This window comes from Aethalodelphis obliquidens, unplaced genomic scaffold (genome assembly GCF_003676395.1).
Source record: "Aethalodelphis obliquidens isolate GAN/ISIS:26980383/991018 unplaced genomic scaffold, ASM367639v1 scaffold82, whole genome shotgun sequence".
In the NCBI taxonomy this organism is placed as follows: domain Eukaryota; kingdom Metazoa; phylum Chordata; class Mammalia; order Artiodactyla; family Delphinidae; genus Aethalodelphis; species Aethalodelphis obliquidens.
This window is the reverse complement of record NW_020838026.1, coordinates 6,043,397-6,115,485: the sequence shown is the minus strand read 5'-3', so window position 1 is coordinate 6,115,485 and position 72,089 is coordinate 6,043,397.

Genomic DNA, 72,089 nt, shown 5'->3' with positions numbered 1-72,089 from the left:
CTGTTTTATCTATACAATGTCTTATGTTAGCTGTATGATAATCACAAAGCAAAAACTTAGAGTAAATGCACAAAGATAAAGAAAGGAGAAGCAGAGCATACTACCATAGAAAATCACCAATTTATAAAGGAAGGCAGAAGCTCAGGGAAAAAGAAACAATGAAAGAACAAAGCACCCAGAAAGCAATTAATAAGATGACATTAGTAAGGTCTTACATCTTGATACTAACTCTAAGTCAAAGGGATTGAATTCACACTGTAAAGGCACAGAGCGGCTAAATGGATAAAAACACAAAACCCAACTATGTTCTGTGTACAGGAGACTCATTTCAGCTTTAACTAGGTTCAAGGTGAAGTGATAGAAAAAGATATGCCATGCAAATTGGGGGGGGGGACCAAGGATAAATATGCTTATACCAGAAAAACAGAGTTTAAGTGAAAAAATTATGACAAGAGACAAAGAAGTTTATTATATAATGATAAAGAATTCAAGCCAAATTTTTAAAAAAAGCAAAAAAAAAAAAAGATAAAGAGGTCAATAGATTGAGAAAATATACAATTGTAAATATATGTATGCACCAAATATGAGAGTACCACTTACATACATGAAACAAATACTAACATATCTGAAGGGAGAAATAGACAACAACACAATATTAGGAGAGTTCAATACCCCATATTTAACAATGGATAACTCATCAGACAGAAAATGCACAGGGAAATATTGTACTTGAACCATACATTAAACCAAATGGAACTAATAGACATTTATGGAATATTCCATCCAGCAGAAGTAGAATTCACATTCTTTTCAAGTGCACAGGAAACTGTTTCCAGAATAAACCATATATTTAAATAAACCAGGGCACTAAACAAGTCTTAGCAAATTTAAGAAGGCTAAAATTATAGTAAGTATCTTTTCTGACCACAGTGGTATGAAACTAGAAATCAATATCAAGAGTAAAGTTGGGGCTTCCCTGGTGGCACAGTGGTTGAGAGCCCACCTGCTGATGCAGGGGACATGGGTTCATGCCCTGGTCCAGGAAGATCCCACATGCCACGGAGTGGCTAGGCCCGTGAGCCATGGCCGCTGAGCCTGTGTGCCTGGAGCCTGTGTTCTGCAACAGGAGAGACCACAACAGTGAGAGGCCCACGTACCACAAAAAAAAAAAAAAGAAAAAAGAGTAAAGTTGGAAAATCTAAACATGTGGAAATTAAAAAACATAGTCCTGAACAACCAATGGCTCAAAGAAGAAATCAAAAGGAAAAAATTTTTAAAGTCTCAAAACAAATGAAAATGGAAACACAGCATACCAAAACTTATGGGAGGCTGAAAAAGCAGGGCTGAGAGAGAAGTTTATGGCAATAAATGCATATAGAAAAGAGAAAGATCTCAAATAAGCAACTTAAATTTATACCTCAAGGAACAAGAAAAAGAACAAACTAAGCCCAATGTTATCAAAAAGAGGAAATGACAAAAATTAAAGTAGAAATAAATAAAATAGGGACCAGAAATTATAGAAAATATCAAAAACACTAAGTTGGTTTTCAAAAAGATAAAATAGGCAAAAGTTTAGTTAAACTAAGAAAAAAAGAGAAAAGTAAAACAAATAAAATTAGAAATGAAAGCAGAGACATTAAAACTGATACTATAGAAATCAAAGGATCATAAGACCCTACTATGAATAAGTATATGCCAACAAACTGGAAAATCTAAAGAAATTGATAAGTTCCTAGATATGTACAACCTACCAACTCTAAATCAGGAAGAAATAGAAAATCTGAGAAGACCAATAATGAGTAAAAAGATTGAATCAGTAATAAAAAATCTCCCAACACAGAAAAACGCCTAAGATTAGATGGCTGCACTGATGAATACTACTAACCACTTAAGAAGAATTAACACCAATCCTTCTCAATCTCTTACAAAAATTTGAAGAGAAGGAAATGCTTCCAAACTAATTTTGTAAGGTCAGTATTACCCTAATACAAAAGCCAGATAAGGAAACTAAGAAAAGAAAACTATAGACCAATATCCCTGGTGAATATAGATGCAGACATTCTCAACAAAATATTAGCAAACCAAATTCAACAACATACTAAAATGTTGATACACCATGACCAAGTGTGATTTATCACTGGAATTCAAAGATGGTTTCACATATGCAAATCAATAGTGTGATACACCACAAAAACAGAACAAAAGGTAAAAATCATATGATCATCTTAATAGATGTAGTAAAATCATTTCACAAAATAAAACATCCATTCTTGATAAAAAACCTTAACAAATTGGGCATAGAAGTAATTTATCTGAACATAATAAAGGCTATATATAAGACATATACAGCTAACATTATACATATGGGAAAATATTGAAAGATTTTCCTCCAAGATCATGAAAAAGACAAAGGTGTTCACTCTCACCACTCTTATTCAATATACTATTGGAAGTCCCAGCTAGAGAAATTAGGCAAAACAAAGAAATAAAAGACATTCAAATAATGAAGGAAGAAAAACTCTTGTTACTTGCAGCTAATATAATCTTATATGTGTATAGAAAATCCTAAAGACTCAAACAAAAAACTGTTGGAAATAATTTAAAAATTCAGTAAAGTTAAAGGATATAAAATCAACATACAGAAATCAGTTGCATTTCTATACACTAATAAGAAAATATCTGAAAAAGAAAACTATCTCATTCACAATAGCATCACAAACAATAAAACACTTAGAAATAAATGTTACCAAGAAAGTAAAAAATCCATACAGTGAAAACTATAAGACCTTGATGAAAGAAATTGAAGAAGATAGAAAGAAATGGAAAGATAGCCCATGTTCATAGATCATAACAGTTAATACTGTTAAAATGTTCATACTATCTAAAGCTATCTATAGATTCAGCATAATCCCTATCAAAATTCCAATGGCATTTTTCACAGAAATAGAAGAAAAAAATCCTAAAATTTGTGTGGAATCACAAAAGACCCCAAAGAGACAAAGGAATATGAGAAAGAAGAACAAAGCTGGAGGCATCACACTTCCTGATTTCAAACTACACTACAAAGTTATGGTAATTAAAACAGTATGTTACTGGCATGAAAATAGACACATAAACCATTGGAACAGAATAGAGAGCCCAGAAATAAACCCATGCATGATAGTTGACAAGGGAGCCGAGACCACTCAATGAGGAAAGGATAATCTCTTCAACAAATGATGCTGGATAAACATATACAGTAAAATAAAATTAGACCCTTTCTTACAATACTCACAAAAATTAATTTGAAATGGATTGAAGACTTAAACTTAAAAGCCGATATTGTAAATCTCCTAGAAGAAAACATAACGAAGAAGCTCCTTAATGTCAGTCTTGGCAATTATTTTTTAGATATGATACCAAAGCACAAGTAACAAAAGCAAAAAACAGCAAGAGGGATTGCATCAAAGTAAAAAGCTTCTGCACAGGAAAAGAAACAATTAACAAAATAAAAAGGCAACCTATGGAATGGGAAATTATTTGCAAACCATATATTGGTTAAGACGTTAATATCCAAAATATATTTTAAAATATCCATACAACTCAATAACAATAAAACGAACAATCTGATTAAAAATATGCCAAGGAACTAAACTAAATTTCTTCTTTTTTCAAAGAAGAAATCCAAATGGCCAACAGTTACATGAAAAGATGCTCAATATCACTAATCATCAGAGAAATTCAAATCAAAACTACAATAAGATATCACTTCATACTTGTTAGAAATGGTTATCACCAGAGAGACAAGAGATAACTAGAGTTGGTGAGGATGTGGTGAAAAGGAAAGCCTTGTGCACTATTGGTGGAAATGCAAATCTATACAGCCACTATGGAAAATATGGCAGTTTTTAAAAAAAAATTTAAATAGAACTACCATATGATCCAGGAATTCCACCCTGGGGTATATATCTAAGGAAAATGAAACCAGGATATCAAAAAGATATATGTACTCCCATGTTCATTGCAGCATTATTTACAATAGAAAAGATATGGAAACAACCTAGGCATTTTTCAATGGATGAATGGATTAAAAAAAAGTGTGATATATAGTGTATATATAAAAACATATATACACATCACATATACACATATATACAATGGAATATTATTTAACCATGAGAAATGAACAAACAAAAAATCCTGTCATTTGTGATAACACGGATGGAACTTGAGAGTTTTATAATAAATGAGATAAGTGAGACAGAGAAAGGCAAATACTGTATGATATCACTCATAAGTGGAATCTAAAAAATCCAAACCATAAAAACAGAAAGTAAAATCGTGGTTACCACTGGGTAGCAGGTGAAGGAATTGGGAAGATGTTCTTTAAGGTTGCAGACTTACATCTAGTAAATCAATAAGTTCTGGAGATCTAAGGCCCAGCACAGCGATTATAGGCAACAATATTGTGTTATAAACTTCAGAGTTGCTAAGAGACTAGACCTTTCCAGCACAAAAAAGAAACTGTAATTAGGTGACATCATAGAGGTGTTAGCTAACAGTTTGATAGTAATCATGTTGAAATATATAAATGTATTAAATCAACACATTATACCCCTTAAACAAAGTTATACAAAGTTATATGTCAATTTTATCTCAAGAAAAATAAATGCAAAAATAATTAAAATTTACTAAATACATGAGGAGAAGAAATAAAGGTCCCATGCAGAATTCTAAATAATATGTGTATATATTCTCAAATACAGTGGAATGTAATTCTCAACTTTAAGTGTGGGTCAAACTGTGGTTTAAATCCATTCACCTGCCATCATTTGTCAAGGTCCTTTTAAGACTTGCATGTTTTCCAAGTGGCTCACACCCTAAACAATAATATGTTTGCCCCAGTTATTTTCCAGGAACTTGGAGTCACCTGCATCTAGTTTGAGCTGAGCTGGTTAAGACTATAGAAACACCAACCCTCTCCCAACTGGCCATGCGTGAGTGTCCACTTGGTGACTTTTGCAATTTGCAGAGGCCTGTAGCTTAGTTACACCTATGAAGAATGATGATTATTGCCCTTTTCCCCATCACCCTTCCCCACACTCCCCATGCTCCCCGTGCTTCAGACCACCCTGCTTCTTTTTTTGCTATCCCACAAATAACTTGAGCTCCTTGCCTTTGGGGATGTGGATCTGAGACTAGTTCTCCTGTTTCTTCCTTGGCTTACTCGTGAATAAACCCCCTCTTTGCTGCAGACCTCATTATCTCAGCATTTTGTCTTGCTGTGCATCAGGCAGAAGGAACCTGGTTTGGTAGCAAATTTGACCAGCCAGCCAGGAGTTAAGTCCAGACGGATCTTTTGCCTGTGGTTCATCAGCCCATTGCCAGTATTGAGAGACTGTAGACAAGCCCAATCAGCTGCCTGTCTCATTTGTTCCAGGGATTGTCCCCAGGATTTCCCCGATGAGGTGCCGCAGACCCTGGGTGCTTAGTTTCCTTTTGCAACAAAGAGGTGGTTTTGGGTTTGGAAGATGTCTTTTGGGTGAGTAACCTCATTAAAGAAATGAACTTGTTCTGTGAATATTGAAAAATCCTTACATCCCTAGAGACTGTCATACTGAGTGAAGTAAGTCAGACAGAGATAAATATTATGTGATATCCCTTATATGTGGAATCCAAAAAGAAAGTGTGCAAGTGCTATAAAACTCTTAGAGGAAAACATAGGCAGAACACTCTATGACATAAATCATAACAAGATGCTTTTTGACCTACCTCCTGGAGAAATGGAAATAAAAACAAAAATAAACAGATGGGACCTAATGAAACTTAAAAGCTTTTGCACAACAAAACACCATAAACAAGACAAAAAGACAACCCTCAGAATGGGAGAAAATATTTGCGAATGAAGCAACTGACAAAGGATTAATCTCCAAAATTTACAAGCAGCTCAATATCAAAAAAAAAAAAAAATACCCAACCCAATCCAAAAATGGGCAGAAGACCTAAATAGACATTTCTCCAAAGAAGATATACAGATTGCCAACAATCTGAAAGGATGCTCAACATCACTAATCAGTACAGAAATGTAAATCAAAACTACAATGAGGTATCACCTCATACCTGTCAGAATGGCCATCATCAAAATATCTTCAAACAATAAATGCTGGAAAAAGTGTGGAGAAAAGGTAACCCTCTTGCACTCTTGGTGGGAATGTAAATTGATACAGCCACTATGGAAAACAGTATGGAGGTTCCTTAAATAACTAAAAATAGAACTACCATATGATCCAGCAATCCCACTACTGGGCATATACCCTGAGAAAACCATAATTCAAAAAGTGTCATGTACCACAATGTTCATCGCAGCTCTATTTACAATAGCCAGGACATGGAAGCAACCGAAGTGTCCATTGACAGATGAATGGATAAAGAAGATGTGGCACATATATACAATGGAATATTACTCAGCCATAAAAAGAAATGAAATTGAGTTATTTGTAGTGAGGTGGATGGACATAAGAGTCTGTCATACAGAGTGAAATAAGTCAGAAAGAGAAAAACAAATACCGTATGCTAATACATATATATGGAATCTAAAATAAAGAAAAGAAAAAGATGGTTCTGAAGCATCTAGGGGCAGGACAGGAATAAAGACGCAGAGGTGGAGAATGGACTTGAGGACAAGGGGAGTGGGAAGTGTAAGCTGGAATGAAGTGAGAGAGTGGCATGGATGTATATACACTACCAAATGTAAAATAGATAGCTAGTGGGAAGAAGCTACATAGCACAGGGAGATCAGTTCAGTGCTTTGTGACCACCTAGAGGGGTTGGGTTAGGGAGGGTGGGAGTAAGATGCAAGAGGGAGGAGAGATGAGGATATATATATATGTATAGTTGATTCACTTTTTTATAAAGCAGAAACTAACACACCATTGTAAAGCAATTATACTCCAATAAAAATGTTTAAAAAAATGGTGTACAAGTGAACGTATCTACAAAACAGAAACAGAGTCACAGATGTAGAAAACAAACTTATGGTTACCAGGGGCTAATGGAGAGGAGGGATAAATTAGGAGATTGGGATTGACATATACACACTACTATATATAAAATAGATAAATAATAAGGATCTACTGTATAGCACAGGGAACTCTGCTCTATAATCTGTAATGGCCTATGTGGTAAAAGAATCTTAAAAAGAGTGGATATATGTATAACTGATTCACTTTGCTGTACAGCTGAAACTAATGCAACATTGTAAATCAACAATACTCCAATAAAAATTTTTAAATAAAGTTCATGTAAATGTTTAAAATAAAAAAGGAAAAAGAAATGCAATTGTGCCTAAATTGTCTGTCAATTCTGTCCATATCCTGGCTTGGAAACCCACCAGGTGGGATTTTAGCAGACAATATAAAAGGTTATAGCTGCTAAGGTATTCCATACTTGGGTTAGAGGCCTGGGGCTTTGGATTTTGGTCTTGTTTGCTTTTATCTTGTTTATCTATGTTTCTCTATGTCTGATTGTCTCAATTGACAAGAATTGTTTATTGGAGATTGAGCTTCTTGCTGCCCACAGCACGGACATGTAGACAGATTTTATTGTTGCAAACACCTGGAAACAAAACCCCATTCAAAAATGGGATATGTTAATTCAATTCCCTCTTGTAGCCCTTTAGGCTGCATTCTTCAAAATTGGGTGACTTTCAGTTATGAATCCACAGAAAAAGAAAAAGATGGTATTTTTTTGGTAACACTGTGTGGCCACAATATCATTTAGGCCCCTGAACAAAATGGCCTGAAAATGGATCTTTAAATTACAACTATATCCTGCAGCTAGATTTATTTTGTAAATGGGAAGAAAAATGGGATGAAATACCTTATGTACAGTCTTTTATGTTATTGTACCAGAATAAACCTGTGCAAAGAAGAGGTAAGGTTATGGCCCAACAGGAAGGGAAGGCAAAGAAACCAGTTTTGCTTGATCCTAATGAAAAGGAGGATGACTTGTTTTTGATACAAAACCTCTGACTGTTTCTCCTTCACCCGATATGATGGTGCTGCTGCTTTTTCCTTGCCACAGCTTCAGGTTTGGTCCCTCCCACCACGTGCTCTGGTCTCTGAGGGTGGAGAAATCGGAATTGTCTCTCTCTCATGCCTGTCAGAGTACTCAATTTGACAGGGAACTACCCAAACTCAAGTGGGGCAATATCCATTACAACAAGTCCCCATTGGAGGTATAAATGCTGAGACTGGGCAGCTGATGGAATTGATCTGGATCCATATGATTTAATGTGGCCCTGCCGGTCACCTTATAATACTCCAATTTTACCAGTCCAGAAACATGGCAGAAATGAACATCAGTTTGTACATGACTTAAGAGAAATTAATCAAATTATAGAAGATATTCATCCAGTAGTCCCTAACCCATGCACTCTGTTCACTACTCTGTCTGGAGATTTTTGTTGGTTTATTGTATTGGAATTGAAGAATGCCTTTTCTTGCATACCTTTGAATTTTAAATATCAAGTGTTGTCTGGTTTCAAATGGGAAGAGTTAGATATAACTGTTAAACAGTACTGCTGGACAGTTCTTCCTCAGGAATTAAAAAATTCCCCCACAGTGTTTGGAGAAACCCTGGCAAACCATGTGAGGGACACTCAACTCAATGGGGGAGCCCTGCTCCAGTTCGTGGATGATATTCTGATTGTTAGTAAAACAAAGGACACCTCAGATCTGAATACGGTTTTGGCTTCAAACTTTTTTTGGTGGAACAAGGCTGTAAAGTGTCTAAGTAAAAGGCAAAATGTTCTCAGCTCTCTGTTAAATATTTGGGTTTTGAACTTTCACAAGGACAGAGACTTGCTCCCTTACAAAAGGGAAGATCTAGCCAGGGTTGCAGTTCACACCAAGAGGCAATTGCAGGGATTCCTGGGAATAGCTGGGTTCTGCTGCATTTGGATTCCCAACTTTGGATTCATAGCAAAACCCTTTTATGAAACTCCTAAATGAGGAGACAGTAAACCTCTAGACTGAAATCTTGGAATAATAAACATCGAGATGATCAGGTCCATCCCCACTGGACTGGACATTTTGTGGTGCTAATCGTGACCCATCTCTCAGTGAAGTTGAAGGGAAACTGACTTCCCAGAGTGGACAAGTGAAATCCTAACAGATATTAAATTGTTTATCAGGAGGAACATGCAGGAAAAAAATTAAGGCTTGGAAGGACAATTCAGTGACTAGGATTTCTCAAACTTTGGCAAAAATAGGTAATCTCTCCAGCTGTTAAACATGTCTTCTGAAACTTTTTTCTGTATTTGATCATGTTGACCCTTTGGTTGTGCCTGTAATCAGTTTTTTTCAACCTTACCTAATACGACCTTGTCTACCCCTGTCAAGGTTCTACTTGGTCAGGATATTATAGAAATTGTACTTATGTTTCCCAGCTTATGTCCCTTCCATATTTAATATCTAAGTGTTTTAGCCAAACTTAACGATTGAGACACTAAAACATGTAGAAAGGTAAGGCACTAATCCCTGGCTTGACCATGTTCTAGATAAAATCCTTAACAATAAGAGCCTAAAGTTTAATAACATGTCTGGTGTTTGGTGTGCCCACTCATGGCACCTCCTTTGTCTGTAGTTTAGTTACCAATCTTGGGTTTATGAATGTCTTGGCAGCTGATGCATAGATGGTATTTGTTTGTTGGGATCAAAATGTTAAATGGGAACAAGGGAATATTTCAAATGAGTGCTAAGCAGTTTCATTCCTCAAGCCTTTGTTAGGTCTACATTCCCCCACCCCATCAGCAGGAAGTAGCCAGAGCAGTTGTCACCCCTCTTTCCTCAAGATTGAGGAATGATCAAAAGATAGTGGGGGACAGAGACTGTGGGTGAAATCTATTTCACCTGCCAATACTAATCAAGGTCTTTTTAAGACTTGCATATTCTCCAAGCAGAATGTGGCCTAAACAATAGGACGTTTGCCTGAGTTATTTTCCAGGAACTTGGAGTAGCTGTGTCTAGTTCAAGCCGAGCTGGGTAAGACTAGATAGGAGCACCAACCCTTCAACTGGGCACCTGCAGAGGCCTGTAGCTTAGTTAATCCTGGGCAGAACAATGATTAGTGTGCCTTTTTCCAATCACAGCTCTCCATGTTCCCAACACTTCCCACTCTCTGGACCATCCTGCTTCTTTATTCATTATCCTATATAGCCCAATCCCCTTGCCTTTGGGGAGGCAGATCTGAGATTAGTTCTCCTGTCTCCTCTAGTGGTTGACTTACAAATAAACCCTCTTTGCTGCAAACCTCGGCAGCTCAGTGTTTTGTCTTGCTAGTATGTTGGCAAAATGAACCTGATTGGGTAACATGGGCAGCACAGAACGATTCTGTTTCAAAGAATACAGAGTGAAAAGGTGGTGGTGAGGGAATAACTTCACTGTGGAGAACCTGGCTGGCACTACACAAACCACTTTTTCAATGTTCATATCAACGGTGTGAATCATGTTCATAGTACGGTCCTTAATTTGCTGTGATGGGAAGTAAAGAAGTAAAGACTGCTCTTTACTCCTGTAGTCTTCTTCCCTAAAATCCATAAAACCAGTCTAATCATGAGAAAATCATCAGAAAAACCCAATTTGAGGAATATTCTAGAAACTATCTGACTAATACTCTTCAAAGTTGTCAAGAAGATTACAATCAATGAAAGTATGTGAAACTGTCACAGCCCAGAGGAACTAGAGTCCTGATGACTAATTGAAATGTGATATCCTAGAACAGAAGAGTCATTAGATAAAAACTAAGGAAATCAGAATAAAATATGGACTTCAATAATAATGTACTGATATTGGTTCATTAATTGTGACAAATGTACCATACAACTGTAAGATATTAATAACTGAGGAAACTAGTGGTGAGGAATGTGAACACCCTGATGTACTCCTACTAAAATAATATTCCATCTTTCTCTGTTTCTCTGAAATATGGCCCTTATAATTCTTTAAATCCCCTATGTTTTTATGTTTGTGTGGATCTGCTCTTTTCTATTGATCAATTTATGTCTCAGTAACAACTGTTTGCTTATTACAGTTTAATAATAATTTTAATATCTAGTAATTTGTAAGTTTCTTCTGATTATTATTGTTTTCAAGAAATTCCTTGGCTATTCTCACTTGTTTATTTTTCTATTTAATTTTAATCAACTTTCACAAATATATTACCAGTCAGCATTTTTAATGGATTCCATTAAAATTATGAAACTTAGAATTAAAATCTTCTGAATATTGATTCTTCCTATGCAGTAAGAGGATATATATTCCTCTTTATCAAAGTTTGATTTATTACCTTCAGTAGAGTAGTTTTAATCATGCAAATTTACAGTTATTTTGCTAAGTAGTTTGTCTTTTCTGACTTTGTTCATGGTATCTCATTTTGCATTTATTGCCTAAGTAATTTTTCTTTGAACTCAAGAAAACTGTTTTGTGTCTTACAGAATAAAACTATAGTTACTTCCTGTATTTCCTTAAGATTCCTAATAATTATTTAGTTGGCTTTCTTAAATTTTTCAGTTTTACAATAATCATACTATGCAAATGACAAGAAATTTCCCTCTTTTTCAATTTCTTCCATAGCATGGTTGCTGCACAGCTGTCAGTTTAGGATCTCCCATCCCAAACACCTTAAACAGGTCATTTCTTTTTTTTCCTCAAATTAATCAGTCATTTATTTATAAGCATTTCCTATATTCTTATTATAAATACAGTAACAACACAAAGCAAGAAAGAAATGATATGTTCATATTGTACTAATTTCATAGAAAAGTTGAAAAGATTTAGACATTTTCATTGAAAACTCCATACTCTTCACCTGATTGTTTCTTGATGTTATTGTCAAACTCAGACTCGTGGCCTGGATCAAATGTCAGTCTGAGACTATTTTTTTAATATTCTTTTTTTAATTGAAGTAACGTTGATTTACAATGTTGTATTAGTTTTAGGTGAACAAAAGCAGGTCATCTCTTGATCTAATCTCTCCCTCTACCTGATTTACTCCTCAGTTTTAACTGCACACACAAACTCAAGGAATTTTTGAGTAAAGGGTGTTCGGGATATTTTCAAAGATTTTTCATGTCTGAAATATCTTTATTTCCCTTTCACTGACAGTTTGGTTGGGATAGAATTTCGTTTTGGATTTTGAAGGCATTTTTCCATTGCTCTTTCACTTTCATTGTTGCTACAGAAAAGTCTATTGCCTTTTTTTTCCCACTTTTTGTATGTGATGACCTTTTTGCCCACTCTCTCTGAAAAGCTTTAGTATTTTCATGTATCCCCTTTCCTTGAAATTTTTGGATGATGTGGCTTGGAATAAAACATATTAAAACCCAAAGTGCTGAATTAAATGATTCAGTGGTTCATTTCAAACTACAACTCATGTTCTTCAATTCTTAATTTTTTAATATTACTTTATAAATTTCTTCCCTACTGTTTTGTTTGCTCTTTATTGGAAACTCCTTTAAGTCATATATATATGAATTGCTTCATCGATTCCTGATTTCCATGTCCTTTCTCATTTATTTCCTTTAGTCTCTTTATTTGCTGTCTTTTGATATAACCTCACAGTTATCATCTAACTCTTCTATTAAATATTCTATTCTTGTGATCATTTTTTAAAAACTTATTTTCTGTTTCTTTCTTTTATAGCATCCTCTTCTTTCTTCAGAGTTGCCATAAATTATCTGACTGCATTAATGATAATAATGTCTTCTGTGATTTTTTTTCCCTTTGGCTGCAAGTAGTGTCTCTATGACTTCAAATTTTTTCCTCTGGTATTTTGGCTTGTTTCTTCTGTTAGAGTTTTCCTGAAATATGTGTTAACTGCAGGTGGTGTTTATTTAAAAGTAAACCCTTAAAAATTTAATTGGAAAATCCTACAAGTGCTGCTGAAGGTGGGAGTAAATATTGTACCTGGCTATCATTCATCCAGGGCTAAAAAGGAAGGGACAAGCAGTGGCAGGCTGGAAGGAGATTCTCATGACCTGTTATATAGATGTTCACTTAATCCTTTTATTTCTATTAAGGAGACTACTTCCTCTGCTATGCCTGCTGTCAGTGAACCTTCTTGTTTGTTTCTCCTGAGGATAAATCTCTTGTCTACTGCCAAGGGAGGAGTAGTTACTGGCAGCTTAGGAAATTAAGTGCACCTATGAATCTCCTGCTTTCCTCTAAAGGCTTAAAACAAACCCTTCTTTATTCAGCCCATACTTTATTCCCATTTTTGAAGGTGCTTAATGCCTCCAATTCCTGAGACTTTCTGCTGTTCTGCAGGGTGCATTCAGAATGTACCTCGATATGCTCAGTTAAAAAAGGAATGTACAAGACAAGTGGAATGTCTATTTGTATAGAGTCTGAGAGAGAATCCTTTGAAAAAATAAGCCTAAAGAAATACAGAGCTAAGCACAAGGAACTTGACATAGAAATCCCAAACCCATAGGTTGAAGAGCAGGCGTTCTTATAACAAAGAGCAGCTGCTACTTGAATCCAACAGCAGCTCATTACACTAAGTTCATGTCTAAGTCCTAGGAGAAAGAAGATTTTAAAATCTTGAAGATCTGTTTCACTGAATTCTATGACCCAATGAAGCCAAAACAACTGTTGTTTAGGACCTTTTTAAAAAAAAGTGGACCACAAATGGGAAGGAACATTCTCCTCAATTGGACATAGAATCCAACTTGATATGTGGTGACCTAGAATCTCCAGGAAGCTGGAGATGCAGTAGTAGCTGACAACAGCCATGCCTAGTGGAGTAGTGGTGAATACTGGTGGAAACAGGTGATTCTGACACAAGAGCCCAAAGAAACTATGGTGTCCCAAACTGCAGTTCAGAGCAGAAGCAATACCTGGCAAAGTGGTACGGATGCCACGGAAGTCGGTTTTTACCTAAACAAATGTGAACAGTAACCTATCAACTTCTATAGATATTCACAAAATACTTATCCAGTTAGGCAAGGTCATAGAGAATTTGTGCTACATGACACTCGAGGTATTTGGACTACAGAGTAGACACAGTCTATGTGCCTATACCATCAACTGTAATCCATGTTGCAACAAGCCCCAGATTTGTAAGGGGAGGTGGTTTGCATCTGAACGTGGCACCTTAAGTTGTTGCTGCTACAAAGAAAGTTCCTACTCATGTTTGCCCCACTTGGAGAACACGCATTCTCTGCAGAGAGGGAGTACATGTATTTGCCTTCAAAAAGTCTTGCGACCATTAAAGAAGGACAGAAACTTTCTTCCTATAATCAACTGCAAGAACCAGCCAAGTTCTGCATGTCTGACTCAGCATCCAGCAAGACTAAATTGGCACAGGTTGATTGGTGTGTCAGTGCTGCAGGCAGTCCCTGAGCAGGTCCTCTGACTGCTGCCTAACCTTTTGCAAGCCCACCTTCCAAGTCTCATATCTATCTGCTTTAGGGCACCAAAGCGATTGCATTGTAGTCCTGGTAGACATAGGAAGTTAGGGAGTATCAGGCTATGTACAATGTACAGTTAAATTATGTACCCCTGCAGATATAATGGGGTATGTTAAATAGGAGGGAAATAATGATCAGAGGAAAAGATAGAAATACAACAGTCATTCACACAAATTTGATCATAAAGTAGAAATTCTCCAACAGTGTCTTGGGAGGAGAACACACTGATTCGACATGTGGTGAATGTGATCCTAACCTTGGTATTCAAACTGCAATGTTGACACTTACCTAGTCAGAGAAAAACTGAGCTATTAACTTCTTGGGTTACTATGCTATAGTAGTGCATTTTCCTCACACATGGATGATACCACTTGCCTCAATGAAAATAAATGCTCATAATTTAGCCCATGAACAGTTCAGATAAAATCATGGAGGCTAGGGGTATTAAGAAGAGACACTAGTCACACCCTACCTCTCAGAGCTCTTAAAGGTATGTAGACAAAATTAACTGTCAGAGATTATTTATTAAAATGTCAGGATAGGTTTTCTTAATGCATATTATTACTGCAGAGATGCATAGAATAAAATTTGGCTCACAATGTTTGGGGCCTCACAAGTTTGAGTGTCCTAAAATGATCTTAAGTTACTTCCCAACATTTCAAAATCGGCATTACGTTCATGAAACATCTAGAATATCTCCAGAACAACTGGAATATCTGTCAGCCCTGAACACATGTTCCAACATTAAAATGATATATTAGAGGTGGAAAGGATATAGAAATCACATAAATTTACTTATACAGTCTCTAAACATTGGCAGAAGGTGGGTAGGTTGAGATCCAAGCCCTCAGTGGTATTAAAATCTGGAGTACAAAGCTGATTACTCTAAGAACCATAAGAGAGGTACAGAAATTGGGGTGAAGTGTCAATACAGATGATTACCCATCTTAGCCCACCCAGATTACAGCTTCTTATAGGAGATTCCTCCAGTGTTAGGGTTCCTTAATGACAGGAAATGATCTTGTCTTCCACACTGGCTGGCTCATACTGTCACTATAATTCAGTGTGACTGCTGCATATTTGAGATATTTCATTTTGTCTTTTAATACCCATGCTGTCATAGGTACACTTGTTAATTGGTCACTCTTTATATCCTTCCTATATTTTGAGATTTTTTTTTCTGAATGTCAAGAATGTTTCACCTAAAGAGCTTCTTGCTCACATAAATTGATTTTTTTTAAGGTTTTCATTTTGCATAACGGTCATTTAAGGATCAGGTGGGGATTTTGTTCAAAATGCGACTGTAACTGTTTCCCAGGAAATACTGAACTACTAGGTCTAGAAAATGCCAAATGAAGGAACTTCCTCATTAAGGAAGTTCTCCTAGGTTATTCTGAAGTGCATACCTTTTGTCTGATAAGTGGACAATTTTCAATGTGGAGAGGTGAAGTGATTTATTTAACATTTCACCACTAGCTTGTGTACAGGCTGGGACTGGAACACAGGTCTCTCCATTCACAGATGAGTTTCCTTTAACCCACATATTTTGAACAAAGAAAGCTAGTTATTTCTCCTTCAGAAAGTCAGAGAATAATAAGAATGCACTGGTTCTCTCAGCCTTTCAGCCCTGCTCCTTAGATTTCAACCTGGTTGCGCTGGTCTCTTAAAGTAGAACATCTTTGTTTGGTCTCTTAAAACATAACTTCCCAGACCTCCATCTGGGCTCTTTGGTTAGACCATTCATCAGGCATTTTCTGCTGAGAGCCAGAGAATTAGCTCACTTCTCCATCCTGCACCAGAGAGCTTCATTTGTGCTGATTACCCTGCATTTCACATAAAAGTCATTAAGAATTCTGTTTCAGCGAATAAAAGAATGTAAATGAGGTAATTATGAGCTCCACTTACCTTACTAACCCCATGCATTGTGTAATCATTAATGCTTTCACATGATCTGTTCACTGGAAAAATCAGGAAGATGGAAAGCATTATTGTTGGGAAAGAAAATAGTAGTGAGGTTTATTCTGTGGTGGAGTTTTTTTTTCCATTTTGGGGGAGTTAGGGAAGGTCTTTTGATGTAAGCTGTGAAAAAGACAGCTTGGGAAATAGCTGTGTACTGCTGCTTTAACCCCCACCTACCCTTTGCATAAATTAACTTCAAGTTGCAGAGATTTCTCATAACAACATTTCACACTTGGAAAGCAATATTCATCTGAAAAACTCTTTAAGATACATCCATATGATTGTTTTCACTTACTGGGCAAATGCATCTTCCCACATAACATAAATTGGCTGTTGAGTATTTGAGAGCAAGATGAGGTTAGCTGCTTAAATGATACTATGAATAGGGGACAATGCAGTAGCCAAACCTGGCCTTGGCCAAACTTCCCTTCTTTCCTACCTGCAGTGAGAACATTCTTTTGTCATCCCAGGGCTTCTACCTTGTGAAACTACTTTCAACCTCCACGTGATATTGATGGATCTGCCAAGACACCCTGCCACCCTGGACACAGGAGGGGGACTTATCTAATCACAAGTGGTCCTTCCCTTGAATAACATGAGTTATGCAAGTGGAAGAATGTGACCTCAGCAATTCCACTAGAAGGGAGTTTTGGATAGATTTGATATATGGATATGGAAGGCAGATGGTCTCTCTTCCTGTTGGATAGCAAGTCATAAAAATGTAGATGTGGGGCTGCCAGAAACCCTCCTTCCTGACACAGGGGAAGAACCTGACTGAGAATGACTCCAACATAGAGAGAGGGGCAGGGCCAAGAGATAGAGGAAATCAGCATCCGGTGATAGCTTTTGCATCCATGGATCCAACTGTGCCCAAAGCCTGAATAATCCTTAGACATTCTGGTTAGGTTGGACAATAAATGTTGAGTTTTGGGAAACCAGTTTTAATAAAACTTTAAAAAATTACAGTCAAAAGCATTCTCATTAATATAGAAATTGGTACTTCCATATAAGGTAGGTCAAGTGATATAGTCTAAAACAGGGACTAGACCAGGTTAAGATGAGGTGAAGTTCAGTGGAAAATAGAATCTTTGTCATGTAGGAGTGAAGCAATTGGTTAAACGTCTCACTATTTTCCTTAACTTATACTAAGTGCTCCTTTAGCTAGATCGCTGAGATATTTGCTAAAAATATTGAGTCTTTTATGGCTTTGGTAAGGTGCAAAAAGAAAAAAAAACAAAAACAGATAATTATTGGTCTCAATTAGCTTGTTTAAAAAGTAGTGATATGTATCAGAATGGCCCTTTCCTTTTATAGCTAATGGCATATTACTACTAAAGGGCAGATGATAATTGATAAGCACCAAATTCTCTGTAGTGTACTGTAGTTGACTCGAGCAAAGGTGGGAAGATGGAAACCAAACCAGGAGATAAGATTTAGAACCAGAAGATAAAGAAATAGGACAGGCCGAATTATGCAGGACCCTCCCCAAACTACCTCTGTGTACAAGCTTATAGTCTCATAGATAATATTCCCTTGCAAAGCATCCTCCACTGTAATCCAATCTGGTGTCAGAGAACAAATGATGTCAGCCTTAAACAATATAGGTGATTCCAAGATGGAAACTATTCATGGAAGGTTTAGGCAGTGGCCAAAGCCAAAAGGTAGAAACTGTCAGGGTAAATACCTCATCACCAGAAATCTGGTGAAGTATTTTTGCTTGCAGTTTTCAGGCAGGAATATTGCTAGATTTCTTCCTAAATCTGGTAAACAAGGATTTGTGACTGTAATCTGAAAACCCATGAATCACCACCTCATCCCCAGGTATTGTTACGAAGAGCAGTAGACTCTGGGGAGCCTCTTAAAGTGTAGAACTGGAGTCAGCCAGCTTCGCTAACTAGCTGACACTCTAGATTGTGTGTACAGGCATCCCTTCCATTCCCCTGTCTTCTTCCTAACAGAATTTTAGTTTTGTTCAAGCAGTCCTGCTTTCTCTAGTGTATAATTCAGAGAATGTCAAACATCCTTCCAGCTCCAGCAGTCTGAACCAACCATAGCAATTAATAGCACTGAATGTGATATATTTAGGTGTTAAATTCCTGAAGCTGACTTAAAAATTTGGGGGGGGGGGTGGCGGGGAAGGGTGGGAGTTGTGTTTAGGAAATTCTGGGGGAAAAATCCTCTTATTAAAAATGAGTTACGAAGTACAGGTCCTCTGTACTTCCAGCAAGATAAAATCTCAACATATACATACCTAAATATGACACCTGGTATTATAGGAACCACTTTTCTACAAACCTGAGGATCAAACCATTACACTGAGGAAGGCAAAGCCAAGGCAAAGGCATCTGTATTCCTAAGATATTATGACTACTTATAGATTTCTTGCTTTATTAAATAATAAATTCCCTTGTTGTTTAAACCAATTTCAGTTAGGGTTTTCTTTCATTTATTGCTGAAATCTTCCTACCTGATAAACTATCAAGGAATCCACTCCACTTCAAGGGAGAGATCCTTGTTTTCCCAATCTAGTTAGGGGCAATAGATTCTATAACCTACTGCCACTGTCCTATACAATAGTTTAACAGTAATTATTTTCCCTCCATAATTATTTATTGTAAATTATAGGAGTAAATAATGTTTTCATTTATCCATCCATAGATAGCTAGATGCTAAGGAACTACAGCTAGCCTTCACAAGTAAAATGTACCACACTCTGAGATTCTGGATATGAAACAAAATGGAATAAAATAATTGTGTCTCTGATTTCTGTTTGGAAAGGAAAGGAAGCAAATGTTTTTGTGTGCTGGTGGTTGTTTAAGCTATGAGTGATAGTTAGAAGAGGAACTGTTTGGAATTAGATTCTATGTAGATGCTATTATAGTCTGCCAGACTTTATTCTGAGCGAAACCACCACTCCCTCACTGCAGGACCATCTATCTCAGCCCTACTCCTTAACTCCCAGCACCCCAAGCACAGATATGCAGCCTAAGCTAGACCAACCATTGTACCTAGACGAAGTGTACCATACAGTTTTCCATGAATGGAGAGAGGGGTAGGGCTAGCGAGGTATCCGAAACAGGTCCAATCATAGTTCTTACTTGAGAAGATAAAGACATTTGAAGGGAGAAGTTCTATTCATTTAGATTGCCAGGCAATATGGGTATAGCCTTGTTGTTTTTAACAGCCATCTTTTCTGCCATATGGAAAGAACCAGTCTGAGAATAAAGCCAACATATAGAAAGAAGCAGAGCCAAAAGAGAAAGAGAAATAAACATCATGACATCATTTGAGCTCCTGTATCCACCCCTGCCTAATGGTTTTTAACTTTATAATTATATGGTACAATAAATTCACTGTTTGTCCTAAACTACTTCTTTATTTAACTTAAAAAACAAAAACAGAATTTTGACTAGTATAACACCTGAGTAAAATACATGGGGAACAATGTCAAAATAATGACATAATTTTAAATGGAAGAGCAAACAATGTTTTATTGTCTGGGATTTCATCCCCCGAACTCAACTCGAGTCAATAACTTTAGTAAGCTGGACTGTATTAAATGGAGGACCATGTTTTCTGTGATAATCAGATAAAAACTGACTTCATCTATCTTATCTCCCACTATCAAACATAAGCATCTGATCTTGGCACTCTGTTTCACAGAAAGACCAAATTCAATGCACACCCATCGCAGAAAACTAAAGAAACACAAAGAGAAGTATTTTTCCCTCTGTCAGCTATTTATAGTCCCAAATTCCTCCACTGGTAAACTTGAGCATATAAATATCTTTAAATATGAATCCTCAAAGAAGGAATAAAAAAGGCAGGTCAGAGAAAGCTGCTTTCTCTGGAATCTAATATATATCTGAGAAGCAAATGGTGGATCTGATCCCTACACAAAAGCTAACTTTGTAGATCAGAGATTAGATCAAACACCTGCCCAGAAATCACAGAACATGATTATAAAGATAAAACATTTGTTACACCAAATATTCAGCTGCCTCTGTTACATGTACCTATAAACTGGAATTTGGATTAATCAGAAAGGAATCTTTTGAGGTACTCTATTCCTTATCTGAGTAAGATAAGATAATCTCTAAAATTCTGTCTTTACACAGATGTAGAGAACAAACGTATGGATACCAAGGGGGAAAGTGGCGGGGGGTGGTGGTGCTGGGATGAATTGGGAGATTGGGACTGACATATAAACACTAATATGTATAAAATGGATAACTAATAAGAACCTGCTGTATAAAAAATAAATAAAATTTAAAAATTAAAAAAAAATTCTATCTTTAAAATTTGCATCACTCTTTCAAAATCCCATGTGATATATGGGTAAATAATTTGGTTAGAAGACATGAGAATTTTGTCAATTGTTTCCCTTCCTAACTCTAGTCCAGAATGAGTCCCACTGTTCTCAGCTCTTTTCTCTGATCCTCCAGCACTCTCTGTGGACCTCGTTGCCAGGGTGTTTGGTGTTGAGGTACAAAAGCAGGATATGATGCTGTGGTTTGTGGCAAGGATCCATTTGGATGATTAGCAACATTACCATTTACATAATTCTCCAAACCAGAAAATTCTGGCACCCTTTTCAGTGGCACTTTTCTCTTTAATAACCTCTGTTAGCTTCCCACTGCTTCCTGCCTTCAATTTATCTCACAAAATCTGATAACTATACCCCAACATGTAATTCCCAGTCTCTTCTCCAGCCACCCACAAATGTTACACCCCTGCCAAACAGTTTCCTTGCTATATCAGTCTCCTTCACATTTTATTCTCACTACCTAGAATTCTCATGACCTCATTTCTCCACCAAGACAATTTCTATTTATTATTCAGAAGATAAAGAGCACCTCTTGAGTGAAGCCATCCCTCCCTTTCCAGTTATTATTAGGTTCTAATTTAGAACTTTACTTGTGTTTTATATGGTCTGTACTGCATTATACTGCAATTTATTTATTTATTTATATACATATCTGTCTTCCACTAAGCTGTGATTTCCTTAATGGCTGCAGAATTTTTTTGTCTTTGCATCACTCTGCGTGATATCTTTCTCTTACGATAGACTTGAAAAGGATTTGCTAAATGAATGAGTGAATGAATTTAAGAATTTGTGAAGTATGCAGTGTTTTGGAAAGGAATCAAGGGGCATGGCTAACCACATCGAACTGAAACAGAGGGACATCCAGGGAAAAGAGATCAAAGAACGAGGTTAAATATCCTAGAAAAGCTTATCATCAAATGAATCCAAAATGGTAGTTATTGAAACCTGCCATGTGCAGGGCATTTTTATTTGCCCTAAGTGTTCATTCTCTGATAACTTTAAAACGTTATTATGGCGATCTGGTTTGAATACAACTGTTAAATGGAAATATAATGGAAAACAGATGATAATTGTTCAAAACAGATCAGCAAGAGTGAGCATATTCAGCATAGGTTTTCATCAAGGGGGTAGGACTTGAGTTATACATGGAGGGACAAGTGGTATTTATATAGAATCATTAAATAGATGATATTAAAGCTGGAAAAATCTTCAATGATCCTCTGAAATGTAAGCTCCATAACCACAGAAACTCTGTCTACAGTGTTTGTTACTTTTTTCCCATATCATTTTGTTTTTGGCTGCGCCGCGTGCCTTGTTGGATTTTAGTACCCCGACCAGGGATCAAACCCGGGCCCTCGGCAGTGAAAGCATGGAGTACTAACCACTGGAGAGCCAGGGAATCCTCTATTTTATTCCCATTTTCCAGAACTATACCTTGACATGGTAGGTGTGTAATAAATACTTGCTGATTGAAAGAATGAATGTAACCTACTTAATGCCCTCATTTTATTTGTGATTATGTTAATGTTGTAACATAAGTGAGATTATGGGAGATTAGAGCAGAATGGTTAGTTCAAGTCCTCTAAAGTTAGAATGCTTGGATTCAAAATCACAACTTCACCACTTACCTAACCTCTCTGAACCTCAGCTTTTAAATCTGTAACCTGAGTATAATAATAGCATCTCTTTTAGTAAAATTGTATGAGCCCTTATGCAGGGCCTAGAGTATAGTGATTACTCATTAAATGTTACCTATTACTGATAAGTCCCAATGACAATCAATAGCAGGAATTGAACTAGAATCCAGGTCTTCTAATTCCCAGTTCAGATTCATTCAAATAGATATGGAAAACTGTTTCTTCATGAGAAAAAAAATTTCCACTGGGTTGATTAATTATCTTTTGAGATGGATTAAAACAGTGAACAGTTCCCCTTTGATAACCAGGGAATGCAACTGTTCATTGAATTGGAATTCTACCACCTATAAATGCCTGTGATGACTTTGGGTCAATTTAATTTTCTCTCATTTCCTTTCTGTCATCCCTTACTTGCCTCATCAAGGACATGGTGGCTCAGACACAGTGATACTGAAAGGGCAACCATCTTGCCAGCAGCCAAGTGTGGAACCTCAGATGAGGTAAAGAATGAAAAAAAGGGTGGAGTTGAATGAAGCCCAGTGACTTGACCTAAAACATGTGAAGGTCCTGGACAATATTACTCAAATATGAACTCATGGTTTGAAGGAACCATGATATGTTGTACCTGATATTGAGACAACTAAAATATCTGACGTGAATCATAAAGGTGAGTTCCATATTTGTCAGAAATGCCCAAAGAAGGGGAAGATGGATGAAAATCATGAGGGAAACCATAACAGCATATGCTTTATAAATTTGAGGGAATAGATTTTATGGGGAAAAAAAATAGACCTTGAATATGATTTAAAATTATTACTACACATTTGAACTTTGCTTACTTTGCATAATAAATGAGATGGTAAGCACTCTGATTTCCTGTTTTTTTAGGGAAAATGTATTTTAAAAGCTCATTAAAAGGTAACCTAGTCTAGCTGGACATCGGAAAGCTCCCAGAAGCCAAAATATTGATGATTTAAGCATAAATGACTCAGAAATGTGTGGTTGCAATTTCCTTTTAAATGAGTGGGAAAAAGTGCTCCTGGCAAAACCCATTTTGCAATTCTACTGGACCAGAACCTCTGAGGCACAAATCACCTGCAGCAATGTTGAAGGAGATAGCAAGGTACTGGCAGAGGAGAGAGGAAAATGGAAGAGATTTACTTGGCTATATGTCTTTTATTCAATTCTCTGACTGAGAGACTTATTCTGAAGATAACTATTCTTCTCCATCTGGCAGGAATGTGACAAAATAGATTTGTTAGGTATTTTGCAATTCTGTGGGAAACATGTGTTTAAACAGAGCTTTGGAAATTGCAAACCCTTAGTCATAGCATTATTGTAATAAAATATGAGGAGGTTTAGTCTTAATTTCAGCCTTCTTAAGATGAAGAGAATTAGTAACAGTTCAGTTAATTTCAAATTGTTGTCTTAGAAACTTTAGAAATTATTTTTATAGCTAGCATAGGAGACTTGGGGCACGGCAAGTCTGTCACTAATTATCCAAACTGGAAATGGAGTATAAAAACATTTTTTTTTAAATTTTTTGTTTCCTAAGTTGACTTGAGTTTTTTATTTGAGAGTGAAAGATATCACCCTCATGAGGTGGTGAGACTTTATCTAATTGGATTTGAGTATGACCTTATCAAGAAACATATTTTTCCTTTTGGAAATCAGGACTGCAGAGAATTTCAGGAGATTGAGCATACACATTGGTGATTTTCAACACAGACACAAAGAGATTAGTATTGAGGTTAAACCTGTTCTCTATACAGTATTTAAATGACTTATGTGATGAAATCAGATCCCAAAGTGTATCTTGATTTGCTAATAATGGAAAACGACATGGAGGATCAACCCCATCCCACTGACATTGAAAGGATTTAGTAGGATTTGTGCAGATTAGAAATGGTAAGTATCAAGGAACAGATGTTGCCCCTTCCCAGTTTCATCAAATGGAAAACTTAGTTTCTAGTTCAAGAAGACATGAGAATGTCATTCCAGTGGTAGATGGATGGGAAGAGAGAAGTAAAGGTAAGGGTCAAACTTGAAAAATAGAAAAAAATATATATTGTAGATTCAAAATTACTTTCTCTTGACTCTTCAAAATAGATATGTATTTTTAGGATTGTAATATGATCTGATATTTTAAATCTATTTTCCTAAAGAAAAAATAGATGTATTAGTAGTCTGGCCCATATTTAGCAGTCAGTCAACATTGCTGATTGGACAAGATTTATAGACTATATCTAGAGTTTTACTTAGTGTTAGAAGAAATTACAGAAAGTAATCAGAATGACTTTTGTAAGTCAAGTAGTATGATGCATTAGTTAAAGTAATATTAGCTGGTATACCAACAAAACCCCTAAATTAAATATGGCCAAACTCATAAGACTTTGAGTCTAAAATAGATGTTTCTAATTGATGGGCAGCTTTCCTCGTGGTCGTTATTCACAGACCCGGGCTTCTTTGACCTTTTGGACTTGACATCTCTTAAAGCCTTGCTGAGTCTTCCCTATCCAGGTGGCTGATGGGAGAAGAGAGAGTACAGAAGCCAAACCTGCATGGTTGCCTCAACTTATAAGTGGCATACTTCACTTCTTCTCATATCCCACCAGCAAGAACTAGTTACCCCAAATCATGCAAAAGAGGCTGGGAAATATGTTCCCTAAATGGGCAGCCTCTTCCCAACAATTTTTTTTTGAAAACTTGAATCTTTGTTTGACAGTTATTTTTCTCTGCCACAATTCATTCTTTTGACCAAAGAATAAGCATGTGTACCATTTTTTTCCACATATAGAATATATGATCCACAAAGTGGGACAACCCAAAATCAAACCCAATTTCTACTTCCTGTCCAAAGTCCAGGATCTCTCTATTAGGTCTACATATGGCTTTTCTGATCTAGTAACTTATCAACCAAAGTATATTATCTGTTCCCTAAATACCTCCTAATATAAAAAGATGGAGCAGGACTAATACAATAAAATCAAAATTCCCTTTTTAAAGGAAGGAATAGTACATACAGAGCAGTCACTGATCCATAGCAACGATGAATTATTTTAAGGTGGGTATTTTAGAAGTAGAATGACTTTTTAAAAAATTTAACACCACACTACTTATAATTTAATGCCAGAGATAAAAATCTGGGTAGTTTGATATTTGAAATGTGAATGCAACAAGGAAACCAGTAAGTCCCCAGACTACAAGGAGAAATACTCCATTACACCAAATCACTTTTTAAATTTATATTAAAACACACCCTCACATACATACACAGTCTTGCACACACAGACACACAGAGAGACAAGCCGATAACACTGAAAAATAATGATGTATTGGGCATCTAATGGCATCACTGGTTATTGATCCAATTTCTAAATCAGTCACTTATGTGGTAATAATAAAAAGGATGACAAAAAGAATGGACAATTTATAATGACACCAGAACTCCAAATATGGTTTTCCATGCTAATCTTTCCTCTTTTCCATGCTGGGTTCTTTCTCAGGGGTAATTGGGAAGTCTCTTGCTAGCTTAGTAACTGTCAGACATTTTCATCCAGAGGGATTTATACCATGGCCGTTTCTAATTCTGTGGCAATTAATCAACCAGGAAACTCTAAGAAAGCAACACATTTTTATAGCATTTCCAACTTTCCTCTGAAATTGGTGCCAATATTTGATTATCTGCCCTAACTGAAGGGAGTAAGGATACAGATAAATCCCAACGTCATTTATATTTGGCTTTCAAGTACAATGATAATTTTTCAGTTCGTTTCTCCTTTTTCATGTGGTTTTACTTAGCCTAATATTAAAATGAATTTGAGTTCCCAGGAAGACATGCTCCTTGGGTGTCAAGAAGAAAAGTAGTTCAGTATTAAAATTTTGTGATAATATACAATATAGAAAACCTACCACACAATAATCAAAAACTGATAAATCTAAACTGATTTTTATTTGGAGAAAAAATTCTTGTGCTCCTTTGGTGGAAACTGTGTTTATTATTTGACTCAGTTAAGTCATTATCATAGCAATATTCAGAGCCACCTCAGTATGTAAATGTCACAAACTGTGTCCTAAATTTCCCATCTATTGTTGATTTGCTCAAAGGAATTAGGAAGTTTCTTTTCTTGAAGGTGAAAACAAAACAGCAGTTATCTCTCCAAGGTCCATGTAGGTGAGTGCTCAGAACTTTCTAGTTTGGATAGACTCTGCTTGACTCAGAAAGCATAGGCAAAGGAGTAAGATCAGACATACGTGGTAGCTTGGCTTATAGGAGAGAATATTTTATCCATTCAAGTTTTCTACCATTTTCCACACCATTTTTCCTTTGAAAGGGAGAGTCTGCCCTGGTTTCAAAGTGTCTGATATTCTGGGATAAAGTTTATATGTCTTTTCATCAGGGAATCCTCTATCAAGGCAAGAAGAACAGGAAACCTGATGAAATTTACTTGATAGATATTTGTCTTGAATATCTAGGATTATTAATGTCTGATTCTTTCTATAAAATGAGTATTCTACAATATGGATTTTATTATTGTCATGGCAGACCAGATGAGTCCCTCTTCCCATGCCAACCAACTTTTAGTTCCACCTAATACAAATTAGAAGGCAGAGAAGAAGCAGAACTGGGAGACCAATTTCTCCTGTTTCCTATTGGTATTTGTATTTCCATTCTTGAAGTTTTCCCTGCTGCAAGGAGAGAAGTTTGCACACAGTATTGCACACCTTAAATCGGTTTGTAAAGGTGAAAAATTTGGATGAAAAAAGAAATAAAATATGAGTACTCTTGTGTGGCTATTGGCCAACTCAGTACTAAGCTAGTAAGTCTCACCACTGCATATTTTATCTACATAATGGGAGAAATATCTCTGACTGAACTTCCAGTATTAAAAACCTTATGCAGCAGTAAGGATTCCCTGCTTTTTTTCTTAGCGTATCAGTACCCATATTCATTTTAGCATTAATTCAAGAACAACCAAAGCTGAAAATGCTGAAAAGTCAAAAACAGGAAATCCAACCAAGTGGGATAGTATGTAAAAGCAAAAGTAAATGAATTATTCACACACTCTGCAGGTTTCCTTTAAAAAAAAATGTCTAGGGAATGAAAGTTGTTAAAGATTGTAACAGATTATAGAGGTGGCTTCGGAATCCCTTCAGGAGGCCATTAGGCATGGGTGAATTCTCACTGTCCTTGCAAATTTGCAATGTGATTTAGGAGGCTGGAATAGAGAAAATTTCAGGTCCCTTTGGCTATTTACTTGTTAAATTTGATAATATCTTCGTCATTTAACACAAATTCCATTCATTACATATATATATATATATATATATATATATATACATATATATATACATGCATGTGTGTGTCTGTGAACAGGGTGTTCTACTAATGAAGATGACCGTCAGAGCTTGAATTCTAATAAGCTGGAGTTAGCATGGGTAGTCTGTGAAAGGTGGTCAAGATCAGGAAGAGCCAGAAAAGGAGACTTCCAGAACCTTTAGCATTGATGTTTGACTGGTAACTAATAGAACTAATCCAGTCCAAAAGATATTAGAGGAACTGGAATCTACAGACAAAGCCCAGACAGAACGTGAGCACCTTAAGAGCTAAGGGCAGTCTTGGGTGACCTCCATGAGTGAGCAATGGGGCAATGATACATGAGCAGAGAAGGTTAGACATTTTGGAGTCCCCAGGAAAGATGTGGAACTCTTTTCAAGTACCATGCTGCAAAACTTTTAACTCAACACAAGCCATTCCTTTACAAGTTAGGTTTTCAAAGTGTCTGTTCATTGTGCTGCTGGGAAAATGTAGGGGGAAATAAGACAAATGTGTCACAGATGTAGGTGGAATAGTGAGTATTTTTAGCAGTGAATAGGAGACAAGAAGTAGATGAAAAGAGGTCCATCAGGAGAAAAGGAAAGCATATTTTCTCAAGAAAATATGAGAAGAGACAAATGGGAAGTAGGAAGCATTGTTGGGAGTCCCATAGCTGGAACTGTGTGGACAAGGCCTCCCACAGTAATGAGCCTTAGGGGAGAGTTCTAAAGAATATGAATTCCTCCTGAGAAGGAGGGAAGGTAAACGGAGCTGAAGAACTAACCAGTGAAAGATGAAAAATAACTAATATTTAACAGGGCTTCATAGTTTATAAATGTTCTAAAATATATTTTCTCTTTGGAAACTCTCTTGTGCCATTAGGCAAACCTAATGTGTCTTTTATAGATATTTAAAGAGTTAAGCAATTTGCCCAAGACCATATTGTCAAAAAATGGTAGAGTTGGGTTTTAAGCTCAAGTCTTCTGACTGTAATTCTCGTACTCTTTTCTAACATATGTGTGTAAACATAACATAGTATGAATACATTTAAAGATGAAATTCAGAGAATTTCAACAAGAACATATCTTCAATGGTGCCAATAGACACTGCTAAATATAAAGTAAGTTCAGTGTCATTAACATTTTTTTTTAAGTTGTCCAGGTAAGTTACGTAAAGTACTAATAGATAAAGAAAGAAACTCCATGCCCAGATGATAACCACTTCAGCTGATTTATGTAACCTACAAACACATTGAACCCCAAGCCTCCAAATCTGGGACACCATATTTCTGGAAAAAGCGTGACCTTGAAACAAGTTTCAGCAACTTAGAAGGAAAAGGACAATGCATCTTCCTCACTGATCACACATGGAAACAGAAACTCTCCACCTTGGCTATGGCCTGACCCCTTCTCCTGGCATGCAGTTCCACTAAGAGATCACATACATTATCCCTCAACTGTGACTCTGCATATGTAAGGTGTCATGTGGTATTAAAAAACATTGCATGAAAGTCTGGTCTGCATGAACGTCAAAAGCTCAGAGTTGAGAATATGTTACATCTTAAAGTTAGCCAATCTTTGGGCTTTTCTGTCTTTCATATATTCTAACATTTACATTTCACTAGGCCCATTGGCTATTGGTTTGAATCCCAAAGACTGGCTTTAACACAATACATGTAGAGATGTTGATGTGTACAAACGCATTCTAATATATACCTGATGTGGCATACACTATTCTAGAAGTTCTTAATCATTTTAATAGACTGCTATCACATTTTATTTATTAACTCATATATTTCATTTAAACATAATTAGAAACCTTGTTCTTCTATGATACACCATTTAATGAGTCCGATTATCTGATTCTTAAGGACAAAATAGAATCTCCATGATTAAATACAGGTTTCAGAGAGAATAAGTAGATTTTATCAAAAGTTCATTCCTGGGGCTTCCCTGGTGGTGCAGTGGTTGATAGTCCGCCTGCCGATGAAGGGGACACGGGTTCGTGCCCCGGTCCGGGAAGATCCCACATGCCGTGGAGCGGCTGGGCCCGTGGGCCATGGCCACTGAGCCTGCGCGTCCGGAGCCTGTGCTCTGCAGCGGGAGAGGCCACAACAGTGAGAGGCCCGCGTACCCCCCCAAAAAAAAAAAAAGTTCATCCCTATTAGGCATAGAAATGCCTATAATCCTTATAAAAACTTTCATGCACAGTATTGTGTTCAAGAAAAGGGCTTCTTACCATTACTCTGCAGAAATGTTCAGGCTAATTTTTAAAAAGGTTAGGTAAATGAATGTTCAGAAGTACAAAAAATTATTCATACTTACATATCACCTGGCAGTCTCACCATTTATAAAGTAACAAATATGGTTTCCATGTGATCATTGAAAGTATACTGGTTCATTAGCGGGAGTAATCATATGAAATTATGTCCATCTGAACCGTGAGGAAACATTCTGGATTATTGTGAATAAAAATTAAACAATTCCACTTGTTTTTCAACTGATATGCCATGACACATTTGTACATAAACCTTTCCTAGATAAATCACTAAATGTATTATTATTTTGTTTTTTTATTAATTTTAATGTTAATTATTTTTGTGTCTAAGTAAATACATGGACATAGTTTTATAAAAAATAAAAAGCTGCAAAAGTCTTATAACAATAACAGCAACCAAAAAAAACAGCAGTTCTCTGTCCTTATCACTCATCATGCATTTCTTGTGCCCTACAGGAAACTAATTTCAACCCTTTAGGCTGTTTTCTTGTTTTTACCCTAATATGTGTGTTTATTATGTCTACAACTCAAACTTTTTATTCAGCAAATGAAGACATTGTCAATGCACTACCTATTGTGGTAGTTCTATTAAATCTTTCTTCCATTTCCCCCATGCTGGAAGCATAATATTATTTGACTTTTGGTTAATTCCATATTCATTGTATTGGTTTTTATGACCATAAAAATGGTATTTACCATGGAATCTCATTTAACATTATTGCTACAATCCCTTTCTTATGCAACAACTCACCCTCCCCACCTTCAAAGGAGTTACCTCTAGTTGTTGTGGGGTTTTTTTTGTTTGTTTTGTTTGTTTTGTTTTGTTTTGTTTGTCTGCACTGTGCAATTTGAGGGATTTTAGTTCCCTAACCAGGGATGGAACCTGGGCCCCCTGCAGTGGAAATGTGGAGTCCTAACCACTGGACTTCCAGAGAATTTCCACCTCTTGTTTTTTTCCCCCTCTTCTTTTCCTTTGAATGTTTGGTCAAACCTTTCATCCCCAACAATAGCTTTGTAAAATGTCAATTGATAAAATTTCCCACTTATCCAAACTTGTTAGTTCATTTACCATTCCTATATTCTCTTGAAATATTCCCCTGGAACCTTCTGTCTACTGCTTCCATCTGCACTGGTTGCTCTGAACGTCTGCAGTAGAGTTTTCAGTCCCAGGCTTCCATCTACAACTATCTTGAGAATTTTCTTCATTCTCTTCCAATGCTGGATCCCTTGTTTCACCCCCGTGGCTTTAGTGGAGCCCAGAAACAGAGTTCTGAGAGGTAAATATGCTGAGTCATATTCAAGAAAATGTTTTTATTGTCCTCAAATTAGATTCTTAGTTTGGTTGGGTATAGAATTCAAGGCTGGACATTAGTCTCCTCAGCACTTTGAAGATATTCTTTCACTGCCATCTATCTGCCAGTGGTAGAAGTGTGATGCCATTCTTATTCCTGTTCCATTGTGTATTTTGACTTTTCTCTAGAGGGGTTCTCTTTTTTCCCTTTCATTCTTCTTTTCGCTTGTCTCTTTAAATCTCAAGTAATGTTCTTCAGTTCTAGGAATTTTTACATTGAATGAATTATTTGATAGTTTTCTCCCATAATTTTCTTTTTTCAGTGGGTGGAGTGTAGTGGGTAGAAATCTGAATTTGCCCTGTAGTTTTCTTATTTTTTTCTTTTATTGTATAAGCAATTATACTTCCTTGGGGATTTTTTTTACTTATCAAATGCCTTAGTGATTTTTTTTAATTGAAATAAACTTTTTATTTTGGAATATTTTTAGACTTACAAGAAAAAAACATTCAAGGATAGTACAGAGAATTCTTGAATGCACCATATACAATTACTTTTCTTGTTAACATCTTATATTAGTAGACTATATTTATTATAAGTAATTAACCAATATTGATATTATTATTAAATAAACCCCATGTTTTATTCATATTTCATTAGTTTCTGCCATAATCTCATGTTTGTGTGCCAAGATTTTAGCTAGGATACCATATTACATTTAATTATCATGTGCCTTTAAGCTTTTCTGGGCTGTGACAGTTTCTCAGGTTTTCTTTGTTTTTGATGAACTTGAAAGCACTGGTAATGACCTTGAGGGGTACTATTCAGGTATTCTGCAGAACATCCCTCAATTTGGGTTTGTCTGGTGTTTTATCTCGTAGTTAAACTAGGTTTTTGAGAGGAGGATCACAGAGGTAAAGTACTGTTTCCCACACATCATATCAAGGGTATATGTAATTAATGACTTATCACTGATGATGTTAACCTTGAGCACCTGACTAAGGCACATTGCAAGATTTCTCTACTGTAGAGCTACGTTTTCTTCTTTCCATATTTTAATCTTTGAAAGCAAATCCCTAAGCAAAACCTCACTCAAAGTGTGGGAATTATGTTTCACCTCTTTGAGGGAGTAGTATCTATATACATTGTATAGAATTCTGCTGTAGAGATGTGTTTCTTGTCTCCCATTTTGTTGTGTTCAATTGTTTATTTATGTCACTATGGACACATGGATATTTATTTTACACTTGAGTTATTATCAAATTCTATGCTATTTATTTTGTTACTCAAATTATTCCAACTTTGAGCAAAAGGAGCTCTTTCAGTTAGCTTTAACATACCCCATCATTATATTTTTGTTTGTTTGTTTTTTGCGTGTTTTTGTTTATTTTAGCACTTCCTTACTTTCTGGCACTACAAGATGCTCTAGGCTCATCATGTATGTTGCTTCTCCTGTCCTAGAATCTCCAATTTCTCCAAGAAGCCTTTATCCCTTTTACCACAGAATAGTACTAGAAAACAAGATCTGGTTATGTTCTTTGCTACTGAGGTGTCATGGCTTCTAGGTCCTCTCAGTGGACAGAGCTAGGAAGTATATGTATGTATACTGACCATGTATACACACATAATTATTTCTATGTCTGTCCATCAGTGTCCATTTTAACCTAAACATTTGACCCCACTGATAGCTCCAACTCTTATCCAGTACTGCATGGTTTTTTCTAGACTCCTCCTCTCCTTCCTTATCTGTAAATTCCAGCTTCAACATTGAGAAATCAGACTCACCTTCTGCCATTCATTTACTTATTTTTTTATTCCAGTATAATTTTACAGGGTTTAAGAGCCGCTTACCTATATACCTCTGTGAGAAATATATTAGCTAGACTACAATGCTTTGTCTTCAGTCTTATAGTTTCCAGGGATTTCTACAGTTATTTAGATCAGCAGCTCTTCTTTTTAACTCCCTTCAGTGGCATTGTATCATAACTTTGTAATCCAATTAGATTATTTTGTCACAATGTGTGTTATATCCTGGGATTCTCCACCCTCCTGGTTGTATCTTTTTTTTTTTTGATTTACATGCATATAGGCCCATTCTTTGTAGTGTGAAGTTCTATTTTTTAACTGAAATTTACATTTCTTCTTTTAAATTTAATTTTATTATGGCAAAAACACTTACCATGACATCTACTCTCTTCCGTTTTTAATTGTTCAGCAGAGCTCTAGAGCTTCTTCATCTTGCTTAAGTGAAACATGCCCATTGATTAGTAACTCTCCATTTCCCTCTTCCCTCAACCACTGGCAACCATCACTCCACTCTCTGAGTCTGTGAATTGGATATTTTAGATACCTCACCTAAGTGGAATCATGCAGTATTTCTCTTTCTGTGACTGGCTTATTTCATTTATTATATTACCCTCAAGGTTCAGTCATGTTGTCGCATATTCCAGAATTTCCTTCCTTTTTTTTCTTTTTCTTTTCTTTTCTTTGGCTGTGCTGCACAGCATGTGGGATCCTACTTCCTGGACCAGGGAAGTAGGCTGAATAGTATAGTATAGTATAGTATACCAAGGCTGTATAGTATACCAAGTATAGTATACCAAGGCTGAATAGTATTCCATTGTGCATGTATATACCATATTTTCTTTATCCATTCATCTGTAAATGAACATTTAGATTGTTTCTACAAATTGGTTATTGTGATAACTGCTGTGATAAACATAGGAGTGGTGATATCTCTTTGTGATCCTGTTTTTAACTATTTTGAATAAATACTGGAAGTGGAATTGCTGGATCATATGGTAGTTCTAATTTTAATTTTTTGAGGAACCTTCATACTGTTTTTTGTAGCAGCTACACCATTGTGCATTCTCACCAACAGTGAGCAAGTGTTCTTGTTTCTCCACATCCTCACTAACACTTCTTGTCTTTTTTTTTATATATATAATAACCATCACTAAAGGTGTTAGATAATATTTTATTGTGGCTTTAATTTGCTTTTCCCTGATAATAAGTGCACTGAACATTTTCTGATGTACCTATGGTCATTTGTATTTATTTCTTCTTTGGAGAAATGTCTTGCACCAATACTGTAGCTCTATTAAAAAATAGTATCACAATATCTGTTAGTACCAGAATTTCAACTTTGTTTTTTCTCTTTAAGAATCTCTATAAATTTCATATATCACCCACATAAATTTTAGAAAGAGCTTACTACTCTTCCTTAAAAAATTATTGCTGAGATTTTAATGGGAATGTCTTTGAATATAGAGATGAATTTGGGAAGAATTGACATCTTTACAATACTGTTTCTTCTGATCTATAAGTACTTTATTCCTGTGTTCACTTAGGTCATCTTTAATTTCCTTCTGTAATGTTTTTATTCTTAGGTATAGAGGCTTTCAGTACCTTTCACTACATTTATTACTAACCTTTTGATGTTTCTTTTATGCTTTTGTAAATAGAATGGCTTCTCTTTTATGTTCTAATTGATTTTCACTGATATGGAAAAAATACAATTGGTATTTTATATTTTGACCTTTTATCTTGTTACTTTGTTTAATTTAAATTTTAATTCTAAAGGAAATCTTCAGATTATTTGTGAATGTCCAATGCATAATTATATTATCTGCCTGTAATGACAATTGTTGGACTTTTTTTCCTAATGCTTAGACTTTTTATTTATTTTTTGTGCCTTGTACTGGCTAGAACCATCATTACAATAGTAAATTGAATTGGGATAGCAGGCATCCTTATCTTCTTCCAGTCTCGGAGAGAAATATTTTTAAAAATAATTCTTAAGTCTAGTATTTGTTGTAGGTTTTTTAAAAATATAATCTTTATCATACAAAGAAACTTCTCTTCCTATTTTCCTAAGAATGCTGAGAATAATTATAGTTTTTTGTAATTATTAATTTATGTTGAATTCTATTAAATACTTTCCTTGCTTTCATTAAGATGACCCTGTGGTTTTCTTTTTATATTCTATTAATGTGATGAATTACACTGATTGATATTTTTAATGTTGAAACAATTTTGGCATCTTTGGAATAAACTTCACTTGGATATAATGTTTTAGTTTTGAATTTGATTTGTTAATATTATGTTCAGAATTTTTAACTATATTCATAAAATAAATTGCCTCTATTTTTTCCTTTTAAAAATATTTCTGCCAATTTTGGTGCTCTTGAAAGTTCTTTGATGTCCTCTAAAGTGACTTTGAAAAATTGTATTAGGAAGTGTTCTCTGTTCTCTGGAAGACTTTATGAAAGATGAATGTTAGTTCTTCCATTAAAATTTGGAAAAATTTACTAGTGAAGCCATCTGAACCTGAAATTTATGTAGGAAATTACTAAATTAAAGATCAATTTCTATGTGCATAAAGGGATATTTAATTTTTCTATTTCTATTTCTTACATTACTTTCAGCAAGTTGCTCTTTATCAGGAATTTATTTCTTTTAAATTTTCAAATTTATTTACACAAATTCAGATTATCTTCTTATTTACTTTGTAATGCCTGTAAATAGTGTCCTCATGTCAGTAATATGTGTTTTATCTCTTTTTCTTGTTCAATCTTACTAATTTTTTTTAATTTTTTTATTGCCCTTTTTAGAGAATTAACTTTTAATTTTCATAGTATTTTTCTATATCTGTCTTTTTATTTTATAGGTTTTTGCTCTTAACTTTATTACTTTCTTCTACTTCATTTGGTTTAATTTGCTCTTTTATTTCCATTTTCTTTACATGATGTTTACATTATTGATTTTCAGTATTTTCTATTTTCTAATAGATACATTTAAGGCTGTATATTTCTAAGTACAGCTTTAGCTTCATTCCAAAAGTTTTGCTATATTTATTTTCATTATCATTTAGTTCAAAATACATCCTAATTTCCATTATGATTTGGAAATAAATTATTTAACATCCAAGCATTTGGGAATTTTCTGATAAACTTTTTGCTAGTAATTTATAGCTTAATTCTACACTGATAACAATATGCTTTGGATGATATCAATCCTTTGAAATTTTTTCAGATGTGCTTTATGGCTCAGTATCTGATCTATTTTGGAACACATCTCATATGCTCTCTAAAAATACAAATTTTTCAGTTGTTGGGCGCAATATTCTATGCATATCAATTAAGGTAATTTTGTTAATAATGTGTGAAAACCTCTTTTATGCTTACTAATATTTATTTCTGTTTTTTTTACTAGGTATTAAGACAAATGTGTTAAAATCTCCAACTATTACTTTTGATTTGTTTATTTCTTCTTTCTGTACATTCACTTTTGCTTTATACATTTTCAGGCTACATTCTTAGGTACATACAAGTTTACAATTGTTATGTTTTCAGGTAGGGTGGATCCTTTCTTGTTATGAAATGTCTCTTTCTGTTTAGTAATACTTCTTTTCTTACAGTCTAATTTTCTGATACTAAATAAGTTATACCTGTTTTTTTTATCATTGTTTTTAGTGTTTTCATGAAATACTTTTCCATCCTTTTATTTAAAATAGTTTTGTGTTTGTATTATTAAATAAAATAATTTAAAAATTAATAATTTAAAAATAATTATTAAAATTACACACTTTAGCATGTCATTTGTAGAAAATAGTAGCATTTATTACATTATCCAGTGTAATAATTTTTATATATTAAAGTATTTTGTCCATGACATTTAATGTCATTTCTGATATGTTGATTTTATACCTACAGTAGGTTTTTTTGTTTTATATTTAACTAATTGTTTTCTGGTCTTTTCCCTCTATAATTTCTTTCTTTTAGGATTATCAAGTAAACTTTTTGTTATTCTATTTACCTCATTTTAGTTTTTAAATTTTTCTTATATTGATTACTTCAAAGATTATAACATCCACCCTTTACATATTAAAGTCTGTCTAATATTTATTTTTTACTGTTCATAGTGCAAATACTTTATTTCCCTATTGACTTTTATGCTATGTTTTCATGTGTTTTAATTCTTACATATGCTAAACTTCATAGGATGTTTCTTGTTATGGTTTTAAACAGTTAATAACCTTTTTTTTTACCTAAATAGTAACAATTTTTCCCTTCTTCATTAATGCTATCCATCTGAGATTATATTTTCTTCTTCATTAAAACCCTTATTAGAATTTATTTCTCTGTAGATATGCTGGTGATTAAATACCTAATTTTTAAATTTTATAGAAAATCTATTTTGTCTTTCTTTCTGAAGTTTATATTCACTGGGTATAGAATTCCACATTGAGAATTATATTAGTTAGCATTTTTAACATTATTACATTGTCCTTTGATTTCCATTTTTTCTGTTGAAGAAATAACTGTCAGTCTTATTGTTTCTCTTTAGAAGCTCATGTATCCTTTTCCTCTCGCTGTTTTTAAGATTTTCTCTTTTTTCCTTGGTTTTCAAAAGTTTTACTCTAATATGGCTACCTGCAGTATTCTTTGTATTTGTATATCTGGGGCTTTATAAATTTTCTCGAATCTGTCACTTGATATTTTAGAAATCACATTTGAAAACGTTTTGGCCAGACTCTCCGAAAATATTGTCTCCTCTCTTTATACTCTTTCTTTTCGTTCTCATATCCACATTACACGTGTTAAGACTTTTTCACAACATTTCATTTGACTTTTATACTCTTTTCTGTATTTGTTACTTTCTTTTCTATTTTTCTTTTTTATTCTTTTTTTAAAATGAAGTAATTTATTCTGTTATCTCCCTGAGAATTAATATTCCTATATTTTGGTGGCATTCTTCTTCTCCATGTCTCATCTCTCTTCCCTTCAAATTTATTTTTTTTTCTATTTGTTTCCTAATTGCTTATTTTTCTCTTTTTTCTTAGAAGCTTTTGTCAACTAATGAGTGACTCTGTGGATGGATGGTTGGATAGATAGATACATATATGTTTAAGGATGAGACAGTAAAATGTAAATTAGAAACAGAAAATATAGGGACATGTCTTGTGGAATTGTATGTATCATTGTGGAATGGTAACTCAGTGTCCACTTTTTTTTTAAATAATAGTCTCCTACATATCAGTCTCTATAGCTCATTTCTTAGAAATTTTCAGTTTTCCTGAAAATATATTTTTTCTTCTCTTGCCTAGGGAGGGAGGATATACATACCTTGTGATCAGTATTCTGAAGTTGGTTTAGGGAGGGGACTGGCATTATTTCCATTTAGAATATAATCTTAATGCAATGACTTTTTTCTTTCCAGAAGCCCACAGCAGTGTTTTGTGTTTACTTTCCTTAGACCCAGAGTCATTCTGCTTTAACTGGTCTCCATGAATACTTTGCAACTCCTATATGATTTATAAAAGAGCAGTTGTCTCTTTGCTGGGTGCAGACAGGGACCTGGGAGTTTTGGAGCACCTTCTGTAGAATTTTAAGTCCCCTTTCCACCCTACTTTGTCTCACTCCCACTTTCCTTGGTAAATGATGCCTCTAATTCTTGATCCCATATAGAGTTCTAGGGCAAATCAACTTGCTGTTGTTAGTATATGCCTTTGTGGGCACTTTGGTTTGATCTTTCTCCACTGTCCTAAGTCATTTATCATTCTTCTCTCTGTACAGAACACAGTAATAGGAAGTGCAAGAAATTCTAAATATTTAGAACCAAGGTCCTTAGAGATATTGCTTTCCTATAGTCTAACTGGAGCAAGGTCCATTTGAGGTGATAATGCTAAACCCACCTGCAGCTCCACACATGTCGCAGGGCTCGCCTCTCTAGGTCATTCCTGACTGTTCCCCAGCTTTCCCAGTGCTACCTTCTCTCTAGTTCTGGGCACCATATTTTTTGTTCTTGAGCAAAGATTCCAGCCAGATAGGGGATGGAGGTGGGCCTGAAGTTGTCTTTTCATATCAGGAAGAATGAGAACCCTTGAAGGTTGGAGACTCTTATACATGTAAATCTACAAATATCAAAATTTTAGCTATATTAATTATATTAATTTTAATTATATTACTGGCCATGAACAGTAGAACTTGTACTTGGTATCTACTAATTTATGGTACTAAATATGATAAAAGATAAGATTATCATACTTAAAAATTACTTTATAGATTCAAAATTTCTTCAAAAACCATATGTATTTATTGTGCACTTTCCATGTGGTGGGCATTGGATATATAAAGAATTTTTTAAAAGGATGATTGTTGCCATCATGTTGAGGGACACTGGTGGAGTTTTAAAAACATTTATTATGGATTTTAAGTGTGAATTGAAACACTATTTTTTTTTCCTAAATTTTCAAACAAAACAAATGAGAACTGGCTTTCCTAAGGAGATTATAGGATTGTTCAATTTGTTAACTTAGTCCATATTCATTACTCATCTAGGTTTATTTTCACGCAGTGATTCATAAAATAACACAGAACATGAGTGATACCTACTTGAATTGTCGAAACTTTAAGTTTTCATCTTCAATTTCTTTTGTTTGTGTTTCATATATTTCTGAGGTTGGGAGTGAGGAAGCATTTTAATTAAAAGTATTTCTGCAATGAAAGATTAATTGCTTTTAAAAAATACACAGAGAAGAGTGACTAGTAATCATACAAAACTTTCACCTTATTATGCCAGTTAACTATATAAATCTATTGTATCAAGCTAAAAATCTATTAAATTTGACTGCCAATAATTATACCAGAAATTAATATTCAGAAATTGGCTAATATACAAGTTAATCTAGAGGGAATGGTAAATGTTCAGTTATAAATTACATTCAAAGAATCTGGGGGAAGGAGGAATTGAAGGTACAAACTTCAAAAATTACAAACTTCCAGTTATAAGATAAATAAGTACTATTATGGGTGTAATGTACAATGCAATGACTATAGTTAACACTGCTGTATGATATGTAGGAAGGTTGTTAAGAGAGTGCATCCTAAGAATCATTGCAAGGACAATATTTTTTTTCTTTTTTTTATTGTATCTATATGAGATGATGGAAGTTAAATAAAGTTATTGTGGTTTAGTTTTCCATATATATAAATGTATATTCAGTATACATATATATATATAAATTTCATAATTTCTATAAATCAAACCATCATGCTGTACACATTAACAGTGCTGTATGTCAATTATTTCTCAATAGAACACTTAAAATTCAATTACTTAAGTAAGAAGCAAATTATCTTTGATAAAGTAGATTTATCATTTGTGATTGACATAGTCAATCCTGTCTCTGGGGACAGTGGAAATCAGGTGTGGAGGTGGTGGTAGGGAGTCTTAGATAAACTTTCTTGTGATATTATTTATGTTGAATACTAAACAGTCACTAACTCATGAGAACAAATATAAATAATATAAATTCTATACATATATATGCATGCACATCTATTACCCTTAGTAATGTTTCCAAGTGTGGTCCACAAATGACTTGTATCAAAATAGCTGGAATGTTTGATAAATGCTCCACCTGCAATGTACCTAGTCAGAATCTCTGAGCTTGAGGCCAGGAAATATGTATTTAGATAATTGTTCCAGGTGTTTCTTATGTGCAATAACATTTGAAAACCACCTGTGGGATAGGGTAGAGGAGGATGGATAAGCTCATCAATAGAATTGTTCTATTTGCTGAAGTAAAGAAACCCTTAGGAAAGTGGCTACAGAACATACAAATCCCTATAGTGCATCTGGTAGACAAAATGTAATCTTTTCATATTCAGACCTCATTTCCTTTCTCAACAACACTTTCTGCTGTAATCATGAGCCATTCACAGAGCTGTTCCTTCTGCTATTTGTTTATGTGTGCCTATCAGCTTGATGGTTAGAGGAGCAGGCTGGGGAGCACAGATACCCATGACCTACTTTGTCACACAAGTCTCTCTTGCCTCTGCTTTCCCCATGGGGTAATCTGCAGTAGACCATTGACGTTGAGTTGGTTTAGACTAGAGATGACAAATTAGTCTCAATTTAGCCTGTCTAATTGTGTTCAGTACCAATCACGAAGGGAGTTGTGAAATACAAATACATTATCTCTCCCATTCTCTGGTTACACTAATGATTCAGGTTACCGAGAAACATGAGAAAATATATTTCTCCTTCCTTACTCTCCACGCATCCACTCCCTGACAAACAATATCCTTGAACTTTAGTTAATTTTCCTCAGAGAACTTTACTTTTTCTCCTCTTATTTTTAAGCTTCAGCCTTGTGGCCTTTGTTATTGAACTTGTGAATTACAGCCTTCTGAAGCAATGGGAGCTTTAGGTCTTCATGAGTGTCTCTTTATGCTGCTTTTCAGACATCCATTCTCACTAAACCCTGTTCCTCACATTTCTAGAGCAAACAATGTCCATCCTCTTCTGCACACTTCTCTGCCTCCCCGGATTTATGCATCACCTGAGTTCATCACATCTGAGCCTCAGGGTGTATTTCCTAATGAAATTTTAAAGTGGACAGGCAGTTCTATTGTAGTTAAGGAACCAAAATGCTCTTTTGCATTTGTGTGAAGAATACCAAAGCCCTTCTTCAGTGCTGACAGGAGGAGGGGTGGAGATGGATGGCAGGTGATGCTGTTTTGTATATTGAGAGAGGCAGAAGTGAGATGAGTTGAGTTTAATTCAATTCTAGGCACAGTTCAGAAAAAGCAGCAGGGAACTGGATGAAAGCCTTGGACTCTAAGCATCTAAAAATAAGTCCTCTTTGTCCTTGTAATTCAACTTGCTGAAGAGGCAGTGAGGTATAATCACTAAGAATTTGGGCTGTGGTGTCAGATTACCTTGGTTTAAAATTCTGGCTTGACCATTTACAAGTTTTGTCCTTTGGCAAGCTGTTTTATATCTTTCTTCCTCAGCTTCCTCTTCTGTGATGTAAGATGCGTCACTATCCCCCATGTATTCAGTTGTCCGGGGAATTCACTGAGAGAGTGAGCTTCAGCACATGACACCTCATGAGTGCTCCAACCATACTTATTAATAAGAGAGAATTAGAGCATAACTTGATGCCAGCAACAAAACCTTCATACCTCATTTGTTTTGCTTGATTTGGGGTTTGGATAATAGTTTATTTTAAACATATTTAGGCTAAACTATGTGAAATTGCTGATGTTCAGCCATTCTGACCATAAAAATAGTGATATCATTGGGTTCAACAAATAGTTATATATATATAGTTATATAGTTATATATATATATATATATATATATATATAACTATTTGTGTGTGTGTATATATATATATATATATATATATATATCAGTACTAGTATATTCAGCCTTTTTAAGAGAGCTAGAGCACTATTAGGTAAATTTAAAATTTTCATTTTAAAAAGTAAAAGTCAGAGAAGTGAAGGGTTTTCCCCAACATAGCAATGAGCAGGTTTCAAAATTGAGATTTTGGATTCATATCCTACTTTCTTTGAAGACATAAAGAGCTTTTTAAAGAGTGTGAGAAAACCTTGAAATTATATATATATATATGAAATTTAATTTTGCTGAGATAAATGTTTGCCCCCTTTCCTGGAATACATTATATTGTGTATTAGTCAGAATTATCCAGCGAAATGAAACTGAGTTCCTCTGCCGAGTTTATGATCAACCTCTCTATCCAAAATTTTACTCCCTTTCTTTTCCTGAACGTGTTCCACTCAAGATTGAGGGGTATCAAAGAAAATGGGGGATTAAAACAAGCCCCTATGTTCCTGTCTTTTGAAGTAAAAGGCTTTTGATTTAGTTTTCTATGCCTCCCTTAAGAATCAAAAGGGTGGCTCAAGAGTTAATGATTGGAAAATGTAAAGATGTAAACCCAAAGAATAGCTATTGAGCCAGGAAACTGGTAACAATTTAGACTATAAATCTGTCACATCACAGGATCACTGAACTCCCAGTTCCCTGAAAGATAGAGATAAAGGCCTGACACACATTCCTAAGTTGTTTTTACAGGAAGCAGACCCCCACCAGATGAAAACTGCTGACCGCAAGCACATAGACACTAGACCCCTTGAAACCAGAGGTGGATGATGCGTGAAACTTCATCTTGATGCCAACCAGTCCGAGAATTGTGCACGAGCTGATCATGTACCCTGCAGCCCCCTCCCTTACACTGCCTTTAAAACCCCTTCCCTCAGAGCCATCAAGGGAGTTTAGGTCTTCTGAGCATGAATTGCCCATTCCCCTTGCTTGGTGCCCTGTAGTAAATGCTGTACTTTCCTTCACCACAACCTGGTGTCAGTAGATTGGCTTTACTGAGTGCATGTGAGCAGACCCAAGTTTGGTTCAGTAACAGAAACAGAACCAATAGAATAGAATGTGTGTGTGTGTGTGTGTGAGTGTGTGTGTGTGTGTGTGTGTGTGTGTGTATGAACACCATGATTAGCTAGTCAAAAGCCATATGCTGGGCTCCCCTCACAAGTTTATTTCTCATAGTGGTGGCAAAAGTCTTTCTCAGAATCTTTCCAGGGTGGGTGAGTGGGTCCTGAATGGCAAATCCACTCTCACATTCCATCCATAAGTCTTTGAATACCTTCCTCAACAGTGAACAAAGGCAGCCTGGCATTTCTCATTCACTCATTGTAGGCCACATTTTGGTCCTTGTTTCAGCCAACCAACCAAACCATTAGAGTCCTTCCTAAGTCCTCAAGCTGCAGCATTAAATGCAGAATCTCTGCTTTGTGGGCCTATATCAATAAGTTCAGCCTAACTCAATAGATCCTTCTACTATTATCCCACACCTTTAATATTCATTTCCACATAAATTCCCTGATTTCTGTCAGTACAATTAGAAAACTCAAGTAACATATTTTCTCACAGATCAAGATGACAGAAGGGTTGTTTCCTGGTGAAGCTTCCCTCTTTGTCTTTCAAATGTCTGTCTTCCAGCTTTATCCTCACAAGGCCTTTTCTTTGTGTGTGTTCACTTCTGGTATCTATTTCTCTTCCTATAAGGACAACAGTTTTATTGTATTAGGGACCAACTCTTCTGATCCCATTTACCCTTGATTACCTTCTTAAAGGCCATATCTCTAAATACAATAACATTTGGTGTTGGGGTCGTGACATGTGAATTTGGGGCAAGACATATTTAGTCCATAACATGTCTTCACAGGGCAAATGAAAGAGATAGTGGGTAAAGTCCCTTTTCAAGAAATCAGAGAACTAAGAATATTTACGCTTTTTAAAAATTCTCAGGTATAACCCAGAGAAAACTGCAGTTTCTTTATTTGTTTCAACTCCCCAAGAACTGCAAGTCCAAAAACTACATAATGTTAACAATAATAATAATACTATGATGATGGTAACAATATAACTACTTCTTACTGAGAATTTATTTTATGCTACACACTATTTCTCATGATTTTCATAGAAAAATAGTATTCCTTTAAAAAGCATATGTAAAACACAGTTTCATGGATAATAAAAAATGAGGCCAACAATGAATAAGTAGAATTTGAAATAAAAAACAAAATATTATTTACATGCACATTCTAAAAAATTTAAAAATTAAGTATAAATTGAATACAATATTGACATAGAAAAATTACACAATTTTGTTGAAATTAATCAAAGAACTAAATAAGTGGAGAGATACGCCATGTTCATGGACAAGAAAACTCAATATTGTTGAAATATTAGCTCTTCCCAACTTGATCTATACATTCAGTGCCAGCCCAATCCAAATTCAAGTAAGTTATTTGGTGGACCTTGTCAAACTGATTTTAAAGTTTCTACAGAGAGACAAGAAAACCAGAATAATCAAGACAAAATTGAAGGAGAAGAAAAACAAAGTTGGAAGACTGACACTATCTGATTTTAGAACTTACTATAAAGCTACAGTAATCAAGACAGTGTGATATTGGTAGCAGAATAAACAAGTTGATCAATGGAACAGAATAGAGAGCCCAGAAATAAATTCACAAAAATATAATCAACTGATCTTTGACAATGGAGTGTAGACAATACAATGGAGAAAAAAATAGCCTTTTTAACAATAAAAAATGGAAATAAATGAAATAGAAACAAAGAAAACAATAGCAAAGATCAATAAAACTAAAAGCTGGTTCTTTGAGAAGTTAAACAAAATTGATAAACCATTAACCAGACTTATCAAGAAAAAGAGGGAGAGGGTCCAAATCAATAAAATTAGAAATGAAAAAGGAGAAGTTACAACAGACACCGTAGAAATACAAAGCATCCTAAGAGACTACTACAGGAAACACTATGCCAATAAAATGGACAACCTGGAAGAAATGGACAAATCCTTAGAAAGGTATAACTTTCCAAGACTGAACAAGGAAGAAAGAGAAATATGAACAGATCAATTACAAGTAATGAAGTTGAAATTGTGATTAAAAATCTTCTGGCAAACCAAAGTCCAGCATCTGATAGTTTCACAGGTGAATTCTATCAAACATTTAGAAAGGAGATAACACCACTCCTTCTCAAACTCTTCCAAAACATTTCAGAAGAAGGAACACCCCCAAACTCATTCTATGAGCCCACCATCACCCTGACACCATAATCAGACAAAGATACTACAAAAAAAGAAAATTACAGGCTAATATAACTGATGAATATAGATGTAAAAATCCTGAACAAAATACTAGCAAGCAGAATCCAACAACACATGAAAAGGATCATACACCAGGATCAAGTGGAATTTATCCCAAGGATGCAAGGATCCTTCAATATATGCAAATCAATCATTGTGATAACCCATATTAACAAACTGAAGAATAAATACCATATAATCATCTCAATAGATGCAGAAAAAACTTTTGACAAAATTCAACACCATTTATGGTAAAAACTCTCCAGAAAGTGGGCATAGAGGGAACCTACCTCAACATGATAAAGGCCATATATGACAAACCCACAGTAAACATCATTCTAATGGTGAAAAACTGAAAGCATTTCCTCTAAGATCAGTAACAAGACAAGGATGTCCACTCTCGCCACTATTATTCAACATAGTTTTAGAAGTCTTAGCCATGGCAATCAGAGAATAAAAAGAAATAAAAGGAATACAAATTGGAAAAGAAGAAGTAAAACTGTCACTGTTTGCAGATGACATGGTACTATACATAGAGAATCCTCAAGATGCCACCAGAAAACTACTAGAGCTAATCAATGAATTTGGTAAAGTAGCAGGATACAAAATTAATGCACAGAAATCTCTTGCATTCCTATACACTAATGATGAAAAATCTGAAAGAGTAATTAAAGAAATACTCCCATTTACTATTGCAACAAAAGGAGTAAAGTACATAGGAATAAACCTACCTAGGGAGACAAAAGACCTGTGTGCAGAAAATTATAAGACACTAATGAAAGAAACTAAAGATGATACAAACAGATGGAGAGATATACCATGTTCTTGGATTGGTAGAATCAATATTGTGAAAATAACTTTACTACTCAAAGCAATCTACAGATTCAATGCAATCCCTATCAAGTTACCAATGGCATTTTTTACAGAACTAGAACAAAAAATTTTTAAACTTGTATGGAGACACAAAATACCCCATATAACCAAAGTAGTCTTGAGGTTGAAAAATGGAGCTGGAGGAATCAGACTCCCTGACTTCAGACTATACTAGAAAGCTACAGTAATCAAGACAATATGGTACTGGCACAAAAACAAATATAGGTCAATGGAACAGGATAGAAAGTCCAGAGATAAACCCACACATATGTGGTTAGCTTGTCTTTGATAAAGGAGGCAAGAATATACAATAGAGAAAAGACAGCCTCTTCAATAAGTGGTGCTGGGAAAACTGGACAGCTACATGTAAAAGAATGAAATTAGAACACTCCCTAACAACATACACAAAAATAAACTCAAAATGGCTTAGAGACCTATATGTAAGACTGGACACTATAAAACTCTTTGAGGAAAACGTTTGAAGAACACTCTGATATAAATCACAGCAGATCTTTTTTGATCCACCTCCTAGAGTAATGGAAATAAAAACAAAAATAAACAGATGGGACCTAATGGAACTTAAAAGCTTTTGCAAAGCAAAGGAAACTACAAACAAGACGAAAAGAGAATGCTCCGAATGGGAGAACGTATTTGCCAATGAATCAATGGACAAAGGATAATCTCCAAAATATATAAACAGTTCATGCAGCTCAATATTAAAAAAACAAACAACCCAATCCAAAAATGGGTAGAAGACTAGATAGACATTTCTCCAAAGAAGACATACAGATGGCCAAAAGCACATGAAAAGCTGCTCAACATCACTAATTATTAGAGAAATGCAAATCAAAACTACAATGAGGTATCACCTCACACCAGTTAGAATGGGCGTCATCAGAAAATCTACAAACAACAAATGCTAGAGAGGGTGTGGAGAAAAGGGAACCCTCTTGCACTGTTGGTGGGAATGTAAATTGATACAGCCACTATGGAAAACAGTATGGAGGTTCTTTGAAAAACTAAAAATAGAATTACCATATGACCCAGCAATCCCACTACTGGGCATATATCCAGAGAAAACCATAATTCAGAAAACACATGCACCCCAATGTTCATTGCGACACTATTTACAATAGCCTGGTCACGGAAGCAACCTAAATGCCCATCGATAGACGAATGGATAAAGAAGATGTGGCACATATATACAATGGAATATTACTCAGCCATAAAAAGGAACGAAATTGGGTCATTTGTAGAGACATCGATGGATCTAGAGACTGTCATACAGAGTGAAGTAAGTCAGAAAGAGAAAAACAAATATCGTATATTAACACATATGTGTGGAACCTAGCAAAAAGGTACAGATGAACCAGTTTGCAGAGCAGATATTGAGACACAGATGTAGAGAACAAACGTATGGACACCAAGGGGGAAAGCAGCAGGGGTGGTGGTGGTTGGTGGTGTGATGAATTGGGAGATTGTGATTGACATATATACACTAATATGCATAAAATTGATAACTAATAAGAACCTGTCGCATAAAAAAATAAATAAAATAAACTTCAAAAATAAAAATTAAAAAAAAGAAAGAAGCCAGTCTGAAAAGTTTTCCTGCTGTGTGATTCCAACTGTTAACACTCTGAAAAACGCAAAAGTATGGAGAAAAAAAATGATCAGTGGTTGTGGGGTTAGGGAGGAGGGAGAGATGAATAGGTGGTATGCTATTTTGATGATGGGTATGTATCATCATACCTGTGTCCAAACCCATAGAAAGTAAAGTACGAAGAGTGGACCCTCATGTAAACTAAAGACTTTGGGTGATGATGACATGTCACTGTAGGATCATCAGTGTAACAAATATCCCACTCTGGTGGCAGATGTTGAAAATGGAGAAAAGGGGGTGTATGAGAAATCTCTGTACCTGCCCCTTCAATTTTGCTGTGAACCTAAAACTGCTCTAAAAACTAAAGTATTTAAAATAAAAGTAAAACAAAACAAAACATGAGGCTCGGTTAGGTTAAATAACTTGCCCAAAAACAAATACCTCGTAAGTAGTTGATCTGTGAAACAAATCCAGATCTGACTGGGACCAAAGCCCAGGATTTACAGCTGGCTACCTTCACTGATTTGTGCAATGGATACTTAAAAGACAAAGTGCATTATTTTCATGCACATTTCCATTAATTAAAAAAATAAATTTGTATCTTATTCCTTCCATATTATACTTGGAACCCTAACATCTCCCCCTGAATGCAAACAAACCTTTTGTGAGCATAGACAGTGTCCCAATAAATGCTTATACATTTAAACAAAATGAAGCTAAACTTCTCGGATGAAAATATATTCCACTTGCCAACTAATGTTTGCATTATTTTCTTTACATTTTTATATTTTTCTACATATCTTTGAAAGAGGCATGTCTTTCTTAAAATCACTACTAACAATGAATTGACAGCTCCAGAGGAACCAAGACATTCTATAAAATATGAGGAAATATTGCTTCAATCTGTGTTGTAATCATATTCCTGTCCTGAGAATCTTCTTTTAGAGAAGATTCTTAGCCTTTTGGATTGTACAACTCTCCAGAAAAAGCAAAACAAAACCAACAAACACAGCTTCAAGTTATGTACTGTTTGTTTGTTTAATTACTTTATTATTCTAAGTCCAAGCCACCACCATCTCTTGCCTACACTCTTAACAGACTCCTTTCTTCCTGATCTCTTTACTCTTTTCTCTGACGGACTAGTCTCTACACAGACGCCAGAGGGACATTTTTAAATTGTAAACCAGATCATGTGGTCAAAACCCTCTGATGGTCTCTCTTCATTCAGAATATATTTAAGTTCCTTATTGATGTCTACCAGGCTCCATGTAATCTGGCTCCTGTCTGCCTCTCTGAACCCTTTTCCTATCCTTTGCCACCTTATTACTCTGTTCTGGACAAGTGTTCCCTTGCTTTTCCGCAAATGCCCAAGCTTGTCCTCCCCCAGGGCCTGTGTACTCACTGCGTTCTCTGCCTTGATCTTTGCCTGATTCTCTCCAAATGCCACCTCTTCAAAGAGACCTTGCCCACCTCCCTTCCTGATGCAGCCCCCCTCTTCAGTCAAGCTCTAACCCTGTTTTTTTTGTTTATTTGTATGATTGACTGTTTCTGCTTCTTTTTTACTTTATATTATTTATCATCACTCGAAGTATATTTAAATATTCATTTGTTTATTTTCTGTCTCATCCATGGAACCTCCATGAGAGCAATCATTTTTGTTCATATCTATATCCTTAGGGCTAAAATAGTAAAATACTACAATAGGAAATTAGTGTTTGATACTCAGTACTGTGAAGTAGAAGTTACTCTGTATTGTTAAGTAGAAGAATGAATAAATGAATGAAAACATGTACAACTGAGTTACAAATTACATGTATTATAAAACTTAGACAAAATACAATTTTTTTAAAAGCTGTCATAACATAAAAAGAAAGTTCTAATATTTTCTTCTGTACCTTAATGGAGTATTTTGCTCACCTCTGGTGTGCTGCATAAAACAGAGATGTCAACATGAAATGAGGAGAGTCACCAGCCTTTGTTTTGCCTTTTGTGGTACTGAGTGACCACTCTCATTCCCATGCAGTTTGTATTATACAACTATTCAATTTAGCCTCCTCTTGATATAGCATTCTTTTTTTTTCTTCAATTTTCTTAAAATAGAGGCATAATTGACATATAATATTCTATTAGTTTCAGGTGTAAAACATAATGATTAATAGTTGCATACATTGCAAAATTATCACAACAATAAATCTTGTTAACTTCTCTCACCTTATATAGTTACATTTTTTATGACAAAGACTTTAGTATCTACTCTCTTAGCAACCTTCAAATATGCAATTCAGTATTATTAACTATAGCCTCTATGCTGTACATTAGCTTCTCACGGCTTATTTATTTTCTAACTGGGGGAAGTGTGTACCCTTTGGCTCCCTGCATCCATTTCACCAACTCCCACCTCTGGCAACCACCAATCTGTTTTCTATATCTATGAGCTCAGTATTTTGCTTTTGCTGGTTCAAATTCCACATATAAGTGAAATCATACAGTATTTGTCTTTCTTAGTCTGACATATTTTACTTAGCATAATGCCCTCAAGGTTTACCTATGTTGTCACAAATGGCAATATTTCATTCTTTTTTATGACTAATAGCATTCCATTGTATATACATACCACATTTTTCCCCATTCATCCATCTATGAACACAATTTGTTTCCACATCTTGGCTATCATAAACAGTGCTGCAATGAACATGGGGGTGCATATACCTTTTCAAGTTAAAGTTTTCGTTTTCTTCAGCTAAATATCCAGAAGTGGAATTGCTGGATCATGGGGCAGTTTTATTTTTACTACAACATATTGTTGTCCATCAAGGCTGGACACGAATTTACATTACCACTAACAGCACACAAGTGTTCTCTTCTCCACATCTTTGCCAACGCTTGTTATTTCTTGTCTTTTTGATAATAGCTATTCTACAGTTGTGAAGTGGTATTTAATTTTGGTTTTGATTTGCATTTCTCTGATGGTTAGTGATGATGAGCATCTTTTCATGTACCTGTTGGCAATTTTATGTCTTTTTTTTTTAATGTCTTTTTATATATTCTGAACATTTTGAAATCAGGTTGGTTGTTTGTTCTTTCTATTGAGTTGTATGCGCTCTTTACATACTTTGGAAATCAACCCCTCATCAGATATATAATTTGCAAATATTTTCTCCAGTTTAACAGGTTGCCTTTTCATTTTTTTGATGATTTTCTTTGCCCTGCAGAAGTTTTTAGTTTGATGCAGTCTTTTTTTTTTTTTTTTTTTCTTGTTGCCTTTGCTTTGGGAGTTTCACTCAAAAAAAAAAAAAGTCATTGCTAAGACCAGTGTCAAGGAGCATACAGCCTATATTTTCTTCTGGAAGTTTTATGGTTTCAGGTGTTACATTCAAGTTTTTCATCTATTTTGAGTTAATTTCCGTGTACGGTGTAAGTTAGTGATCCAGTTTCATTCTTTTGCATGTGGCTTTTTAAGTCTTCTTTCTCATAAAAACTTAAAAATAAAATTAGCATCATTGGTTGTTTAAAACCTTGAAGATCACTGGTGTCTGCCCTTGCTTCTGAGCCTCTAAATGTAATTGACTCTTCCACACATACTTTTATTTAATTTTTAATTAATTTATTTTTTAACATCTTTATTGGAGTATAATTGCTTTACATTGTTGTGTTAGTCTCTGCTGTATAACAAAGTGAATCAGTTATAGGTATATATATATATAAAACCCCTTATCCCCTCCCTCTTACATCTCCCTCCCACACTCCCTATCTCACCCATCTAGATGGTCACAAAGCACCAAGCTGATCTCACTGTGCTATGCGACTGCTTCCCACTAGCTATCTATTTTACATTTGGTAGAATGTATATGTCAATACCACTCTCTCACTTCATCCCAGCTTACCCTTCCCCCTCCCTGTGTCCTTAAGTCCATTCTCTACATCTGCATCTTTATTCTCATCTTGCCCTTAGGTTCTTCATGACCTTTTTTTTTTTTTTTTTAGATTCCATATATATGTGTTAGCACACGGTATTTGTTTTTCTCTTTCTGACTTACTTCACTCTGTATGACAGATTTGAGGCCCATCCACATCACTACAAATAACTCAATTTCATTAATAACTCAATTTTTATGGCTGAGTAGTATTTCATTGTGTATATGTGCCACATCTTCTTTATCCATTCATCTGTCGATGGGCACTTAGGTTGAGTCCATGTCCTGGCTGTTGTAAATAATGCTGCAATGAACATTGTGGTACATGACTCTTTTTGAGTTATGGTTTTCTCAGGGTATATGCCCAGTAGTAGGATTGCTGAGTTGTATGGTAGTTCTATTTTTAGTTTCTTAAGGAACTTCCATACTGTTCCCCATAGTGGCTGTATCAATTTACATTCCCACCAACAGTGCGAGAGGGTCCACTTTTCTCCACACCTTCTCCAGCACTTATTGTTTGTAGGTTTTTTGATGATGGCCATTCTGCCCTGTGTGAGGTGATACCTCATAGTAGTTTTGATTTGCATTTCTCTAGTGATTAGTGATGTTGAGCATCCTTTCATGTGTTTGTTGGCAATCTGTATATCTTCTTTGGAGAAATGTCTATTTAGGTCTTCTGCCCATTTTTGTATTGGGTTGATTGTTTTTTTGATATTGAGCTGCATGAGCTGCTTGTATATTTTGGAGATTAAGCCTTTGTCAGTTGCTTCATTTGCAAATATTTTCTCCCATTATGAGGGTTGTCTTTTAGTCTTGTTTATGATTTCCTTTGCTGTGCAAAAGCTTTTAAGTTTCATTAGGTCCCATTTGTTTATTTTTGTTTTTATTTCTCTTTCTCTAGGAGGTACGTCAAAAAGCATCTTGCTGTGATTTATGTCATAGAGTGTTTTGCCTATGTTTTCCTCTAAGAGTTTTATAGTGTCTGGCCTTTTCAGTTTATTTCTGTGTATTGTGTTAGGGAGTGTTCTAATTTCATTCTTTTACATGTAGCTGTCCAGTTTTCCCAGCACCATTTTTTGAAGAGGCTGTCTTGTCTCATTGTGTATTCTTGCCTCCTTTATCAAAGGTAAGGTGACCATATGTGCATGGGTTTATCTCTGGGCTTTCTATCCTGTTCCATTGATCTGGGTTTCTATTTTTGTGCCAGTACCATACTGTCTTGATTACTGTAGCTTTGTCATATATTGTGAAGTCAGGGAGCATGATTCCTCTAGATGCATTTTTCTTTCTCAAGATTGTTTTGGCTATTCAGTCTCTTCTGTGTTTCCAAGCAAATTGTGAATTTTTTTTTGTTCTACTTCCATGAAAAATGTCATTGGTAGTTTGATAGGGATTGCACTAAATCTGTAGTTTGCTTTGGGTAGTAGAGTCATTTTCACAGTGTTAATTCTTGCAATCCAAGAACATGGTATAACTCTCCATCTGTTTATATCATCTTTAATTTCCTTCATCAGTGTCTTATAGTTTTCTGCATACAGGTCTTTTGTTTCCTTAGGTAGGCTTATTCCTAGGTATTTTATTCTTCTTGTTGCAATCGTAAATGAGAGTGCTTCCTTAATTTCCTTTTCAGAGTTTTCATCATTAGCATATAGGAATGCAAGAGATTTTTGTGCATTAATTTTGTATCCTGCTACTTTACCAAATTCATTGATTAGCTCTAGTAGGTTTCTGGTAGCATCTTTAGGATTCTCTGTGTACAGTATCATGTCATCTGCAAACAGTGACAGTTTTACTTCTTCTTTTCCAATTTGGATTCCTTTTATTTCTTTTTCTTCTATGATTGCTGTGGCTAAAACTTCCAAAACTATGTTGAATAATAGTGGTGAGAGTGGGCAACTTTATCTTTTTCCTGATCTTAGTGGAAATGGTTTCAGTTTTTCACCACTGAGAATAATGTTGGCTGTGGGTTTGTCATATATGGCATTTATTATATTGAGGTAAGTTCCCTCTATGCCTACTGTCTTGAGGGTTTTTTAACATTAATCAGTCTTGAATTTTGTCAAAAGCTTTTACTGCATCTATTGAGATGATCATATGGTTTTTCTGCTTCAATTATTTAATATGGTTTATCACAATGATTGATTTGCATATATTGAAGAATCCTTGCATTCCTAGGATAAGCCCCACTTGATCATAGTGTATGATCCTCTTAATGTGCTTTTGGATTCTGTGTTCTAGTATATTGTTGTGGATTTTTACATCTATGTTCATCATTGATACTGGCCTGTAGTTTTCTTTCTTTGTGACATCTTTGTCTGGCTTTCATATCAGGGTGATGGTGGCCTCGTAGAATGAGTTTGGTGGTGTTTCTCCCTCTGTTATATTTTGGAAGAGTTTGAGAAAGATAGGTGTTACCTCTTCTGTAAATGTTTGATAGAATTCCCCTGTGAAACCATCTTGTTCTGGGTGTTGTTTGTTTGAAGATTTTTAATCACAGTTTCAATTTCAGTGATTGTGATTGGTCTGTTTATATTTCCTTTTCTTCCTGTTTCAATCTTGGAATGTTGTGCTTTTCTAAGAATTTGTCCATTTCTTCCAGGTTGTCCATTTTATTGGCATATAGTTGTTTGTAGTAGTCTCTCATGATCCTTTGTATTTCTGCAGTGTCTCTTGTTACTTCTTTTTCATTTCTAATTCTGTTTATCTGAGTCTTCTTATTTTTCTTGATGAATCTGGCTAATGGTTTATCAATTTTATTTGTCTACTCAAAGAACCAGCCTTTAGTTTTGTTGATCTTTACTATCATTTATTTCATTTCTTTTTTATTTATTTCTGATCTGATCTTAATGATTTCTTTTCTTCTGCTAACTTTGGGTTTTTCTTGTTCTTCTTCCTCTAATTGCTTTAGATGTAAGTTTAGGTTGTTTATTTGAGATTTTTCTTGTTTCTTGAGGTAAGATTGTATTGCTATTAAACCTCCCTCTTAGAACTTAAGTCTGACACCTAGAAACCAACCTCAGAGAACAGAATTCAACTCACTAGGCCAACTTACTTTCAAATTGAAGCCTTTTTTTGTTTTCCGAACCCTCTGATAATCTGTTTTCTTATTCGCATTTTCACCACATAATTTTGCCCTCTTAAATTTGGCTCTGTCCTGTTTTGATTAAACCTTACATCTCAGCTGTATGTATTTCTCTAAATTCAGAGTCCCCACAGTTCTTGAGAGAGCTCCTTCCCATTATCCAGGCTAGACTGATCAAACCTCCTGGGCCAATCACTAGCTCTGCTAATGGGATGACTGGAACAATACATTTTTTACTCATTCACTTTATAGATTAAAAAATTCAAACAGTTCAAATGGTTATTTGTATTTATTTGCTATGAAATTTGTCCTTTCTGTAGTATTTTTGCCTATTAAAAATTTTTCTTTTTATTTTAAGGAGTTATTTATATATTCTACATTCTGATCTTGGTTTCACTTTTTTTGAACTCTAAATATCATGTCCTACTTGTGGTTAACATTGGCTGAAGGTAGTTTTGCAAGGTGAATAGAAGCACTGCCAGCATCCGACTCCTAAATTCTCAGCTTGACTTTTTTTTTTTTTTTTTGACCACCACAGCTTTAAGGAGGCCAATTTGATATTATGACTTACCAAGAAAATGCAGTTTGTCATGGAAGTCCCCTGGCACGTCATTATTAATTCCCCCAGATTCTGCAGCATGGTTGAAGGAAGCTCTTCTATGTAGCTAATAAAGCTACAGCTTCAGAGACCCTTATTGCACGTTTGAAATGTTGTATTATTTTTCTTAAAAACATCCTTAAAAATTGTACATGCTTCAGTAAAACCCAGAATTGCCTGGATTCAGTCTCGGGGGAATGTTTTTTGTTACTCTTCTCTTTCCTTAGCCCTGACCTCTATGTATTTTTTTCTGTGCCTTGCTTGGTTTTGAATATGAAATCTCAAATGTCCTCTTTTAACAAGTGTCCTTAGGGCAAAAGCCAGGTTCAGTGTTCTGATTACCTCTATTAGAGTCTCATTTTTACTTATTTTTGGGCCTCCACGTATTTCTTTTCTTGTCCACTCATTGATGCATTTAAAAATATTTTTAAAAATATATTTTTATCAACACGTTTGTTTCAGATAGATGATTACTCAGATTATCTACACTGATCTTGATGAAAATGGAAGACTCAATAGTAATGGAATTCATCTTGTATTTCTTGATCTTTAACTGATATAAATTATCTTGACCCCCAATTAAGTTAAATGAGAACAGTTGAGGCCCTAACATTTTCTCCAACTCACCTTTTTCACCCATCATCCAATTTCTGTGAGAGAGAACGTACATTGGATATTCTATAACATTTATACTATAGTCAGAGTATCTGTGTTTGTCTGTAAAATGATTTAACATTAAAAGTCAATAAATGGTATTTATACCATATTTATGTAAATGTTATTCATTGCAAAATTAAATATCATTATTTGAGCTGTAGAAAAGTAAATGTTGCCCAATATAACTTAAATCTTATAATTCATCAAATGCTCAATATCATTCTATATTGAAGCTTGAGCCAAACTAGTTTGAAAAAAAACTATCTCTATCTCTACTCTATCCCCCCACTCACAAGCACACAGAGCTGATCCTCATTATTTGCAGATTCTGTATGTGTAAATTCACCTCAAATTTATTTGTAACCCCCAAATCAATACTCAGGTAACTTTTTTATTAATTCATAGACATAGGTAGAGAGACAAGAAATTTGAGTTGCCCTATGTGCGTTTGCATTTTACTATCTGAAGTCAAACAAGGCAATGCTCTGACTTCTTGTTTAAGCCCTCTTATTGTAAACAAGCATCATTTTTGCTGTGTACTTAATGCTACATTTTTGTTTGTTTTTCTCTTTGGTTTTTAGTGATTTTGTGGTTTTAAATGTCTTTCATATAGAAAACAAATTTGTGGTTATTAAAGGGGAGATGGACAAATTTGGGGTTGGGGATTAATGGATACAAACTTCTATGTATAAAATAGATAAGTGATAAGAATATACTGTATAGCACAGGGAATTATAGCCATTATCTTGTAATAAACTCTAATGGAGTATAATCTGCAAAAGTACTGAATCACTGTGTTGTGCACTTTAAGCTAATATAATATTATAAATCAACTACAGTTCAATAATACATACATACATACATAAAATGGCTTCCAAGGGCAGTCTTAGAGTACTTACTGTCCAATGTTCCTAAATGCAAGAAGGCTGTGATATGCCTTACAGAGGAAAAAAAAATGCATGTTAGATGAGCTTCATTTAGGTATAAGTTATAATGCTGTTGCTTGTGAGTTCAATGTTAATAAATCAAAAATATGCTACATCCAAAAATGGAAGAGGAAATTCGCAGATCTGTACATGAGGCTGCTCCAAAGAGTGCTAAGGTAACATCTGTAATGTGTGAGGAAGTTGTGGAAAAGATGGAAAAGTGGCCAAATTTGTGGGTTCATGTGCTGACGACAGATTGAAAAAAAAAGTGTACTATGCATTGTGGTGAAGCCAGCAGCCAAAGCAATTTACAGTCATGTTACCCTGGGTCAGGAAAATGTTAAATCTTCTCAACTAGCTTGGCCTGACTTGCACTTTTCAAAAGATAATATAGCATAAAAAATATTAAACTTGCAGGAGAGGCAGGTTCTGTGATCAGGAGTCTGCAAAAGAATTCTTAAAAATACCTGCTAAATGTTATAAATAACAAAGGATATGTAGAAAAGCACGTTTTTAATGCTAATGAGACTGGCTTCTTTTACAAGGGCATTGACAAACAAACCTGCATAACATAAATGGTGTTTCAGCTGAGGTAAAATGTCATGACCAGAGGCTCCAGAAATAGCAGTAGTTCAGCATTTGTTAATTCAGTGTTCATGGTGACTCTATAGAATAAAACTGCAATGAAAAATGAGCACTGCATATGGATATAGATGATGATGTAGATATAGATACAGATATAGATATAAATATAAATACATACAAGTTAGAACAGAAACTTTTATATTGATAGGTATTAGATTACATGAAGAAATTATTAATTTTTAGGAATAACAGACTTTTGGCCACTTTAAAAAATGCTCTTATTTTAGAGAAGAAAACTGAAATATATAACGGTGGTTTTTCAGAATGCCTATAGCTAATTTTAAAATATTTAAGCATAAAAATTAAAGTAATAAAAATGATTGAAAATGGAAGTTTTTCTCTAGTCTAGGAAATTGTTTTCTATTTTTGCATTGACTACCATCATCCCGTCCCTGCATTTCAGCCACTTTTCATTATTCTTTTCTCTCTCTTTCTTTCTTTCCCTCCCTGCCTCTGTTCCCCCCATTGTCTCTTTTTCTTAAACTGTTTTTAGACTTTGAAGATCCTACGCTGATCAAACTATATTTCTTAAATTTTATTTCATAATTGCCATCTTCTTTTTACTTTTGGGTCTCAAAGACTACATTCTGGAGATTTTTCTTTACTTTCATTTTCAAACCTTCTTTTTTGTTTTTAATTGAAGCAATCATAGTTTCCTTTTTCAACACTTTGTTATTTTTCTCCAATGTTTCTTTTTTATAGTAGCCTGTTCTTGTTTTATGGATACCCCATATTTTTGAAAATATCTCTGAAGTATATATATACATATTTGCTTAATATATGTTATTCTCTGAACTCCATTGCTCCATGAATGTGGGCAGGCCATGTTCACTAGCGTGTTAGAGTTTGTAGACAGAGGGAAAGTAGGCTAGTTTTGCCCCACCTCTGCCTCAAACACCAAGATAAGGAGAGTTTTATTCTGTAATGCTAACTTTTATGCAGGAATCATTTTTCATTGAATTTATTATTATTACTATTATTATTATCATTAAGTAACATACATTTTCTTTGTTAAAAAATGTTTGAAAATCACAAAATCATATGAGGTATAAATTAAATGACCTCTTTTTCTCTCACACATATCAATTTCATTTCAGAGAAATAATCATTGTTTTACACTGTATTATATGTCAGTTCAGGCATTTTCTATTCAGATACTCATATCACATATCTCAACAAAAAATTGGATATTGTTTCTGTGACTTGGGTTTTAAAAATATAACAATACTTTTTCAATATTTTTGTTTCTATGTTAGAATAGATAGATGTGTGCCATTTTTCTTTACTTTTTAATTTTGAAATTAAAAAATTAATTTCAATCTCATAAAAATTGCAAGAATGGCACAAAGATTGCCTATATACTCTGCATACATTATATTAGTCTGAAAGTGCTGCTATAACAAAATACCAAAAAGAGGAGAGACTTCAACAGTAGAAATTTATTTTCTCATAGTTCTGGAGGCTGCAAGTCCAAGATAAAGGTGTCATCGGGTTTAAAGTCTTCTGAATCTTTTCTCTTTGGCTTGAAGATGGCCAGCTTCCCATAATGTCCTCACATAGTCTTTTCTCTATGAAATACCACCCTGGTGTGTCTTTACATATTATAATTTCCTCTTCCTATAAGGACACAGTCAGATTTGAGAAGAACCCACCCATATGACCTCATTTAATCTTAATCACTTCTTTAAAGGACCCATCTCCAAATACAGCCACATTCTGAGGTACTGGAGGTTAGGGCTTCAACATATCCATTCCAGAGGAGCACAGTTCAGCCCCTAATACCCATGTTCACCAGTGTTAATATAATGCAGCATTTATTTTATTACTCTATTTATACATATTTCTATTATTTTATTCCTGATCATTTGAGAATAAGTTGCAGATGTGGGTTCTCATTATCCCTCAGTACTTTAGTGTTTATTTCCTAAAACTCTGCTCTATAGTCTATAATAACCTAAATGGGAAAAGAACTTGAGAAATAATAGATACATATATATGTATAACTGAATCACTTTGCTGTTCACCTGAAACTAACACATTTTAATCAACTATTCTCCAATAGAAAATAAAAAACAAAATAAATAATGATACACTTCTAGAAAGCCACAGTATAACTTTCAAAATCAGAACATCAACACTGAGACGTTACCTTCTAATTCAAAGACCCATTCAAAATTTATTATTTGTTCCCAAAATATTCTTTATAGATTGATGATTCTATCTGAAATCCTGTGTAGCATTTAGTTGTCAAAAGTCTTTGATGGCCTTCAATTTGGAAAATACTTTGTCTTTTGCTTGTTTTCAATGACCCTGACATTGAAAACTACAGAGCAGTTATTTTGCAGAATGTCTCTCAGTTAAGATTTGTGTGAAGTTCCTCATGATAAGCTTCTGGTTAGGGAACTTTGGTAGAAATATCACAACAGTGATGCTGGTTCCCCTCATCAGAAGATACTTAAAGACAACTCATCTAATTACTGGTGACATTACGTTTAATCACACGTTCAAGATGGTGTCTGCAAGGTTCTTTTACTCTAATGTTAGTAAGTTTTTATTTATCAACTAATAATACTTGACATTTTACAGTGTAGTAGGCTTTTCCTTTCTTATTTATTTATTTATTTGTATCAGTGTGTGCTTATGTGTTCCTACTTTATTCAATAGATTACAATCTGTTTCAGTAATTATTTCTTTTGATGCTCAAATTATCCTGTATTTGGCCATTGAATAAGTTCCCACATCCTTTTGATATGTCTGCTTTATTCTTTGGGGCAAGTACAATAGATTGCTGCTTATCTCATTGCATGAACAGAAATTGAGGAGGAAGGAGAAAAGAAGAAATGAGGCCCAAATATTTCATATAGTGGAATCTTTATAATTAATATTTTTCTGACCCAGAGCCCAGTCATGCTCCCCAAACCTGCCATGTAGATCTTGGAGCATCCCTGGAATCCTGCCTGGAAGAATAATTTTCACCTCTCCAGCCATCTGTTTTATTTTCTACTGAGATTCCTTACCTCCACTCTGATTTTGTCCCTCAGTGAGACTCTTTTTGTCTCCATCTTTTAAAAATATTTCTGATTTTCTCCTGAGGATGTTCTCTACCCCAATTTTTACTGAAAGTAAAAATAAGCTACTTTTGAAACATGGCTCTTATTATGATTGGTATACAATATTGCATCATAACATTTTATGTATATAACATGTTGTACAGTTTACAAGGGGAAATCTTTTAATCTGTCTTTATATTCTGATGAGGGAAGGATAAAAATTATTTTCATTAATTTTTTTTTAAATAAAGATTTTTGATATTAAATGAATTTATTGAATTTCCAAATTATAAAATAAGCAAATAATGCAGCCAGGGGCAAAAATACATGGTTTTGATGTTGACCTCTCTGGGCTTCAGTTTCTTTATTTGTTGAAAAGTAAGTTCAGTGTGTGATCCTCACTAGGAGATTTTATGACTGAATGAGTTCTTAGTCGGCTATTTTCCACCTATGTTAGGCATTTTTTTTTCCGTTCTGCTGAAGCAGTTTTAATATATCACTGAAGCTTCCAGCTCCAATTGCCTGACTCTAGTAATGAATATACAATCATTGTCTTTGTACTCATGAATCTATTTCTCTAAGAAAAAATACATCATTTAATCCAATTGATGTTCGGCATTCTTACCCTTATTTTTCATTAAGAAAGTCAGGAATTATTAAATATCCTTGGTAAGACCTATAAATTATCACCCAAATATTGTGTGCTAGTGGAATGGTGCAATTGCAATACTTTGAATGTGAAACTTCAAATCAAGATTTTGTAAGAATAAAATGATCCATGGTCAATGATCTATTTTGCCATTTTCTCTATAAATATCTGTGTACCTTCTGAGAATGGCCTTGACACACACTAATATTTGTAAAGTGCTTTAAAGAAGCAAAGGGCTGACTTAACGGTAGGGAAGATAAGGTAAATATGAAAAGTACTGTGATACCAATATTCTCTTCAATGACAAGTCAGAGAGGGGTTTGTCAGGCTCTGTATCCTGGCTCGATTATTATAGAACTGAAATGGCACTGTGCTAAAATGTTTGCAGTCACAACCAAAGGCGATGGGAGTTTAGCCTGAACCAGCTGAGATCAGGTAGATGGTTCACAATCATGTATTCCTATAACACAAACAGAATGCAGTTTAGTATTTTTTTAAACATAGAAAACAATTTTATCTAATAGGAAAAAGCAGCCCTATTGTGGCTGGACTTTGGGTATTAAAAATATTGTCCAAGTTTAAATGATGCTGTTTATTATCAGCAATGATTCCACTGGTACATTCGGGAAGGGGGAGATGAAAGTGGATTTTATTTCATTAGCATGTCTTCACTGGTAACTGTTTGTAACATTAGTTCCCTTTGATCTTCCTTTTGATTATAGTGTGCAAAGCTGATATAATCTGTTATTATTTCTGTTAATAACTAAGTATCTCTTGTGGTTGACAAGGCAATTTGTTATTATCAGGCTGCCTTTGAGCAGAGCAAAGAGGTTTACACCTGCTCCCCCACCCAGCCTGTGTAAAACAACAGGCGTTTATCTGCTCTCAGCAGCCTGGAAATGCTGCTGTCTTCAAAAGGGCTCTGTGAGAGCTGCCGGACAGAGACAGGAAGCACCTTGACAGTGAGATGGAGAATCGGGGATGGCGATCTTAATTGGGACACAATTTCTACCTCAGAGGCGTCAGCAAATTGGGCAATCTAACCCCAAGTACATTCTGCTCACCTTGCTTTGTTTTCTTGAGGATTCAGTTGGACAAGAGGAGAGGGGTTAAGGACAGGATGGAGATAGTGGTGGTGAAGCTGAAGTTTCTTTTGCAGCAAGCGAAGTGTGTTTTCACTGTCATGTCCTCAGTATTTCAGGATTTCAAAATGTGAGTTTTGGCAGATTATGAAGGTAAAAGATTTGCAACTGAAGAGGCTTTATTTTCAAGTTTCTATATTTGTATTGAATTAATGGGTGTCTGCCTTCCTCATTCCCAGAGACTTAGAGATATTTGACAAACTTTGACACACACAACAATAATTTTCTTCCCCTTCCAAAATGACTCCACCTCCAAGAATAATACAGTGGTTGATTCATTAACAGAGAAAAGACAGAGTGGAGTTGAGTTCAAGATTTGACTTCATGTCGTTTAAGTAGAAAAGGAGGATTGCAAAACACAAACTTTTTCTAATGGATGGAATTGACACCTTGACTCTGACATACACTGGAAGAATTTCATTTTTTCTACATCTGCTGGTTTGCAGGGCAGCTAATATTCTTGGGAGCCTCACCAGTCCTATGAATTTCACCAAACTGCCTTTGTCAACAGCACTAAAAATGTGAGGGAGCTATTTAAAGTGGCAAAGTCAGTTAGAGGCAGCTGTTGATAACTATGGCATCCCTCAAGGCAAGGTTTCCTCTGTGGGTTTCTGTTCTACTGCGTAAATAGACACTGATGTGGTCGCATGTGGTCATGAACAGCCATGTGCCACTGTATGTTTGGATCTGTGAGAAAGAATCGCAAGAAGAGAATTAATTAAGTAAATCAGAGAGTCCTGTCAGATCCTTTTGGGCCAGTGCTGCCCACCTAGATGGTTAAGGTGCTTTTAGATGTCTTGACTTACTGAGTTCATGGCTGAGCCATCTAGTGGTCACAAGGGTAAATGCAGTTACAGCAAGTCGACCCCACAGATTCTAGCTCTTTAACTGATCATCCGCTGGGCTAGGTTAGTGCAAGCTAAACTCCCTTCCTGCTAAGGACTGGCACAGTGACAGCCCCTTTTAACTAGAATGATTGATTGTTTAGATGGTACCTGGCTGTGCTGAGAGGGTCACTGAGTACATCTTAGTAATAACCAAGGTGTAGAAAGTATGTACCTTTCCCTTAATGCAAAATTATGGACTTCACTGAGCTAGTAGGTTTGCACATATCTTCTGTTCTCAGTTTATGTCATGATTTGAGAGGGTTCTTGTGTTCTTGCCATGTTAAAATAATCAAGAAGGCAGACATTTCAGGACTCAGAATCAAGACAAGCCAAAGTGTTTTTCTTGGGGTCCTTTGTTATCTAAACAAAATAGGATTAAAAAAATATTTAGATTTTACCAACATTGATTTCAGCCACTCTGCTTGTGAGATTTGTTCTTTTTCAAATATCCAAGCAGTTCCAGACCACCCACTATTTGGGTCGGGGAAAGGGGACACAGAGCTTTTTCCACACTAGGTGACTGCTTCCCCCTGAGATAGACTGACCTCTGATATTCTCTGCCTGGATACAGAAATGATTGGTGGCCTTGAGGGCTCCAACCTGACCCCCTTACCTTTACCTCAGGGAAGTTGGTCAGCAGACTCTCTGGTTAGTAAGTAGCAACATTAAGCACTAAGTAGGGACCGCATGGTCCATTTGTTATATGGTGTGGAATTTATCTTCTGTGAAAGCTGCACACAGTTCTCTGTGTGACTCACTTTAATATAATAGAAAACAGTCACAATTTGTTAATTTCATTTGTCCCTTCACAAGAAAGGAAAAATCATTAATTGTGTAGTGTTGGCAGAGGGTTTTCAGTCCATAAACTGAAATTTGACCAATATTCTTCCAGAATCCAGCCCTAGGCAGTAGATGCCATCATTCATTCTGACCTTAAAAATACACGAACCATGTTCAGAAAAACTGAGTAACTTCCTCAAAGTTAGACCATTCCTGAAGGTAGAAACACCATTTGAAACCAAAGCTTTTTCACACTAGCACATAACTTTCCCCTATTAATTTCTTTCTTGAAAGAGGAGAAGAAAAAACTATAAAATTTGGAGTGAATTAGGCTCAGGATGATTTTAGGAGTAATGGGCTTTTTGACATGACATATCTGACTTTTATTGAGTTGAATTATAGCCTCTGTAGGAGGGATCAGAGAGACTGAGCAAGGCTGAGGCTAATTATTAGATGTAAGTTTGTTGAGCTGCTATTATTTTAACTACATGTTAGAGAACAGTATTTAAAATCTGTATCAGTATATAATTTGTGTAAATTGATTGATATGACTTTATTGTTTATCCATATAAAAACGCTCAGTTTTTGCTTTTTGAGAAAACACTCTTTCACCTTGAGAAACCTAAAGAATATAGGCTCTTATAAACCATCAAGTATCTCTTGGATACTTGGAAATGTTTAAATTTGAGCTCCCCAGCCTCATTTTATCATGTCCTGCTCATGGATAGCTTGAAAGAGTGGGCTGACTGCTCTTGAAATATCCTGGTGACAGCCTGGACTGAGTGCACTGGACTTGGAGTCAGATATAGGTTTGAAAACATGACCTTGGGCAACTCATACACCCTCTCAAAGTCCCAGTTTCCTCAGCACCCAAACCTTAAAGGAATACTGTAAGGATTAAATGGCATACATATGTGAAAGAGTCTAACATTTCTGTAAATAGTAGGTGCCCGGTAATTGTTAGTTGAAATTGAACCTATTTGAAAGCAAAATTTGGTTATGTGAATTTTTTTTTGTAACTGATTAGGAAGACTTTTATGGCTTTCCTTTACTCAGCCACCAGATTACATTGGTTAGAGTTCAACTGCCTTGAGTTTTAAGAAAAACACAGAAGGCTCATGCATTTATGTGACAGCCCAGTTCTGAGAGGACAGATGTGAAATAGTAAAACACTGAAGAATAATGTATTCTGGCCAAGCTAGACCTATATAGCCTTCCAGGAGCTCCTGTTATTAGCCAGGCTTGTCAAGAACTAATCACTAGCTTTCAACTTTTATAAAGCTACTCTGAAGGTTTACTTTAACCTTACCATACACAAAAATGTTTGTATTGCTACCCACTGATAAGAAAACTGTTAGCATTCATTAAGTACGGCCATAAATCTCTCCCTTGTGGAACAGCAACAGTGCAGCCTTCCAGCTGCCATAATGAATGCAGTGTTTAATCTCTCTTTGGGAGAGTGTCCTAACTTCAGACCTCTGCTATAGTTAGACACTCTGGGAAGAGCATGGCGTTCTGGGAATGAGACTGGTGACAAAGGATTTATACTCTTGCTTAACTTTAAATCCAGAGAGCCTGTAAGTTATAATTAAAGCAGAAGCTTTAATTTTAAGAAGAAAAGGAAAAGTGACTGATTCAGGAAGGTAGAGTTAACAATTACTGAGTACCTACTGCAAGTGACACACTCTATAGAAGAGCCTTTTTATCAATACCTCATTTTCTCATAACTACTACCCCCCAGGTTATTGCTCTACCAATGTTACAGAGGAGAAAAGAGAGACTCAGAGAGATTGATTTAGCAGTACAAGAGCAGAGATGGAATATAGCATAAGCATAGTGAAATTGGAATTTAATTATCTCTGTCTCTAGAGCCAAGAACACTTTATGCTACTAGTTGTTGTCCCTAAGAGCAATACCTTATTTCTTTTTAGAAATCAGGCTTCTCTGAGTAAGAAGTGTATGACCTCCATGGTAGAACCTGGAGGGTTGGGACTCATTTCTGTTTTAGAGAAGGTTTGTAGCATTTAATGTGACGCCTTCTCAGCCTCACTTTGCTGATGCGCTGTCTTGGGGCTTTCATTGAAAAACAGCATCCCTGGGTTTCAACTTCCTCTGTGAGCTCTGCCTTCTACTTCCAAATCCCCTGAGTGGAAAACACCTGGTGTCCCAATGTGATCTGTTATAGCTGCACAGCTGAGCTAGGGAGCATCCGAACCAATGGTCCACGGACAAGGACGGGTATCTTTCTTTCTCTATGGAGCAATAAAAAAGAGGCCATCTGATGCTGGGCTAAACTATCAAGACCTAGGCAGGCAAATTGGCTCCTTTTCTTTCCCCTCCATAAGTTTCTTCTTTGGGTATCTAGAGTTCCAACATTTTATAACCCCTGTGTTTCTTGAGCAGCTGGCAATGAATGATCTTCATTACTAAGGGGACCTGAAAGAAAAGAAAAAACAACTCTTCCAACTTTGCAAACATAACCTTCCCATAAGCTGGCATGTAGGGACCACCCTCACGATGATCTTCTATAAGCAATTTCCACCCTTGGGAGAAGAGGACATATAGAGGTTATTATATCATATTCAACACTCCCTGTTGAATATCAGGGATGCTCTCTTGATTATTTCTTCTGGAAAAATTGAAGGTCACCTTAAATATAAGCTTCAGAGTCTAGAACAGCATAGTGTACCAAAAATGGGGAACATTTGCCTTCTTGTTCAGCACAAGGGAAGCAAAACCAAAATAAAAACAAGCAAATAAAATGGTTTGATAGTTTAGAAAGCACCAGTGAAATTGGTACCTGCTAAACTTAACTGACAAATCATATTAGAAGATGGAGATCATCTCTAAGGTAAAGAGGTAGTGACATATGGATTGGAGATGTCTTCCAAGCTGAATGGTGCTTCATATATGGTGAGGCAGAATCCACCAGCATGGTTTTGTTCCACTGGCAGTTTATCCCATTTGAGTCCATTCATAAATGTTATACTGAAATATCAGCTTTAAACAAGCTTCCTATGTGCTTGCTAGAGTTGGTTTAACACTTTATTTAAGCTTTACATGTTTAGATTAAATTTACTTGCACAAGCCTTCTATTCTGTAAGAGGTAGAAAAGGAAATGGGGACATCTCAGTTCAAAGAAATTGTTCTTATAATAATTTCATTATCTCTGCATTTTATATGTCTCTAACTTGGCTGTGAGTCATATTTTTGCTATTTTACTCCCCTAAGAAAGAAATAATAAGGACATTTGTGCACTATAAAGGGAAAATGTGGGGGGAAGGGTAAAGATGTCTCTTTATGGGAATTGAAAATAAAATCTGCGTGATATTACCATGCTTAATAAACTATGGAAGTGGTATTTTAGTCTCAGTAGGAGACTAACCATTTGCATGTGTTTTCAGTTCCCTTAAGACACTTCAAAAAACAAATAAATAAAAGAAGATTATTATTTTTCTCTCTAGGAGAGAGTTGGACAGATTCCACATCTTAGGATGAGAGAATTCTGAAAGGTCAATGATTGGAAAGGGGCCAGAATAAGGTTTATATTACTTTTCAGGTCTGACACCTGGTTCAGGGAGGGGCTTCCTCCTCTGTGGCTTGTATTCCTGCTTCTTTATTAATATGAAACCTACAGTAGAAAAAGAAAGGCACTCAGTTATCTCCTGTGTCCTGCACTCTTCACCTTTGGAAATGGCCATGTTATCATAAACCGAGACCAAAACACATTCTCCCTACTAATTTCTATTGTACATGTAGAGATTTTGCTGATACTTTGAGGGCTGGAAAAGTAGAAGAGCGATGATGTTCAAGAGGAGCCAGAAGTTTTTCAAATCAATTGAGTCTATTCCTGCTCTAATCCAGGAATGCCATGGATTAGAACAGCCAACCCCATGGAGTGCTGAGAACTGCTCCTAATAGAATTATGTTACCGGTTGATATACACCAAATGCAGCAGACATTTGACATGGTATGCTCAGACCTCAAAACACCTCCAATTTGTCGGGGTTTCTTTTTGTTTTATTAATCCAGTGAGTTATAAATTCAGAAGATCATTTTATTTGTGCATTTGCACATAGAGCAAAGGAAGTCTGCATAGTCAAATATTGATTTGTTTTGATTCACTCACAATAGTGTCTAAATTTATTCATGTCTTCTTCTCAAATCCACCAGCTAGAGTTTCCTTATTTATACTAAGTTAATCTAATGTATAAATGATATTGAAGTTGAAGGAAAGTTTTATCCCTTGAGTACTTTCTCACATTTTCTGTGTAATTAAATTTGGAAAATGAGATCTGTGAATCAATATGGTGGCTTGACAATAGAAATAAGAAAAATGTGAGATTAGAAGTAAAGTTCCATTTTTTCCCAGCCTCCCTTTACTCTGCCCCCAAATTTTACTAAAAGGCTTAAAATTAGTATTAAAGATTATTAGAAAGACCATTAAAAATGATAAAAATGATGTGCTATGGTTTCTGTTCCTTTGTATCAAAGTCATAAAACTGATACTTCGATCTATGATCATTCAGAGACATTCATTTAGTTGCCTGAATTTACTTGGTACAAAATATTCCCAGCCTGCAATCCTAATAACCTATATGTTTGCCATCTTTGTTTTTCTTTTTCTTTTAAAGCAGCTTTGTTGAAGTATAATTGATATTAACAATTACCCAAGCTTAAACTGTACAATTTGATAAGTTGGGACAAACATATACCTACACCCTCAAAACCATCATCATTTCAAGATAATGAAATATACATCACTCTCCCCCAAAGTTTCCTTGAGCCCCATTGCAATCTTTCCCTCCCGCCCTTCTCCTCATCTCCTTATCTCCAATTACTGACCTGCTCTCTGCTACTACAGATTTGTTTACATTTTCTATTATTTTACATGAATGAAATTACACGTTGTGTACTCTTCCTGTTCATTTGTTTTATTGCAGAGTAGTTACATATTACCTGGTTACACCGCAGTTTGTTTACCCACACACTTCTTGTTGGATTTTTGATTTGTATTCAGATTGTGTCTGTTACAGATAGAGCTGATATGAACAACAAGTCTTTGCATAGATATAAGATTTTATTTCTCTTGGGTAAATACCTAGGATTTGAATGTTTGGATCATATGTTAAGTGAATATTTAACTGTTTAAAGACACTACCAAACTGTTTTCCAAAGTGGTGGTACTATTTTGCATTTAGATCAGCAGTGTAAGAGGTAGAGTGACACCATTTCCTCTCCAACACCTGGTCAGTGTTTTAAATTTATACACTTTAACAGACGTGTAGGGTTATGTCATTGTGGCTTTAATTAACATTTCTCTCTTGAATACTGGGATTATTTACACTTGCTATTATGATCTATATATCTTCTTTGATAAAGTATCCATTCAAATACTTTGCTATTTGTATTGGGTTTTTTTCTCATTATTGAATTTTAAGAAATCTTTACATAATCTGGATCAATGCATTCATTGTTTATGTGATATGCAAATATTTTCTCCCAATCTGTAGTTTTTCTTTTCATACTCTCTCAATGTGCTTCAAAGAGGAGAATTCTTAATTTTGACAAAATCCAATGTATAACTTCCTTTATGAATTATGTTTTTTATATTATATATAAGAATTATTTGGCTACCTTAAAGTCATAATGATTTTCTTCTTTTATTCTAGAAGTTTAAAAAAATGTAAGTTTTACATCTATGTCTATAATCTGTTTGGAGTTAATTGTTATAGATGGTGTGAGATATGGATCAAACCTCATATTTTTGCATATGGATATATAATTATTCCAGCACCTTTTGTTGAAAAATCTGCTATTTCTTGTCTAAATTAAGTTCCCATCTTTTTAAAGATTAATTGATTATATATGTGTGTGGGTCTATTTCTGAACTTTCAATTCTGTGCTAATATGCCAGTATCATAGTGTCTTGAAGTCAGGTAGTGTAAATGCTCCAACTTTGTTATTTTTCAAAGATGTTTTGTATATTCTAGATTGTTGCTTCTTTTCTGGTGTTTGTTTGTTTATTGCTTTATTGTATTATCTAGGACCTCCACCATGATACATAATAGAAATATTGAAGCAGGCATTCTTGTGTTTTATCTGCTCGATCTTAGCTAGAAATCATTTAGTCATTCATTGCTATGTATAATATTAGCTGAAAGTTTATCAGAGTAATTCTTTGTCAGTTTGAGAATGTTCTCTTCCATTCTTGTTTGCTGAAAGTTCGTGCAGGTGTTGAATTTTATCAAGTTGCTTTTATGTATCTATTGATATGATCATTTAATTTTTCTTTTTGTTATGTTAATGTGGTGAATTAGATAGATTTATTTTTGATGCCTCTAATTCCTTGAATAAGCTCCTCTTCATACAGCTCCCTAGTCATCAGTGGGCCACCCTGGTGGCTAACATCCCAGAAAAGTCATCCCAGACAAGTCAGATGTTAGACATTTCAGACTTGTCAATTGCTATGAATATTGTTTTCTGCTTCCTCAACTCTTAAGGGCCACCATGATTCATTCCAGCTCACTTTGCTGTAGTTGGAAAATGGAGCTCAATTAAAGAGTCATTGTAAACATGGAGCTCAACTCATGAGTTTCCTTTTACTCAAGGATTAAGTGCTTTGCTCTGTCAAATAATTTTAAACAGTCCTCATGCATTCTGTCCAATTTATAATGGTTTACAACAGGGGAGCCAGTTTTATGCCAGTTACTCCATCATATCAAGCAGCAGAAATTCACCTTTTCTACTGAAACACATTCTTCCTGGGTGTGGACTTATAGGTCAGCCATTATTAATTTTTCATACTGTAAATATATAATTATGACTTATTTCTGGCTAAATGATAACTGTGGTCTTATCATTACATATTGAGGGTGATATGTCTCTTTTTCTCTGAATGTTTTCAATATGCTTTATTTGACTTTGGTATTTATCAGTCTAACAACAAAATGCCTAGGTGTGTTTTTATTTGTACTTTTTATACATGAAATTTATAGAATTCCTTAAAATGGGTCTTTATTTCTTTTATAAGTTTTGGAAAATTCTCAGCCATCATTTCTTCAAATATTGTATCTTTATTTTTATTTATTTATTTATTTTTTTGCTGTACACAGGCCTCTCACTGTTGTGGCCTCTCCCACTGCAGAGCACAAGCTCCGGACACGCAGGCCCAACGGCCGTGGCCCACGGGCCCAGCCGCTTCACGGCATGTGGAACCCTCCCAGACCGGGGCACGAACCAGCATCCCCTGCATTGGCAGGTGGACTCCCAACCACTGCGCCACCAGGGAAACCTCCAAATATTGTAACTTTATTGCCTTTTGATGTTTCAGTTACACATTGTTAAACTTTTGGTGTGTCTCATAATGTTCTTCTACCTCATATGCTTTGTCTGAATATTTTCAAGTTTTGTATCTTCCACTTTAGCCATCTTCTCTTTTATATTGTCTAACCTACTAATATATTCATCTATTGAAGTATTATTTTAGTAATTATATTTTTGTTTCTAATTTGTATTTCACTATATCATTTAT